This window comes from Hypanus sabinus, unplaced genomic scaffold (genome assembly GCF_030144855.1).
Source record: "Hypanus sabinus isolate sHypSab1 unplaced genomic scaffold, sHypSab1.hap1 scaffold_1492, whole genome shotgun sequence".
NCBI classification, from domain to species: Eukaryota; Metazoa; Chordata; class Chondrichthyes; order Myliobatiformes; family Dasyatidae; genus Hypanus; species Hypanus sabinus.
The window spans coordinates 1-72,089 of record NW_026779567.1 but is presented as its reverse complement, the minus strand read 5'-3'; the positions used below and the strand labels follow the sequence as shown (position 1 = coordinate 72,089).

Genomic DNA, 72,089 nt, shown 5'->3' with positions numbered 1-72,089 from the left:
CCGACACACATATACAGTTCCTCTTTCAAGTCGTTTACAAAAATCAGGAAGAGCACGGTTACAGAACAGATCGCATTTAGCGTTAGTCCCTTATTCTCTGGGCAAGATAATTCCAGATTCAGTAGGTCAAGTTTCCATCAATCCCAGGGCTCCAGTCTTGCTGCCTGAGTCTATTATTGGGACTCTTGCCGCACTCAATTCCAATTGTGTGTCTGTGGCATGCGGGGGTGGGGAGTGTGTGGTGTGCAGGGAAACCAATGCTACAATTCAGCAAGGAGAATTGAGAGGAAAGTAGAGACGCGGACGAGGAATGGCAAAATGAATTCGATGTGGGGCCACGCGCTTATGAGCACGGTGGTCCCACGGGCCAGAAGCGTATTTATTTCACAGCAGGGTGGATACAGATAAGGCAGACACATTTAGAGCCATTACAGATATCCGGTTGAAAGAAGAGCAGGACTGATAGCTAAACATTGTGGGACTGAGATGATTCAGGCAGATAGCTAACGTTTCGTCGTTACATCGGGAGTTCAGGGAACCACTGCCAGATGAGCTTTATAGCGGGGAGGGAACCGATGGGATTCGCATGAGCAGAATTTACTTGCAGAAACAAGCGGCGTCGGTGGCAGGCGGTCAGTTGGACAGTGGTCGGGTATATAGGGGTGTGGGAAGGGCTTTGGAAGGAAGGATTACTGCGCAGAAAAGTTTCTAAAATAAGAAATAAGAGATTTAAATGAACATGAGTCCGTGTAATGGATATACTGAATGCCAGCATGCAGATCAATTCGGTAGTAAAAGAGATAAATTCAATAGTGGCATTCATTTCCCGATTACTCGAATTCGATGACTGAGATTGGCTGGAGGACAAGTCATTGGGTGTAGATAAGAAGATAGTTAAGAGGTTCTTTATTGGTGAGGGGGTTAATAGTTCCTTGGGTAAGGAAGGAAATAAGTGTTGGGAATCAAAATAACGGCAGAAGAGCTCGATGGAACGAATAGCCCGATTTTATATCCTGTGGTTTAGTGGCATGTCATTCGACAGTCTGAATTAATTATCGGGCCTTCTCCCAGAACCTTCATAGAATGTCTTTCGGCAGCTTCTGCAATGTTGCGTTCATTATGTTTCTTTGCTACTTCATGAAAAAAAAACCGTCATGACAAACAGGAAGTCATGCAAAACACCTTTAAAATAGACTTCATGCAGACGTTGATTGAACGTTGTCGACGCACTCTCTGTGCATCTGAACTTCCGACTAACTTGATACCAACATAACACAACACACAAATAACGCTGGAGGGGCCTAGCGGGCCAAACAACTTCCATTGAAAAAAATAAACAGATGGCGTTTCGTGCTGAGACTCATTTTCCAGAAATGCTGTCTGGCCTGCTGAGTTTCTCCAGCAGTTTGTGTGTGTTGCTTTGCATTTCCTGGATCTGCAAATTTTTCGTGTTAGTGTTGATACCAACTTAGAGAAACAGGTACACGTACAATTAAAGTCAACATCTCCGTACACAGGGAAATGAGGAAGATAGACTCCTTCCTCGCAATGTCATAAAAGCCACCTTTAGAAATTGACTTTCCACAGAAGACAATTGAAAATCATTGAGACATTCCCTGTGCTGGTACACATCTCACAAAACTGATACCAACTCATTTGAAACAAGTACACTCACCGTTAAAGTTAAGGTCTCTGAACACGTGGTTGTTCGCTGCACATAGCCTGTTGAGAGACGTGTAGATGTTGGATGCTATCAGCTGAATCTTTTTGCGGTCCTGCCAACGGTCTCGGAGATGGACCAGGTCAGATGTGATCTCCGGCGAGCTCACTGTTAATTCCGACCGCTCTAGCAGTCCGCGCAGTATTTCCACGAGGTCTTCCATTTCTTCTCCGTTCACCAGAAGCGACGGCGTTGTCAGTCACTTGACTGGTGAGCGTTTACTCTGAGGTTCGGAATTCATTGTTGAACGCTGTGACGAGAGAGATCAGCTGATGAAAGCGTAGAAATAAAAGGCAGGATGAGTTTGATAATTGGCAGGAGGTAGATTTCCTGGAAGGCTGCGGGTGATGAACGGTCTGTTCCCCTGTTGCAACTGTCTCGTCTATAAACCTGTTTTATTACCGCTGCTGCCACGTTCTCTGAAGGCAGCCAGTTCCGTAGTGCCAGGATGAAAAACACTGCGACAGCGTCTAACAAGCACTAGATATTGTGTTTATTAATTATTTGAATAATTAATATGATCGGATGCTTCGCTGCGCGGATGAACTGCTCTCTGAACTTGGGCTGAGTTACCCCATAAATAAAAGTGTTTGTGCAACAACTTAATATCAACAGCATGTCGCCACAATGTTCAAATACGTATTCAGAATCGTTGTAAGTAATTTTGTCCAGTCCGGCATTTCTGTAATAAACAATGTCAGCAAATACTAGCGACCACAGGATGATGAAGCTCCCAGAGATGGTGACAAGCAGGATCACAGACCTCCTCCTGCTCTCTGTCTCTGGGTCACTGCTGTTTTTCGCCTTCCTCTGTCCCTTCAGCCCCTTACGGACGCGACTAGTTTCTAAAATGTGTCTGACTGTCAAAGCATTGAGCAGTAATATTAACACGAACGGGAGCAATGGCGTTAGAGCGCAAGTAAGCCACTCATATCCCACCCACCCAGGATCCGTATAGTAAACGGCTTTTGTGAGACAATCCCTGGGTATGTTGTCAATCCCTCTCAAAGGATGATACATAAAAAAAAATATGGGGACATTTTTAAAACAGAGTAGAACACCGGTTATTGACAGAACCACAACAGCAGTTTTCCCGGTACGATATTTTGCTTTCCACTTCTGAGAACAGATGGTGACAAACCGGTCAAACGTAAAAGTGACGGTGAACCAGACAGAACAATCCGTGGCTGCCAGTCCCAGCGCAGAGATCACACTGCACACTGGGGTGATGTCCAGGAACGTCCCTGGGAAGTAATAATAACTAATCCGCCACAATACGACTCCACAAATAATGGTCAATAGATCAGTGGTTGCCATGGCCACCAGGTAGAGAGTGGTGCAGGTGGAGAGGCCGCACTTTCCCCGGGACAGGATCACAATCGCCGATAAATTCACTAGGCGACAGTAATAAGGATGAATTAATTACTATCTCTGCGCTCCGTGGTTCTTAGTGCAGAGATAATCTGAGAATTAAGAACAATAAAACACTGCAGACAATTCAGTTCTGGAGCTTTAAAATATGTATAGCCGTTGTCGCTGTTATATTACATGTACATGCAGGGTGAAGGGGCACGGTACTAGGCACTGGAAGAGGAGCAGCGATTGGGAAGAGGCAGTGTCTGCTGATCACCGAGGTCGCTTTGGAGAAATCAAAATAAATCTCCTTCCATTAGGCTTTCGTCTGATTTCAAAGCAAGGATACCTTTATCAGCGGCGGTGATTGCCAACGAAGTTCTGACACGCTTGACATAGAAGGAAGCCCCGCTCGTGCACCATCTGTCCATTTACAAATTTCATAATCCAAATGAAAAATATCTCCCCTTGTCGCATGTCCTCGTCTCCTCCTCCGCTCCCCGGTAGTCACCTGCCTATATCTGAGCTGCTTGATAAGCTTCTTTTAATTTCTGCAACTGTACCTACTCGGGATTCCGTCAAGCTGTGGTAAGGAATTCGATCTGACTTTCTCATTTTCGCGTATAAAAATTCAGCGCAGACCTCTGAACGTTTCAGTTATTTTGCACACTGGTGCTTAAACCATCCAATTTCCAAAGGAAAGTTAGTAAAGAAAGTTTGAAACATTTTTTGAAGTTGCTTCAAATTAATGTAGCATCATTCCGAATATTTCGACCTTATTGTTGGAGGTTGGTCAAGAAGTTTCAGGCATACAGCGTTCAAGATGAGATAGTAAATTGGATGAGACACTGTCTTTGGGAGAAACCAGAGTGAGGTAGCAGATGACTGGAGGCCTGTGACTAGTTGTGTGCCATAGGGATTAGTGTGGGATCTGTTGTTGTTTGACATCTATATCAGTAATCTGGATGATAGTGTGGTTAGATGAATCAGCAAATATGTGGATCACACCAAGTCTGGGAGTTTAGCGGACTGTGAGCAGGCTATCATGGCTTGCAGTGCGAACTGCACCAGCTGGAAAGATGGCTTGAGAAATGGAAATTGGAATTTAATGCAGACAAGTGTGAGGTGTTACAGTTTGGTAGGACCTACCAGGGTAGGTCTTACACAGTGACAGGTCGGGCACTGAGGAGTGTTGTAGAGGAAAGGAATCGGGGAATACAGGTCTATATTTCACTGAAAGTGGTGTCACAGTTCAAAAGGTATAGAGAGAAAGATTTTGGCCCATTGGCCTTCATAAACTCAAGTACTGTCAACAATAGACAATGTTATTCTGACGTTGTTCAAGACATCTGTGAGGCCCAATTTGTATTGTGTGTAGTTTTGGTCACCAACCTAGAGGAATCATGTAAAAGAGGTTCCAAGAGTTCAGGGAAAATTCACAGGGATATTGTCAGGTCTGGAGGACTTGGGTTATAAGGAAACATTGAACTGGATTGGACTTTATTTCTTGGAAAGTAGAAGAGTGTGTAGCGGTCTGATGGAGGTGTACCACAGTTTTGAGGAACATAGATGGGGTAAATGTTAGCTGGGATTTTCTACTGAGATGGGGTGGGACCACAACCAGAGGCCATGGATTAAGGGTGAAAGGTGAAACGTTATGTGGATCAAGAGGGAAAACATGTTCACAGAGATGGCCATCCAGGTGTGGAATGAGCAGCCAGCACAAGTGATGCATGCGAGCACAATGACCACGTGATAGAGGTTGGTATAGGTACCTGGATGGTAGGGGTCTGGGACTTGAAAGCGTAAATAGCTTGGCACCAACTAGATGTGCCAATGTGTCTGAATCTTTCTATGACTGTGACATGAATCTTAAATAATACCAATATTCACCATAATTCCTTTTAACAGCTGTGCAGACCAACCATACATCAGAGTAGGAGATATTTACATGGCATTAAAATTGTGGCACTTTCAGTTAACAGTACATAAAAAAAAAAATCCCAGCTGCACGTCAACAAAGGGTATTTGTGTGAGAGTGTTTCAGTTCTTGTGGGGCCAGGCACCCATGCAGCTCAGTGGGAACAGGGAATAACACCAATGGAGAGAGTCAAACTGAGCCAGTTCACAGATTGGAGATGGCAGAAATGCCCCGTTCTTATAGAGACTCAGATAATTTGATGGTCATTCCAGACACCAACAAGATGACTTCTCTCTGCAACTTGGGTTGGACCTCACTGTAACAGTCTGATGTCAGATCACACATTGGCAACTAATGCGATCTCATCTGAAATGTTGTCCTTCACCCACTGATGGATTTTGTAAATATTTTTACAGGTTAAAAATGACAAGGAAATTGTCTCTGGAAATTCAAACAAAACACGCCAGTTTTGCTGTCTCTGTCCAGATATTTAAGAAGTGGAGCAAGGGATTCTCTCAATCATCCTTCCTGCTCAGACTGTGGGGAGGGATTCACTCTATCATCTGGCTGACTGGCACGCCCGTTATTTTACACAGTTAACATTCACCTGCTCAGACTGTGGGAAGGGATTCACTCAGTCATCCTCCCGATTGGCACACGAGTCAGTTCACACTGGAGTTTAGACTGTGGGAAGGGATTCACTCGGTCATGTGATCTGCCGGCACACCAGCGAGTTCACACTAGGGAGAGACCGTTCACCTGCTGTGAATGTGGGAGGGGATTCGCTCGGTCATCTGATATACTGATACACCAGCTAGTTCACACTGTGAGAGACCATTCACGTGCTCAGGCTGTGGGAAAGGATTCACTTTATTATTTCACCTACGGAGACACCAGTCAGTTCAAGCAAGGGGGAGGCTGTTCACCTGCTCAGTCTGTGGGAAGACTTTCACTCAGTCATCAACCCTACAGAGTCACCAACGAGTTCACACTGGGTAGAGGCCGTTCCCCTGCTGTGAGTTTGGGAAGTGATTCATTCAGTCAGCTTATCTACTGAGACAGCAACGAGTTCACACTGGGTAGAGACCAATCAGGCTTTGGGAAAAGATCCTCTCAGCAATCTCTACCAAATGTGCATCATTGAGTTCACACTGGGGAGAGGCCGTTCACCTGCTGCGAATGTGGGAAGGGATTCACTCTGTAATCTAACCTTGCGGCACACTACAGGGTTCACACTGGGTAGAAAGTTTGAATAAGCTGCATGTTGGATATTTGTCCCTCACCATTGCTGAATGCAATTTCGAGAGTGACTGTCGGTGCTGAACTCTGCAATTATTGCTGCTGCTCACTACGTACAGTTCTGCACCTTGGTCACTGGACGTGGGGGGAATTTCTTCCGCTGCACCTTCACCTTTAACGGGACTGGGGTTTAATATTCTGCATCTGAGACAAATGAATCAACTCTATTTTAAACTCTGTCTCCGGTACTTAATCAATTTATAACACACCATGTGTACAGTAGAGAGTCAACTCAGGCCTGTTGGACCCTGCCAGTGATACTGCTCCAGGGCAGTCCTTTTAAATCCTCCCCTGTTGTTCATCACTCGCTCTCCCTGTTGTGATGGGTTCCAAACAGTCACCACTCTGTGGGTGAAGAGGTTTCCTTTGAATTTTCTGCAGACTGAAGAAGTTGAGCTGACTGCAGTTCTGCTTGACATGTTCCTCACCCCTCAAATCTCTGCGCTGACAGAGAATGACATTGGTAGTTAACCTCCTTATTCCGGGCTTATTCCACATTATGGATCATTTTCCCTGCTTCTACAGGATCGTTATAAAACACCACTGTCCTCTAAAGACTGAAATCAGAATGGAAAACCATTAATTGGATGTTCAACTGAGCAGGGTCAGAATCTGGAGGCGGGTCCGCACAGGGCAGAGTTTGGTGTACTGGAGGATGGTCGGTGTAAGAACGCATGATGAGAAGGGAATCAGCAGCGGGACGTGGCTACAAATGACACAGTGGAAATATTTGGAAGGTAATTGACAGAAAAAATCTTTTGTTTTTCTGACTGATGGCACAAGCAATACCTGTGGTGAGATGCTGTACTGGTCGAACGTGTGTGTTGGGAATGGTTTTATCTATTGAAGGAGTTGTTCCTGCTTGTTTATCTTGTAATATTATATCCAGATGTTTATTATGGATTGTCCTATCTGAAATAATGTATTGATTATCAAATAATTTGTAATATCTTGGCTCTAAAACTGCATCAGGCTGGAATTTATGGTGCCTTTATGAAGTGATGGAGGGTATTCATGAGTTGGTATTTTAAAGCAAGATTTTGGTGAATGATTTTTGCCACTTGTTTGTAGCTTTGTAAGTAATCAGATTGAGTTAAACTGCTGCAGGATCCTGGAAAGTGTTGGATTGGTGTGGTTTCCCTTGGTATTTACTGTACTTACTGCCTTGTTTGTTGTATTTAAAGTATTTTTGATTTTTTTTCTTTCTTTTGTTAACCACCTTGTCCTGTATTTCAGCAAGGAACCCCTCTCTTTCTGGGAAGAGGTCTCCAACTCTCAGTCATGTGTTCCATGCTTCCTTGTCACCATCTCATCTGATCAGATCATTGGGATGTCTCCCATGGAGAGTCATTTTCATTCCAGTGGTTAATGTTTCATTCCACAGCGATGATTCATTTTCTCTCAGTGGGCATCGCATTGAAGTTTTCTGTGCTGTATTGCTTATCACAATTGCATATACACACATGGAGTACTGTATCCTGTTCATTTTTGATGAAAATATATACTTAGTTTTATCTGACTCTTGTGTGCTTTTTTTTCATGTGTGTTATTTCTGTTCCTCCTTCTGTCCCAGGTGGTGTTAATCTAAGTGGGTTTGAGAGCAAATAGTCTTTTCTAAAGTTTTCTGAAGTTCTTATTTATCTTTGTAAATTTTACTGATTGAAATGGGACCAAAATTTTTATTAAAAAAACAGTTAATGTCGGTATTGATGGAAGTTCGTATTGCCTCTGTTATACTTGTTAACAATTGAGCTCTATTTTGCAGCTTTTTAAGCCTTGAACTAAATTTTGTTAAAGGGTTTTTCTACAAACCCCATTTCCAGAAAAGTTGGGATATTTTCCAAAATGCAATAAAAACAAAAATCTGTGATATGTTAATTCACGTAAACGTTTATTTAACTGACAAAAGTACAAAGAAAATATTTTCAATAGTTTTACTGACCAACTTAATTTATTTTGGAAATAGATATAAATTTAGAATTTGATGGCTGGAACACTCTCAACAAAAGTTAAGACAGAGGCATGTTTACCATTGTGTTACAGCACCTTTCCTTTTAATAACACCTTTTAATCGTTTTGGAACTTAGGATACTAATTGTAGTAGATTTGCAATGGGAAATTTTGTCTATTCTTGCTTGATATATGACTTCAGCTGCTCAGCAGTCCGTGGTCTCCGTTGTTTGATTCTCCTCTTCATGATGTGCCATACATTTTCAATAGGAGATAGATGTGGACTGGCAGCAGGCCAGTCAAGCACACGCACTCTGTGTCTACAAAGCCACGCTGTTGTAGCCCATGCTGAATGTGTTCTGGCATTGTCCTGCTGAAATAAGCATGGATGTCCCGGGAAGAGAAGCCGCCTTGAGGCAACATATGTCTCTCTAAAATCCTAATATACGCCTCAGAGTCAATGGTACCTTCACATACATGCAATTCACCCATGCCGTGGACACTGATGCACCCCCATACCATCACAGATGCTGGCTTTTGCAGCTTTCGCTGATAACAATCAGGATGGTCGTTTTCATCTTTGGCACGGAGAACTCGATGCCTGTTTTTTTCCGAAAACTAGCTGAAATGTGGACTCATCTGACCACAGCACATGGTTCCATAGTCTGAGATTCGGTCCACCTGAGATTAGCTCGGCCCCAGAGAACTCGACGGCGCTTCTGCATAGAGTTGATATATGGCTTCCTCCTTGCGTAATAAAGTTTCAAGTTGCATTTCTGGATGCAGCGACGGACTGTGTTAAGTGACAAATATTTACCGAAGTACTCCCAAGCCCAGGTGGCGATAATTGTCACAGTAACAAGACGGTTTCTCAGGCAGTGCCGCCTGAGGGCTCGAAGATCACTCGCATTCAACAGTGGTTTCCGACCTTGCCCTTTACGTACTGAGATGTCTCTGAATTCTCTGAATCTTTTCACAATATTATGTAATGTAGATGTTGAAAGACCTAAATTCTCTGTAATCTTGTGTTGGGAAATGTTCCTTTTGAACTGACTAACAATTCTCTCATGAATTTTGGCACAAAGGGATGAGCCACGACCCATCCTTGCTTGCAAAGACTGAGCCTCCGATGGATGCTACTTTTATACCCAGTCATGGTACCTCACTTGCTACCAATTAGCCTGCTTAATGTGGAATCTTACAAACCAGTGTTACTTGAATATTCTGTGCACTTTTCAATCTTATTTTAACTCTGTCTCAACTTTTGCTGAGTGTGTTGCAGCCATCAAATTCTAAATTTGTGTATATTTACAAAATACTCCTCCCTCCCGGTTTCACACATAACTTGCCATTTATTCTACCCCTTTCATCCCCACACGTATTCCTCTGACGTCTCATCTTTATTTTTCCCCAATCCTGATGACGGGTCTCGGCCCGAAACGTCAACTGTTTACTATTTCCCTTATATGCTGCCTGGCCTCCTAGTTCCCTCCAGTATTTTGTATATGTGTTGCTTGGATTTCCAACATCCACAGATTTTCTGCTGTTTCTGTTTTTGATATACTATAGCAAGAAAATAGTGGGAAGTTAGAGGATTGGAAGGCTTTTACATGACCAACAGGAGACAACTAGTTAAAAAAAAACACACAGGAGAGACAAGATGAAAAATTAAGGTAAGTTAGACAAAAATATCAGGTATCAAATGTTGTTCAGATATATAAAGAGTGAAAGCGAGGCAAGAGTGTTACACGGGCGTGGCGGTGGATGAACCCAAGTGCAGAGCACGGATGCGGAGGCAGAGTCGGGAGTCGTTATTAACGTAGTCGTTATTCCAGGACTGATGCTACACCTAGAACTGGCAGTCCTAAGAACCATGAAGTGAGGTTACTTACACCGGAGTCGACCAACGTACTGGCAGCTCCTAGTTGTGCTCACAGGGTTTTTAAACTGCATTTGCTGATGGAAAGTAGTTGTTTGCAGTTAGTGGAACCTGGGAATGATTGGGAACTAAACGAGGTGACTGAGGCCCAATTCTTGAGGAAAATAGCCAGGTGGGCGATTGCCAGAAGGGACCATGACAGTACCCCTCCCTTAACGGGAGCTGCCAGGCGAACCTCCAGGCCTGCCTGGATGTTCCCGATAGAAATCTTGGAAAAGGGATGGGTCTAGGATGAAGGAGCGGAGGAACGTTCTTCTGGACCATACCCTTCCCAGTCTACCAGGTATTGGAGACCCCTGCCCCTACGGCGCACATCCAGTTGTCATCGGACAGTGTATGCCAGATGGTCATCGACGATACGGGCAGGTGGGGGAGTCTCAGCCGGTGGACACAAGGGGCTGACGGAAACTCCGTTAACTGGGAAACATGAAAAGTTGGGTGGATGCGCATGGATCTTGGTAATTTTAGGCGGACATACTTTCGCCCTTGAATGGTCCCAGGAAGTAAGGGGCAAGTTTCCTATGCTCGTTCTTCAGCAGGATGTCCCTGGATGAAAGCCACACCATCTGCCCTCGTTGGTACTCGGGCACCGAAGTCCAGTTACGGTCAGTTGTCTTCTTATTACGTCTTGCTGATCTGAGTAGGGCCGTGAGTGTCTCCTCCCACACTTTAAAGCACCGATCGATATGGTCCTGAACCGATGGTACTGCAATATCCTCTAACTGCGCGGGGGACAGCGGGGATTGTACCACAGGGAACACTCAAATGGAGACCTTCAAATGCCTGAGCTTACTACAGAGTTGTGGACGTACTCAACCCACGGGAGGTGGTCGCTTCCAGTCCACGGGTTGTGCAATTACACAATCGTAATTACACAGTGTCTCCTCCAGGTCCTGGTTGACCCGTTCCATCTGCCTGTTCGTCTGGGAGTGGAAGCTGGATGACAAGCTGACCGTTGTACCCAAGGCTTTCCATACCGTGAGATGAACTGAGGACCTCAATCGGAGACGATGTCTGCGGGGATTCCGTGGAGGCGGAAAGGCGTGGTGGTTGAGATTTGCGGTTTCTTAGGAGGAAGGGAGTTTATTGAGGGCTACCATGTGCCTTGGAGAATCGATCTACCCTGGTGAGTATGGTGGTGATCTCATGTGAAGATGGTAGACCGGTGACCAAGTCTACGGCGATGTGTGACCAGGGATGACCAGGGACAGGTAGAGGACGAAGTAAACCCGTAGGTGGCCGTTCAGAGGCTTTTCGCCAGGCAGAGATAGAACATGCCAAGACATAGGAAGGGGTATACGCCTCCATGGATGGCCACCGAAAGTGTTTTTTCAGGAGCGCTGGGGTCCGATCACTCCTGGGGTGGCAGGCGAACTGAGACGTGTGCCCCCATTGAAGAAGCAGAGGCCATACAGGTGATCGCCGGGTCCATTACCGGGGTCGGGGTCATCCCATTGGGCTTCTTTTACTTTCGACTTGATCTCCCAAGTGAGGGTGGCAACCATGCAGGATGGTGGGAGGATAGTCCCTGGGCTGGAAGTGTCCTCTTTGGAGTTGTATTGGCGGGAGAGCGCGTCCGGCTTACCGTTCCTGGACCCTGGGTGGTATGTGAGGGAAAACTTGAACCGTCGGAAAAATAATGCCCAACAGGCTTGGCGGGTGTTCAAACGTTTGGCGGTCTGAATATACCCCCTAGTTCTTATGATCAGTCCATACCACAAACTTTTCTTCTGCCCCCTTCAGCCAGTGCCTCCATTCTTCTTGTACTAGTTTGACTGCCAGGAGCTCCCGATTCCCCACATCGTAATTCCACTCAGTGGGGGACAGTTGGCGAGAATAGAAGGCGCAGGGGAGAAGCTTTTCACCCGAACGTGATCGTTGGGACAGGACTGCGCGTATCCCGGAGTCAGAAGCATCCACGTCGACAATGAATTGTCGGGCTGTGTCCGGACGGACCAGGATGAAACGCCTCTTCAGGTTGGTTAATGCCGAGTCAGTTTCAGAGTCCCAACGGAAGGGGGTAGTAGGCGAGCTGAGCCGCGTAAGGGGGTGGCGCCACTCGACTGCAGTCTCTGATAAATCGGCGGTAGAAATTTGCAAAGCCCAGGAATTGTTGACGGCGTTTGCGGGTCGTGGACCTCGACCATTCGTCCACTGCCCAGATCTTCTCGGGGTCTGCTCTCACCTGCCCCCTGTCAATGAAACAACCCAGGAAGCTGACCAAAGGAAGGTGGAACTCACATTTCTTCGCCTTCTCAAATAATTGCTTTTCCCACAGTCTCCGGAGGACTTGACGGACATGGTGAACGTGGTCTTGGGGGGTGCCAGAAAATATCAGGGTATCATTGATGTAAAAGAATACAAACTGATTAATAAAGTCTCTCAGTACGTCTCAGTCTGGCTCCATTTGGCTATCCTCCCGGTAGATTAGTCGATGTGAGATCTGTGTCAGCCATGGATACCCTAGAACTACCGGAGCTTGAGGTGAACGAATGAGACTGAATAGCACCTCCTCTCGATGGTTACCGGATAGGATCAAGGTCAGGGGAAGAGTACGGTGGGTCACCCGAGCCAGCAGTCTTCCATCCAAGGCCCCGACCTTCAGGGGTGTAGTTAGCAGCTCGCTAGGTACTCCAGCCTGGGAGGCCATGTCCTCATCCAGCAGGTTGTCCTCGGCACCGGAATCCACCAACGCAGATCGGGACAGAGACTGTCGTTGGGAATTCACAGTAGCTGGGATCTGCATCCGAGTCTAAGGGGGCTGAAGGGAGTGTCGTCAGACTCACCGGAACAGTAGGATCGAGAGCTCTGCGAGGAACGGAAGTGGGAGAGTGGTTAGAGCTGGTTGAAGAAGGTAAGGTGGACCGTGGGATGGACCAAGGAGCGGAGTAACGGGTCTTCTCTCTCAGATGTTCTCAAAGTCGATGATCTAATTGAATGACTAGTGAGATCAGAGAGTCTGGACAGTCCGTGTCGTCCCTCGCGGCAAATTCATCCGAGAGTTTCGTCCGAGATATCTTGTCCGAGAGGCCCTGTCGGGACACCTCGCGTAGGGCCTTGTCATTCCACCCAGAGTCTGCGGCCAAGGTCCGGAACTCAGTGGAATACCTGGCCACACTTCGCGAAGCCTGATGAACAGTAAGCAGCCGTTTGGCGGCGTTCTTACTGCGAATGGACTGTTCGAAGACTTTGCTCATTTCAGCGACATAGGAGGAGGAACAAGCCTCTGGTCGGTTGCCCAAGCCAAGCCATCCCCTCATAGCAGCCCCATGATGTACGCAATCTTTGATTTATCTGAAGTGTAGGTACGTGGCTGCGGCTCGAAAACCAGGGAGCATTGTAGCAGGAAGGCCCGGCCCCTAACCAGGTCCCCTGTGTATGGTTCAGGCTCGGGTACATACGGCTCTCGAGGGGATGGTCTTGCTGATTCCGGGGGCGAAGCCATCCCGAGCGGTGCAGTTTGGGTAACCGGGATTCTTGGAGGGGACGGAGAAAAAGAAGCGGAGACCCGGTTCGCTTGTTCACTGACCTTCAGTACATTCGTGGTCAGCGTCCCAAGGTTTTCCGTGATCTCCCGAAGTAGTTGGTCGTAGTTGCACAATAGTTAGCCCTGGCTGGCCAGGGCCTGTTGTACGGGATCCGTGTCCGCTGGGTTCATCGTAGCCAGTTCGTTCTGTTGCAAGGACGTGGTGCTGGAACGAACCCAAATGCTGAACTCGGGCGCGGAGGCCATGTCGGGAGGCGTTACGGTCGTAGCAAGCGCGGAATTGGTGCCAGGAGAGTATTTAACCGGAGTCGTGGCTTTCGTAGAGTATTCAGAAACGATGCTAGACTTAGAACTGATCGTCCTAAGAACCATGGAATGAGGTTACTCGTACACGAGTCGACCAATAAACTGGCAGCTCCTTGTGGTCACAGGTATTTGACACTGCAGGTGCTGATAGAAAACACGTGTTTGCAGTTAGCGGAACCTGGGAATGATTGGGAAGAAAATGAGGTGATTAAGGCCCAATTCCTGAGGAAGATAGCCAGGTGCCAGAAGGGACACTCCTTGGGCAAGCATTTTTTATCCCCCTTTGAAGTTTGGAAGCCAAATTCTTACCACTGTTTTTGAGTCTGTATACAACTCCCATCACTGTCGTTGTACCCTTGCAGTTCCTCCCCTCTATTCGCAAAGAATCAGCGTCTTCCAACTCTATACCTCCTCTTTCGGATAATTTGATTTATTTTTCACCAACAGAGCAACCCCGCTCACTCTGCCTTCCTGCTTTGTTTTGATATAACGTGTATCCTTGGACTTTAAGCACCAGGCTATTTTTTTCAGCCACTATTCAGTTCAGCCCTGTATCCACCCTTTTAGATTACTCAGAGACGCCAATAACATCATTCCGATTGGCAACTGTACTGCAAGTTTATCTGCCTTAGTCTGTATACTGCCCCATTCAAATGTAACATCTTCATTTCTGTATGCACGCTTTTCGATATTGTCCACCATTTCTGTTGCATCTTTTTGACTGCAATTTTGCCCTATCGACAGCCTCTCCTCACTACACGTTGCCTCTGTCTGCCCAACCAGCTCCCTCATCTCCAGCTCGTTACACAACTTTCCTCCATTACTTCCTGTACTGAAATACATGCAGCTCGGGTCAGTAGTCGCACCATGCTCAACTTTTGATTCTTTGCTCTGTCTGCAGTCTTCCCAACATCTGGCATTCTGGTTCCCATCTCCCTGCAATTTAATACAGTGTATTGTGGCTAAGGATACCTTGGACACGCCGCTCATCCGGGTCTTCCACAGGATGCAGTTCTGTTCCGCCTCAGGGGCTGCGTCGAGCACTATGATAGAAAGAATTGAGTTAAATGCTATCACAATGAAATAATGATTAGCTGACACGTGCATCCTCACGAGCGCAACTGCCGTATCTGCTGCGCTGCTGAATCCGTGGTCGTGACAGAGCCCCTGACTAATTATTATTTCAGTGTGATCGCTGCCTGCTTGCTTTCGGCCTTGCCTGAGAAATTGGAGTGTTTGAGGAAACTGACTCCCAATATTCATTTTATATTAGTAAACACAAGGAAATCTGCAGATGCAGGAAATACAAACAACAACACACAAAAAATGCAGGTGGAACACAGCAGGCCAGGCAGCGTCTATAAGGATGAAGGGTCCTGTCCTGACGAAGGTTCTCGGCCCGAACCGCCGACAGTGCTTCTCCTTATAGATGCTGCCTGGCCTGCTGTGTTCCACCAGCATTTTGTGTGTGTTGTTGTTCATTTTACATTAAGTTATTCCTTTCAACCACACTGTAGGCTTCATTTTCCTTTTGATAATTTTAGTTAATGGCCCTGTTTGGCGTAGCGTTTATTCTTTTCTCTAACTCTGTTCGCAATAAAGTGTGTGAACTATCGACCTGCTTCAGTGTCTCTTGCTCCGCACTCGGGCCAATATATATATATATATATATATATATTTCACAACCAGGCGGATATGATGCTGATCCTGATTGTTGCAGGATGTTTATTCCCAAATGCCAGCTGACATTCCATGCCCAGCCTGGTTGACTTTGTGACGGTGGGCAAAAACTGGCTTACATGGTCTATCTTCCAGATGGACCTTCACTCAGCCTGTTCGACATTTTACGGGGGCAGTTAAACCCCGCACGACTGCAGGAGAGAGGGGTTTGCATCAGAGATCGCTCATCACTGCCTTCCAGTGTGGACTGAATGCAGGGTTCCTACGTGAGTTCGCAGTCCGGAACGAGAAGGATAGTCTGGATGAAATGATTAACCTGTCTGTTCCACGTAACGACTGGATAACCGACTGGCTCCTCGCTCGACACACAGCATCTAGTCCATGGAGGGCCTTATGCAAGTAGAGCGCGTGTGCCTGTCTCAAGAGGAATCAGAGTGGAGCAGGAGAAAGGTTTCCTGACTCTATTGTGGTGATCAGGACAATTCCGGGCGCATGTTCCAAGCGTTCTGAAAAAAGAGAATACCCGTCAGCAGGGAGGGGAATCCTGACGGATTGGTTCTCTCTGCAGTCAGCTTCCTCGTTGTGTAATGCTGTCAGTTTCCTTTTCACCCATCGACTGTGGTGCAGATCGGAATCTCATAGACATCTTTCCAGCTCAAAGATGGGAAGTTCCGATTCAGGAACGAAGAGAAAAAAATCAACGTCGAGGCTCTGTGCGGTTGATCTCTCTGCACCGGCCATATCCACTCTTCCACCCAACCCCTCCAACTGAGAGGTAATTCACAAACACGGCAAAATCTGCAGATGCTGGAAATCACACAAAATGCAGGCGGAACTCAGCAGCATCTATCGAAAAGAGTCAATAGTCGACGTTTCTAATTGAACCCTCCTTCAGGACTGAGATGGAATGAGGGAAATATCTCAATAACATCGAGGAAACGGCTGGCAGGATGGTGACAGGTGAAGCCAGGTAGATGGGAAAGCTCAAGTGCAGAAGAAAATTGAATCCATTAGGAGAGGAGAGTGGAGAATAGGAGCAGTGGACCCAGACAGACGTGCTAAGCACGTGAGAGGACGTGAAAAGTCAGAGAGGAAGAGAGGGAGTGGGAGGGAGGGAGATTTGTTCACCGGAAGGAGAAATCGATATTCGTGCCATCAGGTTTGGGGAGGGCTACCCATACGGAATATAAGGTGCAGATCCTGGACGCTGAGGGTGGCCTTAAACTGGCACAAGAGGAGGCGATGGGTTAACACGTCGGAACGGGAACGGTAATGGGAATCGGAATGAAAATGTTTGGACACCGGGAAGTCCCGCTGGGAGCGGATAGTTCAATTTATTATCAAACTTGTATCAAAACAATCTATCTTGCGTTTATTTTTCTCCAGAGAACCACAAAACAAAGAAAGAGCATGAGTCTTTCAGAGAGAAAAATCAAACTCCCACCCCACCCCCCACATCAACAAGAACGCCATCCCGATCATCAACCCCCAAACCCCAACCTTCCCGCACAAAAGGGAACAATAACATCGATCCACCCCCCCCCCCACAAAAAACAATCCTACCCTGCACAACTGCAGAGGCGTTGGTGTAACCAGTGTAGAGGCGGCCGCATCGGGAGCAGTGTACACAACGGGCGACCCCGGAAGATTCACAGGTAAAATGTCGCCTCACCTGGAAGGATGTTTGGAGCACGGAGAGAGTTCGGCCGTCCGGCCCTTTCACTGTGACACCCTGAACTCCACATCAAATCCGTCCAAACGAATCTGGGGGAACTTTAATGACCAATAAATATAATTCCTCTCAGCGATCAGCTGTCTGAGTGATTCCCTGACTCTGGGAGGAAGGGGTATCTATGGTCCACAGTGTCCGGATGTTGAGTTTACCGGGGGACAAAGACTGCAGGGACGAGAGGTTTTCTGTTGACTAATACAGTGTGTGTGGACCCCGCTGGCAATTCTGGTGTTGTGACCCGAATCGAGACAAACACCACGCTGCCCACTCCACCAACAACACGGCACAGCCGGACACATAACAGGGGACTTTACATCTCACAACACTGGATTCAGTGATGAAACCCGTGATTAATGTTGCTGTCCCACTGGAATCATCAGAAACGTCCATTAAGGTGCTTTTAATTACAAGACTTCCCCCACAGGTGACGTCACACAGGCGAATCCACGCGCCTTACGTCACACGTGGGTTCCCCACCCCGGGACTTGCCCTCGCGTGCGTGGTGTCTTACGTCACCCACGCGCTGGAGAGCTCGAGCTTTATCGGTTTAACGGCTGAGCTACCCATCCCGTGACCACCCCTCCCCCACCGCGGAAAACCAAAGCTTCAGGGGCTGCACTTTTCCCATTGGTGCGAAGCGATGTCAATCACTGGTCACAACCAGTAACGAAGATGGACAAGCCGAGAGGGCGTTACCCCGCTGAAACCGTTTCCTGCTCAAGCATCGATCTCCCGTCAGGGCGGAACAAATACCAAAGTAAATGGCCGCTTTCTGATTTATTTCCATTTCCGAGGGAAGTTGGGGGCGTTTGTGACGCGTCTCCTGCGGCCGGAGTCTGATGTATCACTGAGAGGTAGGAGGAGACCGCTCGGCCCGTCAGTTTGATGCCGGTTCCCCGGGAAGGGAGCGAGAGGGGTATTTAATTGAAAGGATGAAGCTGGTGTGAGAGGGGGCGGACATGATGTTTGTCCCGGTGGGGACAGGAGGGGCTCATCTGTGGAAATGTCTCAGCAGAAGGTGGTGGCGAGCAAAGGGATTCACCACAATGGAGGGCAAACTCTGGCAGACTGTTGCCCTGCAAGCGGGGCCAGTGGTCCGGGCAAAGTGACAACTATTTGAGATTTGTTGAGATTGTGCCTGGAATAGGGTGTAAAATCCCTCTGCCCATACTAGCACGGGTTATACAGACCAAAGAACAAAATGGAGTGGTTGAGGCAACACGGGGCTGCAGAAGATGGAAATTAATTCCATAGAGGATTAGCAAAGTGTTCAGACAGTATTTGTTATAGAGAGTGCAATGAAGATTCACCAGACTGACCCCTGGAGTGGTGGATAATCATATGAAGAATGATTTGTTTTAGAAAATCGAAGACTGAGAGGTGAACACGTTGAAAAGCACAACATCATTACCGGTTGAACCAGGGATCCCAGTCTCTTAAAATTGTGGTGGACTGACCGGGACTGAGATGAGGGGAAATGTCTCCACTCTGAGGGTGGTAAATGTCTGTAAATCCCCACCGCAGAGGGCGCTTAAGACTCAGTGATCGTCCTCACATAAAACAGAGGCCGGCAGATGTGTGGAGACCTAAGAGATCGAGGAAATGAGGATCGCGCAGAAACATGTGACTGAGACGGGAGACCAGCCGCCAGCTTGTTGAGGGTTAGAGGGGCGGAATGGCCCACCTGTTTCTCACTTGATGTTTCAGTGTTCCTGTCCAGTGAGACCAGAGGAATGTGAACAGTAATTAGTGTTTATAAACATAGACTGATTTAAGTGAAACCTGCACATTTCCTGTGTGGGTCTGAATTGTGTGTTTGACCCGGATGGGAATCGAAACTCTAACTCTGAGACCTCTGTGACCTGGGGGTGGAGGGAAAGGGATCGGGGAAATATGGAGAGAAAAACTAAATACGTATCTGGTGTAAATATGAAAATAATATAGAGAAATAATGTGAGAAATGTGGCAGTGGGTCGGGCAGCGTGTGAGGACTGAGAAGCAGAGATAGGGTCACGTGGGAGACATAAAGTCACGTGATCCCGTTTTACCGCGGATCGGCAGCACCAGCTGGTTTGTTTCCGAGGCCCCGCCCACCACCCGATGACGCGTTATACACATCGCGCATGCTCAGTCCGGGATTGGCTCTGTGTTTTTTCGTCCTTTGTGGAAGCGAGTCGGCGGAGGGATCGGGATCGGGATCGGGATCGGGAGGGGTCTTCCCTCCTGGGGCGGCGAGCCGGGACGGATTATTCTCTGCGGGGCAACACCAGCAATTTCCCTTCGGTGAGTACTGAAGCCGGTCCCGAGCGGAGGGGTCTGACGGTGGGTAGTGAGTAAATCTGCTGATGCGGGAAATGCGAGCAACGGGCACAAAATGCTGGAGGAACTCAGCCAGCCGGGTAACAGCTAGGAAAAGAGTACAGTCAACGTTACCGGCCGAAACCCTTCGGCAGGACTGGAGAATAAAAGGTACTGGGAGGCGGAGAGAAGCACAAGGCGATCGGTGAAACCTGAAGGGGGAGGGGATGAACCTTCCCGAACTGGCGGCCTCGCCTCGCTTCCTTCACAGAATCTGCCGGGGTCGGTCCGGGTTGTGAGACCTTCACACCGAACCGTCTGAGATGAGCCGCCGCTCAGCTCCTGTTGTTCTGGTCCAATTAGCAGGAGGACGTAAAACATGTTTCTATATTGTTACTGACAGAGAATTACATGATTTATGTTCCCTGTGTTATCTGAATGTTCTTGCTTGTGATGCTACTACAAGTCAGTGTTTCTCCGTACGTGCACTTGACATCAAATTCAGCAGGATCTGAGAAATCTCACTGAGATTTGATCAGTGATGATCATCTCGGCAGCTCGGTAGGTCGAATGTATAAGACACTACCCTGTTAAATGCAAAACCCTGAACAGTGTTGATGATCAGAGGGATCTCAGACTCCAAGTTCATCGCTCCCTGAAAGAGACTGCACAGATTGATCCGGTGGTTAAGAAGGCAAATGGCGTGGTTGTCTTTATTAGTTGAAGCATTGAGTTCAAAAGTCGGGAAGTTGTTTTGCAGCTTTATAAAACTAGTTAGACCACACCTAGAGTGCCCTCATTTTCGGAAGGATGTCGGGGCTTTGGAGAGGATGTGGAAGAGGTTTACCAGGATATTGCCTGGATTAGAGGGCATGAGATATAACGAGAGGTTGGACAAAATTGTTTAGTTTTCTCTGGAGCCGTGCCGGCAGGGGTGAGACTGGATAGACGTTTATAAGATTACCAGAGGATGAGAAAGGCAGCGTCCATTATTAAGGCCCTCCAGCACCCAGGGTTTGCCCTTTTGTCAATGTTACTATCAGATAGAGAGGTACAGAAGCTTGAAGGCACACACTCAGTGATACAGGAACAGTTTCTTCTCCTCTGCCATCCAATAGCTAAATGGGCATTGAACCCCTAAACACTACCTCACTTTTAAAATATATAGTTTTTCTGTTTCTTGCATGATTTTAATCTATTCACCGAAACATAGAAAACCTACAGCACAATACAGGCACTTTGGCCCACAAAGTTGTGCCGACATGTCCTGACCTTGGAAATTTCTAAGGTTACCAATAGCCCTCTAGTTTTCTAAGCCAGTTTTTCTCCTTTTTTCTCTGATGTCTCCAGGTACCTATCCAAAAGTCTCTTAAAAGACCCTATCATATCCGCCTCCACCACCGTTGCCGGCAGCCCATTCCACACACTCACCACTCTCTGAGTAAAAGACTTGTCCCTGACATCCCTCTGTACCTACTCCCCAACACCTCAAACCCGTGCCCTCTTGTGGCAACAATTTCAGCCCTGGGAAAAAGCCCTTGAATTTCCACACGATCATTACCACTCATTATCTTATGCACTTCTGACAGGTCACCTCTCATCCTCTGTTGCTCCAAGGAGAAAAGGTCGAGTTTACTCAACATTTTTCCATCAGGCATGCTCCCCAATCCAGGCAACATCCTTGTAAATCTCTGCACCCTTTCTAAGGCTTCCACATCATTCCTGTAGTGAGGCGACCAGAACTGAGCACAGTGGGGTGTGACAAAGGTCCTATATAGTTGCCACTTTACCTCTCAGCTCCTGAATTCTATCCCACAATTGATGAAGGTTGACACACTGTATATCGCCTTAACCACAGTGTCAACCTGCGTAGCAGCTTTGAGTGTCCTATGGACTCAGACCCCAAGATCCCTCTGATCCTCTGCACTGCCAAGTCTTACCATTGATGCTATATTCTGCTATCATGTTTGACTTAACAAAATGAATCACTTTTCATTTAACTGGGTTGAACTCCATTTGCCAGTTCTCAGCCCTGCTGTAAACTCTGACAGCCCTCAACACTGTCCACAACACCCCCAACCTTTGTGTCGTCAGCAGATTTACTAACCATTCCTCACTTCCTCATCTAGGTAATTTATAAAAATAACGATGAGCAAGTGTCCCAGATATACGTATACTGTAACTGATTTAGCTGTTTATTTTTATTGTTTTATTTTGCGTTCTCTTCTGTATTATGCTTTGCATTGAACTGCTGCTGCAAAGTTAACACATTTCATGACACATGCTGGTGATAATAAACCTGATTCTGATTCTGAGAGGCACATTCAGACAGTTCAGAGGTAATCTACTGTAAACAGAGTACAATTTGTCTGTAGATGTTTAAAAATGATTTTTATTTTCTGTGAACTTCTCTCACTGAATAATCTCCTGCAGGTTCTAATCTGTGACTAAGACAGTGCCAAATCGTCACATCAGGGTAATGTTCCTTGAGAGTTGTAGCAACACCAGATTTGACACCAAGCATTACGCTCACCTCATCACTAGCAAAAGCGACAGGTATCAGTCATCAACCCATGGTTATTGAGACAGATCAATCGATGCTTAGCAATACTTGCAGCTTTCTGATCAGGCAATTCAATTAGATCTAAAAACATAAAATGGGGATCACCTGCCTTATCACTTTCACAATTCAAATAAACTATTAGGGCGGTCTTAATGCTTGTTGATTCATCAATGAGAACAGAAAATTTGCCAATTATCTGCTTGATACACTGGCAAATTTTCTTTTTCATGTTAATGGCTACAGTTGAAGTCTGAAGTTTACACACACTGTAGCCAATTACATTTAAACTCAGTTTTTCACAATTCCTGACATTTAATCCTGGAAAACATTCCCTGTCTTAGGTTAGTTAGGGTCACTATTTTAAGAATGTGAAATGTCATAATAATAGTAGAGGGTGTAAAAGAGGTTTACAGGAGAATGTCTAGATTAGAGGGCATGAACTATAACGAGAGGTTGGACAAACGTGTTGCTTTCTCCAGAGCAGCACAGGCTGTGGTGAGACTGGTTGGACATTTATAAGATTATGAGAGGAATAGATAGACAGATGTTATGTTTTTCTTGGGGGTTGAAATGTCTGTTACAATTAAGGTGAGAGGGAATGTGAGGGGCAACTTTGTTTCTTTCCACAGAGTTCTGGGTAGCTGGAGTGCTCTGTCGGGTGATGGTAGACGTGATCCCATTTCCCCTCCCATTTAATCGCAGATGTAACAATCTCTTTGCGCATGATCACTGCCTCTGGATTGGTGGTGTTTTCCTTTCTGGTCAGTGCTGAAGTAGATTATTTTATTGGATCGGGAAAGTGTCCTCACCTCCTTGGTCGGGATCACTGTCTGCGGGCAAAAGACATCAATTTCCCATCGGTGAGTATTGAGACCAATCTGGAGCGAGGAGATCTGTTGTTGGCCGTGAGTCCCGAACTGAGGGCCAATTACTCATTTAGTACCCAGTTACCCGGGCTCGTCAAAAATGTGTAGACTTCTCTTCATCTGCATTCAATGATCCAAACCAGGAGTCCGGGCTGTCTATTTCCACAGAATTGAAAAGGAAGTCCCGTCAGCAGGTCACTTGAGGCTTCTTACTGCAGATCTGGTGCAAGATCACGTGGTGTGTTCGTACTGTCCCCGGATGAGTGGTGATGCTTCCTCTGAGTTTTGTTGGGACATCTGATGTTGGCCATTGAGTCCCGTTAACTTCCCTCAACTCCCCTCGCTTCCTTCAGCTTTATGGCTGTTGTTTCTCCCCAATTGTGGTGGGAGAGAAGGAAGAACGTCCCAGGTTGTGGGGATCTTTGATTTCACTGCCTGCTTTACCTAGGGACTGGGAGGCCTAGGGGGGAGAATGGTTTCTGTGATGTGCTGATCTGTATCCAAAGGTCTCTGCAGTTCCTCACAGTCACGAGCAGAGCAGTTACCATGCAAAACTTGAACTGTCTAGATAGGAAAGTTGCTATGGTTTGTTGATAAAAATGTGGTGAGGATCAAAGTATATATGGCAAAGTTCTTGTTGTTTGTTCTAACTTGGTCATTTTAGAATCTTCTATATGGTAGTGTATGCTGTTAATTCAGTATCTGTGTATTGCTGAAGGCTCATCAGTGATTATCCTTGATCCCTTCTCCCACCTGGTTCCATCTGCTCATTCCCTGCCCATCTTGTTCAACCTCTGTCCAGCCTCCTCACTCCCACTTCAGTGATATACATCAACCATCTGGGTCAACCTCAGTCCACCCTGTATCCCACCTCTGCAATGTTATATATCAGCAATCTTTCTTTTAAACCTTTGTCTTCATTGTGAAGAGTTCTTTTGCATCTTTGGCCTTGCTGAGTTATTTCCAGAATCAGTTTTTGTTAGCTGGAATGCCAGAGGGTCATCCGGTACCAGTTGTGTTGTGCATTGGTGTGGAGGTACTAGTTTATGAACAGTGACTGGCTGACACACTGTAGCATTTTACTGGCAGCAAGGAGTACTGGGAGAGTTGGTGCTTGGGCTCTAATCCTGCGATCGACATTCCAGGCATATGGAACTGTTGGTGTTTTGGCTTTGACTTTGGTTAGTGTTTCTATAGATGGGGCTGGTTGCTTGTCCTTCTGCAATGAAGAAGATATCTCGAGAAGCTGGACATTGGTTGTGGGGAAATCCCGGATTGCACTCCCCAGTCTGAGACGTGGGGATGATGTGTGAGACTCTCAGGGTGGGTAAGTGGCAGGTGCAGCTCTGTGACTGTGTGAGGTTGGATATCACAGTATTAGATCCAAGTAAAATGCCCTTGGGGATCAAGCTGTCGGGCAGTGGGAAACCACGACTGAAGATGAGGGAACAGCAACAAGTGAACCAACCCAAGGATTGAGAGCATCAACTGGAGAGAACCCATCTGACTTGGAGATTCCAGTGATTCAGTCAGGAGAAAGTTTCGTGAGTCTCATTTACTCAATCACTGGTCCTTTAGAGATTGCATACCTGTAAAAGGGAAGGTAGGGAATAGATGGAGGGAGACTGAATGTGCCCAGCAGAACCAGTTTTGCCTCTGTCAGATCCAGTTGTAATCACTGCAGGTCTGGTAATGTGCTTCCAGCAGTCCAGCCCTTTAAAAACAGTCTCATTCTGTGGAAGTCGAATCCGGATAAAGTCACTCAGACACTGTATATGTACAAACTCTTCATTCCAATTACCCGGGGCTTACAGCGCCTAAAGACAATTTACAAAATAGTCATAATGGCTTACACACACAGACCAGACTGCTGTGTCCTATCTCTGTGCATGAGTACACAAGGAGATAAGCATCTTGAAGCCCTATTGAGAAGAAATACGGCTCAGCATGGCTTAGCACATCTGTTGATCATCAGCAGTTTCTTTCAGAAAAACAGGCTGCTCCTGCTTAGCAAAGTGTTAACCCTTTTACATACATTATCATTCCTTCCTTTTGATCATTATGTACAACTATTGAGCCATAATGCAATATCATGCCCGACATATTACCTAACAGGTCTTCAACCCTTCAGTGAACCCATGTAAATCCTGCCCTACTTACTTGATGCTGTCAATCTCCTTGGCAGTGTGCTTGGAGAGGGATGTAATGTTAGTAGACTCATTAGGGATATAAGTGCAGCATTCTATGTCACTAATAGCACAGGTTCCCCCTTTCTCAGTGAGGATAAAATCTAAAGCCAAATGATTCTGTACGACTGTTTGCTGGATTGCAATCATTTCAGTGGATATTTCTGTTACTTGGGCCTGTGTTTCTGTCAGAGCCCCTGCAGTATTGTGGCCAGCTCCTCAAGTGCTGTAGCCAAATTGATTATCTCTGGTGAATTCCTGGCTACTCCACAGGAATGAAAAGTGATCTTCCAAAATCACTCAGTCTCAGTTATTCCTCTCCGCTGCTGGGCACCTGCAAGTCTGGCTAGGATGCATGTTTCCCAGTCTAGGAAGTTCTGTTTCGTCAACCCTTGTTTTGTCAACGTTTAAGCGAGGAATCCGAGGCTCTTTGGCTTGAACCTGGGACGAACCCAAACGGTGGTATGGGGAACCACAAGTCCTCTCTGTCGCCAAAGGAAATCCGGAACTTTGGCCAGAAATGCACTGCCCTCTCTTCCTCTAGCCTCTCCTATCACTGTGACTGATATCTAATGGTCCTCGAGGGGTGCATAGTATTGGCTTACCTCAGTTGTGCACCCCATAGGGTCGTACCACAGAGTCACATGATAGTTGGCCACTGCCAGAAGGGGTGCAAACGCAGTTGAGTCCAGATTAAGTGCCACCATTGGGTGGTCAGAAACTGGGGAAGATGTCGTCTGTTCACTAGTTCCAGGGTGATACCCTTGTCCATGCACAGAATCTCTTGTTTCAAAGGATAGGGCATGCTTTTTTCCTGGAAGATTACACCCCCGACTGGTGGTGACTGTAAATGAAACTTCACACCGGATCCCCCCGGAATTCCACCTGCAGTGGCTGGGTACGTGAATACGTACGTTCTGTGCCTTCGAACCCAGACAGAGGGATTGTGGTGGCTGATGGCTGGAATCCCTGTTCGGATACCATTTCCTGATTGAGAGTGTTTGTGGTTGCCCCCATATCAATCAGAAACAGAATTGGAATTCCAGCAACTTGCAATACTACATTGGGCTCTTCCTGAGGGGTGATACTCATGGTTGGAAGCATCCTTGCTTGTCAATTTCTAAGCGGGCTGTTGTCCCCACCGGTCCCTTGGTGGGTTTTTGTTCCCATTTCTGATCTCCAGATGTAGCCCCTTCGCGTCCTTCTTCCCGCTGAACCTATTCACTTTTAGTATGAGTTCCCTTCAGGATTGATCGGGATTCGAAGGTTGGGTCCCAATAATTTGTCAAAGCTCATCGCATTCGATTTCGGTCATTGTCAGCACAATCCATATTATTTGTTTTAATCACGTTGGCTAACTTAGTTGTTAAGCATCGGAGCAGTAAGGCTTTAAACTGGGGGGACGGATTTCCACCATGACAGGCTTGATCTCCTGCGAAAGTGCCATAGCAGGCCCTAAGTCGCTCCTAATGGTCCTGATTCCCCAGGCTAAGGTTTGGATTCAAGTATTTTAGTGATGTTTACGGGTTGCTGGAGAGCCCTTTCGGAGGCTTGAATAATCTGGTCTGTCTGTTCATTCTCATTATGGTTTCCCGTCTGTAACTCCTGATAGGTTTGGTATCTCAATTCTGCCTTCCAGTTCCACCCCTCATCAGCTGGGAGAATCGTGCAGCAGAGACCGAATAAATCTTGTGGAGTGGCATTACACATTTGTATAGTACTGTGGACACACTGAACAAACTGTGTTGGTTTTTCTTTTCTACCTGGGGCCTGATTCATGATCATTATCATTTCTTGAGGCTTCCAGGGTGCAAACACGGGAATCACTGAGGGCTGTTCCTTTTCCTGCTCATGGATTGGGCAGCATTCAGGTGGGCAATTGTCTTTGTAGAGCCATTAACTCTGGAGTTTTTTTGGATTCTTCCCTTCCTGTCTCGGAATAATCCTTGGTATTCCCTTTCTGGATCTCAGGGTGTAGAGACATGCCGCTGTTTTACCCGGGCAGCCACCGTATCTGAGTACTGGGAGGATTATGTTTCGGGGCACTGGCTGCACTTGGCTACTGGCAAGGTGGAGGAGAACGGTGGGTGCCCACTCCTCATCATGGTCACTGTCCTCAAACAGTGTTGGGATGCCAGACACGAGGAAATCTGCAGATGCTGGAAATTCAAGCAACACACACAAAATGCTGGTGGAACACAACAGGCCAGGCAGCATCTATTGGGAGAGGCACTGTTGACATTTCAGGCCGAGACCCTTCGTCAGGACAGCCAGATATGGGTTCAGGATCCCTTGTTTCCCTATCAGTTCAAACTTCAAACTGACTTTCCAGCCCTGCTGTCTTATCTAGAATGGCTTTGGTTTGTTTATATTGTTTTTTCCTGCTCTTGTTTTCGGCGCCCATCCACCCGTTCACGTTCCGCTGTTAGCCTCTCCCAACCTTTGGCGTTCTTTCTGCAGTACGTACCTCTATCACTTCGTCACATGCATTATTCCACCAACTTGCGAATAATATACTATTCCACTTTGCATCTGCCTTTCCTTCCATTCCCTTTTCAACAATTTCCATTTCTGTTCACAGTTCTTTTTCCATATCAAATTTACTGCTTGTTCTCACGAGGTAATATCCCAGGTTCCCCCCCAGTGGCCAGATTTTGTTCCTCAATTTCTTATTCAGCGCTGCAAACTTTTTCCTTTTCTGGAAAACTCTCACACATTGTGTCGGGCTGCTCCTGGCCCACTCATATCAATCAACTGCAATTGACCAATGTTCCCTAACTATTTTACCCGGCACAAAGCCTCCTGCTCAATTAACAATCGGATAAATTTACTAGACTGGCACTTCCTGCCCACTTAATAAATTTACCTGGCTGGAACCTCCTGCACAATTGATAAATTTACCTGGCACATCTGCCTCTTGCCCACGTCATAAAATTTACCCGGTACCGCCTGCTGCCCATTTAGCAAAATTTAACTGATACTGCCTCCTTTCCACTTCGTAAAATTTTGTCTAACTTATACGAGTCTTCCAACAGATTCTACCCAATCCCGTCAAGATATTTGATCAGCCTTGGGCAAGCGACTAACGGAGAGAGACAAAAGGTAAAATGCTTATTGGGTGCTAGACAGATGTTCATTCCTGTCCTTAACAGTGAGTCCTCCTCTCTTTATTCAAACAAGGATACAATGTATAATGTAATCAACTCTCAGTGTGTCTCTCTGCAAGCCGCAGAGAGCTGCTAGTGAGCCTGACGTGTTGTTCGTCCATCGTCATCGTCAATGAAGACCTCGATGCCATTATGATGATGATGGTGTCGAGACTAGAGCATGATTTGGATTTAAATGAGGGAGAGCTGTGCAGCATCAACCTCACTCTGACTTCCCAATTCCCATCTGGATCTAGTGGCAAGACAAGAGTCGAGACGTCCGGAGATGAGACTAGGCACAGTGGTTGACCAGGATGTCTTCTGTGTCTTGTCCTAGTCTGCACGTTCCACAATGCTTGCAGAGACCGCCTTTTTGACCGTTAGACCTTCCATTGGTCTCGTACGCTCTATCCGCTGGAGTCTGTCTTCTCGTGCTGGGATAGACAACTCCCTATCTCACTGCGCGTTTGAGACCCGTCGGCTACCCTCACCTGGTTTAGCCGGCTTGTCGTAGCCATTGCCCGGGGTGTGGCTGCTGTTGCTTTCAAACAGCTACTAAAGTCAATGAAAAGCATTCTGACGTGAGAGTTGGGGTTGTCCAGGTGGGTCAGGGCAGAGTGAAGTGCCGTGGAGATGGCGTCCTCTGTTGAGCTGTTGATGATAGAGTAGTAGAGAGAAGGAAAGAGCGAGGACAGGGGTGGAAGAGAGTGGGAGACTGGTCGAGTAGGGGTGTAACTGAGAGGGATAGGGAAGGGGGAGGGAGAGAGAGGCGGTGAGGAAGCACAGATAATTGAGAGAGGCGATGATAAGGAAGGGATTAGGGAGAGGCGTGACGTTCAGGGAGACAGTGAGCAAGAAGGGAAGTCTGGAGTAGAGGGCCGGAAGATGAAGAGGGACTGGGAGGAGGGAGTGGTGAGGGAGACAGTGTAAGTAGTCAGGAGTGAGGGAGAAATGCAAGTAGATGGTGTGACTGATTAGAATTGTTAGACCAACTATTTATTCAGTCCCCATTTGCAATGTCATTAATCATGTCTGTTCACAGTCACTGACAAAATCCACCGTGGGATTACGTTTCCAGGCCAGGAGTTTTACCGCGTGCGGTTCTGGTCTCCATATCCAACAGCGGGGAATTTTACCGCATACGATTCTCAGTCTCTGTATTCCACACCGGTTATTTGTGTACTGCTTCCCGTCTCCGTGTTAAATTATTATTGTGCTGATTGCCACTGACCTGCTCTCCATACCCCTCCCATCCACGTACATATCCAAGTTTCTCAAACAGATGTTAAGCCCTCAGGCAAAGTCAAGAATCAAGAAGTAAAGAATGTTGAGATTAATGTCCAGTTCTTCATATATTTCAATGCAAGAAGTATTGAAGAAAAGGCATTTAAGGTCAGAACATAAATCGACAGGTTTTACAATATTGTAGCCATTAGAGAGACAGGGGCAGGATTGACAGATCTATATTCCGGGGTTCCGTTGTTTTAGACACCACAGAGCGAAGGGGGGGGGGGGTGGTTAAAGGAGAAGTGGTCGCGTTACCGGCACGGGAAAATACCGTGGCAGTGCTCCATCAGAACAGACTGGAGAATTCCTCTAGTGAGGCGTTAAGGGTGAAAAGGTCGGACCACGTTACTGGGGCTATATTACGGACCACCCAGCAGTCCGAGCCATTTCGAGGAACGTATTTATAGCGAGATCCCAGATTGTATAATGAAACATAACTTTGTGAAAGTAGCTGATTTTAACTTTCCACACATTCACTGGGCCTCCCATGCTCAAAATTCCTAGGTTGGATAGTGTTTGTTAAATATGTTCAGAAAAGTTTCCTTCATTAGATACTGAGACACGGCTGGTGACAGAAGATTGTGTAGGCGAAATCTTAACACCTAGCGTTCACAATGCCGTTATTTTAAAAGTAAATATTGTTAAGCAACGGTCTGGCTTGTGGGGTCAAAATTGGCATCAAAATGCCAATTTTGATGGTATCTAAGAAGGCTTTGAGAACTGTGCTTTGCAACACGCTGTTATCAGGCAGTGGTGTACTTGGCGAAAGCGATGCCTTCAAAAGTGACATTTTGAGAGTTGCGAGCTTGTATGTGCCTGTCAGAATAAAACGTAAAGTAACAGGTTTAGAGAACTTTGTTTTTCAAGAGATATTGTTGCAGACATTGAAGAAATACATGAAGTAGCTTAACAGGTATTGGCAGGTAGGGACAAGTGAGGTACTTCTGGGGTATGGGAGATGCAAGAGAACACTAAAGAAAAGATCAGGAAGGTTAAAGAAGACACGGGGTTGCCCAAGGAGACGATATGACTAGAATCCGAAGGGGATTTCAGAAAAGGAAAAAGCGAAATAATTGCAAGAGACAAAATTTGTATCCTGAACGGTCATCAGTGCATGAAGCCAATTGTTATCGGGAGCTGTGGGTGTTATCACATTCGGGAGACGGAGGCAGAATCTGAAGAGGCGAAGCAGCTCATTGACCATATACTTATCACAGAGACGGACATGTTCCTGCCTTGAGGCAAATTCAGTTGACAAACTCCCAGGTCCTGCCAAGATGCTCCCTCTGAAAAGGCAGATGCAGAAACTGCTCGGGCTCCAGCAGAAATGTTTCAATCACCATTAGCGGCGGGTGAGGAAACGGGAAACTGGAGAATAGCGAATAAGGTGATAAGGTATAAGGGCAGATTTGAGGAATTTGCCCCATGGAGTCGGCACTGCCATTTCATTCTGGCTGATTTAATTACCCTCTCTGACTCAAGAACACGACCATACTATAATTGATCAGAATTAGGTCACTTGCCCCATCGTGTCGATGAGTAATGTGTAATGTTGTTCCGCTGTTTAAGAAAGCTGCTGTGAGCTTGACATCAGTGGTGGGAAAGATAGTGGACGGTATTCTAAACTATCAGCTTTGTGAGTATTTGCATGGACAGGGGCTGATTACGGATAGTCAGAACAGTTTTGCGTCCTGTAGGTCAAGTCGAATGAATATGATAGCTTTTTAAGGGCAATTTACTAGGAACGTTGATGAAGGCAAAGAAGTGGATGTTATGTGCATGGATTTTATCAAGATATTTGACAAGGTCCCGCATGGGATGCTGGTCAATAAAGTTCAGTGGCTTGGCATTCAATGAGAGGTAGTAAATTGTATTAAGTATTAGCTTTGTGGGAGAAGCGAGGAAGTAATTGCCTCTCTGACTGGAGGCCTGTGACTAGTGGAGTGCCAAAGGGATCGTGCCGGTTCCGCTGTTGCTTGACATCTATACCATTGATATGGATGACAATGTGGCTAACTGGATCCGCACATTTGCGGATGACTCCAATATTAGGGGTCCAGTGGTCAACAAGGAAGTCTATTAAATTCCAGTGGGATTTGGACCAGCTGTACAACTGGTGGATGGATTTTAATGCAGACAAGTGCGAGGTGCTGCATTTCGGTAGGACCCCCCAGGGTAGGATTTACACAGTGAACAGTACGCTGGGGTGTGCGGTGGAACAAACGGATCTGGCAATACGGGTCCTTAGTTCATTTAAATGTTGGCAGAGGTATAGGGGTTGAAATGAAAGCCTTTTGCGTACTGGCTTTCATAAATCAAAGTACTGATTACAGGAGACAGGACGTAATGTTGAAGTTGAATAAGACGCCATTGAGGCCTGACTGGGAGTACTGTGCGCAGGTTTGGTCATCTGCTAACAAGAAGGATATAAATCAGGTTGAAGCAGTCCAGAGGAAATTTCAAAAGACCTTGTCGGATCTGGAGGACCTGAGTTGTAAGGAAGGAAGGGTAGGTTGGCATTTTAATTCTCGAAGCTTAGAGGGGGATTTAACAGAGGTATAATAAATACTGAGGCATACGTATAGGACAAATGCAAGCAGGATTTTTCCACTGAGCAACACCAAATTCTGGAGGAACTCCTCAGGCCAGGCAGCATCTATGCACAATGTAAGCTGTCGACGTTTCGGGCCGAGATCCTTCATCAAGACTGATCCTGAAATGTTCACTCTTTTCAATAAATGCGACCTGGCCTGTTGAGTTCCAGTGTGTGGAATTCACATTGGAATTGCATTGTGTGCCTGTTGGTTTGACTTCCAGCATCTGCTGATTTGTCCACCGAGGTTGGGCGAGACTAAAATGAGTAGTCTTGATATATATTGACTTGACCTCTTGGTGGGGGAGCATTTTGGAGAGAGAGCCCACAACTCACTTAGCTTCAGCATAGGTGTGGAAAGGGATAAAATCAGACAAAATGGTAAAGTGCTTAACTGGGGAAGGGCTAACTTTGAAGGGATGAGGCAGGAGCTAGCGAGAGTAAATTGGAAACAGATGTTCAAAGGGGAAAGCACAGAAGTAACGTGGGAGAAGTTTAGGGAACACTTGTGCTGGGTTCAGGATAGATTTGTCCCACTGAGGCAAGGAAAAATGGTAGGAAAAGGGAACCGTGGCTGACGAAACATGTGAGGCAACTCGTCAAGAGAAAAACAGAAGCATATGTTAGATATAAGAAACAGGAAGTAGGAGGAGCATATGAGAAATATAGGGTAGCCAGGCAGGAGCCAAAGAAAGGACTTAGGAGAGCTCGAAGGGGGCATGAGAAGGCCTTGGCATGTAGAATTAAGGAGAACCCCAAGGCGTTCTCTGCGTATGCGAAGAATAGGAGGATGACGAGAACGAAGGTGGGAACATGGACAACATGCACCTGGAGGCGGACGAGGTTGGAGAGGTCCTAAGTGAATACTTTGCTTCAGTATTCACAAGTGAAAAGGATCTTGATCTGGATGAGGTCGAAGTAGAGCAGGCCTGTGTGCTGGACAATGTGGAGATTAAGGAAGAAGTAGTGCTGGATCTTCTTAAAAACATTAAGATTGATAAATCCCCAGGGCCGGATATGATACACCCCAGGTTGTTGTGGGAATTAAGAGAAGAGATCGCAGGAGCATTAGCTATGATCTTTGTATCCTCTTTGACTGCAGGGGAATTGCCAGAAGATTGGAAATGGCAAAAGTAGTTGTCTTGTTTAAAAAGGTTATAAGGAGAAACCTGGGAACTATAGACTGGTGAGTCTTATGTCGGTGGTCTGCAAACTACTGGAAAGTATTCTTAAGGATAGGATCTACGAGCATTTGGAGAAGTACAGTCTACTCATGGATAGTCAACATGGCTTTGTGAAAGGAAGATCATGCCTCACGAGCCTGATTGAATTTTTTGAAGATTAACAAAAGAAATGGATGAGGGTAGGACAGTGTTTGTGGTCTACATGGACTATAGCAAAGCATTTGACAAGGTCCCTGATGAGAGACTCATCCAGAAAGTCATGAGGCGTGGGATAAGTAGAACCTTGGCTGCTTAGATAAAAAATTGACTTAAAGGAAGAAAGCAGAGTGTAGTTGTGGAAGGAAAGTATTCTGCCTGGAGGTCGATGACTAGTGTAGTGCCGCAGGGATATGTCCTGGGACCCATGCTATTTGTGATTTTTATAAATAACCTGGATGTCGAGGTGGAAGGATGGATGAGTAAGTTTGCGGCTGAATCGAAGATTGGAGGAGTTGTGGATGGAGCTGTAGGTGATCGAAGGTTACAAGAGGATATAGACAGGCTGCAGAGTTGGGCAAAAAATGGCAGATGGAATTCAATTCGGGCAAGTGTGAGGTGATGCATTTTGGAAGGACTAACCAGAAGACTGAGTACAGGATTAATGGTGTGGATGAACAAAGGGACCTTGGGGTTCAAATCCATATATCCCTCAAGGTCGCTGTACAGGTTGATAGGGGCGGTTAAGAAGGCCTATGGGTTGCTAGGCTTCATCAACAGGGGGATTGAGTTCAAGAGTAGAGTGGTCATGTTGAAACTCTACAAATCTCTGGTGAGACCGCACTTAGACTATTGTGTTCAATTCTGGTCACCTCATTATAGGAAGTATGTGGAAACTATGGAGAGAGTGCAGAGGAGATTTACCAGGATGTTGCCTGGATTGGAGAACAAGTCATATGAAGCAATGTTAGCAGAGCTGGAACTTTTCTCTTTGGAGTGTAGAAGGATGAGAGGGGACTTGATAGAGGTCTATAAGATTATGAGAGGCATAGACAGGGTGGATAGTCAGTACCTGTTTCCCAGGGCACCAATAGCAAACACCAGAGGGCATATGTAAAAAAATTAAGAAATGGAAGTTTAGGGGAGACATCAGGGGTAAGCTTCTTTCCGCAGAGGATGTGCCTGGAATGAATTACCAGGGATGGTGGTGGAGGCTAAAACATTAAGGGTATTTAAGAGCCTCTTGGACAGGCATATGGATAAAAGAAAAATGGAGGGTTATGGGTAGTGTGGGTTTACTGTTTTGTTTAAGGATTATATGGGTCGGCACACCATGGAGGGCTGAAGGGCCTGTACTGTGTTGTAGTGTTCAGGGGCGACGGATGAACGTTGAAAAGCTGAAGAGGAAAATGAGCTCGTTTTCAACGTTTCAGAGAAGGTTGGATAGACACATGGATGGCAGGGGCATGGACGGCTGTGGTCCGGGACAGGTCGATGCGAATAGGCAGTCCTGTTCACAGAATAGATGGGCCGAAGTCTGTTTCTGTGTTGTACGTCTCTATGAATCCGTACATTTGCATCTCGTTATTGGAAGTCAAACCCACATCCAACTTCCATCAGTTCCCACTCTCACCACCCTCTGATCGAAGAGTTTCCCCTTATATTCACCTTATATATTTCAGCTTGCATGTCACACTTAACCCATGACCTATAGGTCCAATGACACCCAACTTAAGTGGAAAAAGCCTGCTTGCATTTACCTTGCCTACACCCCACAGAGTTGTATGTACCTCTGCACTGTTCCCTACGCCCAGTCCAGGTCTCAGTAGCCCACGCTGCAAACACTTTCCTTGAAGCTAACTGTTTCGCAATCTCTTGCACCCTCTCCCCCAGCTTTCTGTTTCTCTCTGCCTCCACCTGTAACCACCCTCTCCCACTTTCACTCACCCTCTTCAACATGTTCCCTTTCACTCTCTCACCGTCTATCTCCTCCTTCCCTCCACCCTCTCCCTCTTCCACTCACCAATCTCCACTCATTTCTGTTTTCTCTCTTCCTTTTCAAATCTCTCTCCTCTCTGTCTCTATTTCTCTTTCCTCCCCAACTCTCTCCATTCACTACAGTCTCTGTCTTCTCCACTCACTCTTCCTGCCGTAGATCATTGTCAGTTTGCGAATGTCATCAGCGCTTTGGCCTGCACTCCCTTAAATATTTTTAAATTGGAAATCATTCCCTTCCTGGGTCCCATTTTCCCTACCACATAACTCCCTGACTGGTTCCAATTTTCAGTCACTCCATCATTCCCCCCTGACAGCCAGGTTAACTGCAGTGAAGATTGTCAGTTTCCCTGTCTCTCCCTCCCCGATGGCCACTCCAATAACAGTGAGGACATCCATCTCAAGGTCGTGCGTCACCCCCTCGATAGCGCCCATTTCCAAACAACCTCTCACTCCTTACATTTGCACATTTTCTGTCCATTTGGAATGGGTGTCTGTTAAGAAAGATAAATTTCTCAAATCTTTCAGGCGCAGTGTAAATCAACAACCCGCTCGTTAACCAAAGCCAAAGGTGTTTCTTGTGGCAATAAACTCTTCACAATACTAAAAGTGATGCCTCACCCGGGCCTTGTTAAGCACATCCTTGTTCTTGTATTCTAGACCTTTTGAAATAAATGCTAACATTGTACCTTCTTCAATACCGGCTGAACATGCAAAGTAAACTTCTGGGGGTTCTGCACAAGTCCAGCTGCATTTCAGATTCCTTGATTTTCTCCCCTCGGCGTTATAAAAATATAGTACGCACATATATTTCTACTACTAAATTGCACGACCATGCATTTTCAAACATTTCCCACTTACTTGCCCATTCTCCTAATATTTCTAAGTCCTTCTGCATCAGACCTGTTTCCTGAACTCTACCTGCCGCTCCATCAACCTTCGTATCATCTGCAAACCATCTATTCTACCATCTAAATCGTTAATGTACATCAGAAAAAGAAAAGCTGCCAACACCGACGCCCTGCGGAACACCACTGGTCACTGGCAGCCAACCAGAAAAGGACCCTTTTATTCCCACTCCTTGCCTCCTACCAATCAGTCAATGCTCTAACTGTGTTAGTACCTTTCCTGTTATACTAGGGCAGGGGTCGGCAACGTTTACCACTAAAAGAGCCAATATGGACCCATTTCCCTCAGAAAAGAAAACACTGGGAGCCACAAAATGAAATAACACTGCATACAACGGGTTTTTTTTGCCTTTATGCTATGTATAAACAAACTATAATGTGTTGCATTTTTGAAATTGATGAACTCCTGCAGAGAAAACGAAATTACATTTCTGCATGCAACAAAAACATTTTGAACTCCGAAAAAAAGACGTTGGGTTGAAGGTTACTACATAGGTAGCCTACCTTGGATCGAAGAATTAAAAGAAAGCGCGCACTGGCGGGTGTCAGGCATTGGCAGTTGTGATGTATATTAATAGCGATAAAAAACACGTTGTAGCGGTGTAGCGCTACACGCAGCGCTAAAATAAAGACTGCAGCCAAAGGTAACTTTATTCGAACTAAACAGCCTTGCTTTAAAGCCTCCCTCAACCCGTCCCCGTGGGCGCGGATGCTCCAAAAGACACATACTCACAAACCCCCGTAGGCTATCTCCCTTAGTCGGAACGGTGGCTAATTGTAAGCCGGTTCGGATGTGCCAGGAAACGGTGTCTCAGCAAAGTTTTCATACTGTACAAGATCACCATAATCTTCAAATTTTGAATTACATTTCAAAAGCTAACAAACCACGGGGAGCCGCATCACAGAGATCAAAGAGCCGCATGTGGCTCTGGAGCCGCAGGTTGCCGACCTCTGTACTAGGGGCTCTTAACTGGGTAAGCAGCCTCGTGTGTGGCACCTTGTCAAAGTTCTTCTGAAAGTCCAAATATACAACATCCACTGCATCCCCTTTATCCATCCTACTTGTTATCTTCTCAAAGAATTCCACCAGGTTCGTCAGGCAGGATTATCGTGTACTGTGTCACCAACTACATTATCATTTCTCTTTTATTTTTAACATACTTAAGAAAAGTTTTTACTATCTACTTTGATATTATTTGCTGGCTCGCTTTCATATTTTGTCCCTTCTAAAGATTTTTTTCGTCGCTTTCTGTAAGTTTTTAAAAAACCTCCCAATATTTTGCTCTGTTGTGAGCCCTTTCTCTTGATTTTGCAATAGCTTTGACTTCCCTTCGCAGCCACGGCTGTATTAGTTTGCCATTTGAATATTTATTCATTTTTGGAATGCACATGTCCTGCGCCTTCCTCACTTTTCTCCAGAAACGCACATTTTGCCATTCTGCTGACACCCCTGTCAGCAGCTCCTTCCAATTTACTTTGGCCAGCTCCTTTCTCATAACACGGTAATATATCTTACTCCACTGAAATACTGCTACATCAGATTATCATTCTGCTCTTCCAGTTGCATCCCTTGCAATCCTTTTGTTCTGATCATGTTTGTGGAATCCTCAATAATTCTCCTTCACCTCGCCTATTAGAGGAACTTCATGCCTTCTAGCCTCCCTTATTTCTTTCTTCAGCGTTCTCCTGCACGTATTACACTGCATAAAGGCCTCATTCTATCCAACTTGCCAATCTCTGCCATGCACCACCTTTCTTCTTTTAACCGGCACTTCAGGAACACTTGCATATCAAGGTTTCTACACTTGTTATCCTGACCTTTCATTCTGCCAGACACTTGCAAGCTTGTAGTCTCAATATTTCGTTTTTGAAGGCCTCACACCTTCCAAGTACACTTTTGCCACAAAGCAGCAGCGTGTCTCAATCCACACTTGCCAGATCCATTCCGATACCATCAAAATTGTGCCTTCTTGAATTTAGAATCTCAACCCACGGGTCAGGCCTAACTTTCTGTACATTTACGTGGACATTACGGGCATCGCGCTCACTGTATGCAAAGTGTTCCCATACGCAAACTTCTGCCCCCTGCCCTGCCCCATTCCTCAATGGAAGAGTCAGTATTGCACGCTGACTGTTGGAACTTCTGCGTACTGATGAAGGAGAAGTTCTTCGACACACATGACAAACTCTATCCCACCTAGTCCATTTACAGTATGAGATTCCTAAGTCATTATGTGGAAAGTTAAAATCACCAAGTGTTAACAACCTTAAGTTTCTTACAACAATCTGCGATCTTACAAATTTGTTCCTCGAAATCGCTAGGGCTGTTGGACTGTCTTTTATATAGCCGCATTAATGTGGCCATACCTTTCTTATTTCTCAGTTTCACACATATTGCTTCGCTAGCTGAGTTCTACCGTCTGTTTTGACAGAGCACTGCCTGGTAACGCCACTTCTCCTTCATTAATCCTGCTCCGTCATGTCTTAAATAATTGCCCTCGAAATAGCTGTGACGGGTGTGGAGTGTTTGAGTTGAAACTCGCCCTGCAGCGGATATCCCCGTTGACAAAGGGGGTGGAGCCCGAACCTGGCTGGATCAAATTCACAGCTGGGACAGGCTGAATTAAATGGAGAAGCTGGTTGCAACAGGAGAATAAGGAGGAAAAGTAAGATCTGTATGGAAAGTCCAGACAGAAACTACTTGCGACGGCGAGGGAAGGTTCACACATCCTCTGTAATTCTGTCTGTGTTTGCTGCATTTGTCCGAGTCCCCTCTCCTCCCGCTGACCGACTTGTACCAGACCGGTGAGGAGCTGTGCAACCAGAACTGCGGACTGCCTCATTAACCCCGGATCATCCGGACCTGTCTATCTGTAATCAGCGACTGACTCTCCATAACCGAATAGTCCCGGGAGCAGCAGCACCGGCTGAATTCTCGGTGCATGGTCGGCAGATTTGTCATCCAGACAGCACTGAACTCCGACTGGTTTCAACATCAGAGGTAAATTCTGTCTCCGATTCTGCAAATCACTGAGAGTTTACAGCGGGGCTCGGCTTTTGTTGGGACTGGAAATCCACACAGAACTAAACTCCGACCGGTTTCAACATCAGAGGTAAATTCTGTCTCCGATTCTGCAAATCACTGAGAGTTTACAGCGGGGCTCGGCTTTTGTCGGGACTGGAAATCCACACAGAACTAAATTCCGACCGGTTTCAACATCAGAGGTAAATTCTGTCTCCGATTCTGCAAATCAGTGAGCGTTCACAGCGGGGCTCGGCTTTTGTTGGGACTGGGAGGAGTTCTGGCAAGATCAATGAACTAATTATTGACCAAATGCATTAAAGGAAGCGACCTTGTTACCTTCAATCATACACATTTTCTAGGGCGGTTTCCACTGAGTCAGTGCAGATGAACCTTGTGCACGGTTAGTGATATCCAAAATATTCCCTGCGACAAGGCTGGGTCCCCTCTCCGATTTCTCTCTCTCTCTCTCTCTCTCTCTCTCTCTCTCTCTCTCTCTCTCTCTCTCTCTCTCTCTCTCTCACTCACTCTCACTCTCACTCTCACTCTCACTCACACACACAAAAACTAACTACTCAGAATAACAGAGCGACTGTGAGATTTTACTGTTCGGGACGTCGCAGTGGAGAATGCCACAGAGCAACATTTAATTAAATTGCTAATTATGATATTAAAGCTACACATGATAGGTGTTTGAGGTAAAATTAAATGCTAGAATCTCACAAAGTCTATTAGCAATTGTAACAAGTAGTCATTCAGATTGCAGACACTGTGGAACTTTCTTTTCCCTACCATCGGGTATTTATTGCTTTATTTTCTGTAACAGAATTAATTTAGTACAATATCAAGCCAACTTGGTGCAGTTTAAGGGGAGTGTCGAACTGTTCTGTTTAGTTTCAGCAGAGGATCTGCCCTGTGGACAGGCTGCAGCTTGCACACAGAAATATACCACGGGTCAGTGACCCGTCACCGATCTCTCTCAAACAAGAGAAAATCAGCAGATGCTGGAAATCCCAGAAACACACACACAAAATGCTGGAGGAACTCTACAGGCCAGGCATCATCAATAGAAGCAAGTAGCGTCGACCTTCGAGACCCCAGCTAATGTACTTCACATCGCGTCTTTTACCTGTAGTGGAAAGGCTTAAACTTTCTTCACATTTTAATGACAGTGTTTTGCTGCACCGGTTTCGATTTGATTTCAGCAGAACGGCCGCTCCCTGTTCTGAGGAATGTGCGTGGACAGGCTGCTGCTTGCTCGCAGACCCTGAGCACCGAGTCTCACAGAACAACAAGCCGCACTTTCCAAATCAGTCGATGCTCTGCCCTCTTCCCCTTTCCATTCTAGTCCTGATGAAGGGACTCGGTCCGTGACGTCGATTGTTTATACCCATCCATAAATGCTGCCTGACCTGCTGAATTCCCCCGGCACCCCGTGTGTTGCCATGGTTACGAGAGATCCGTACGGGGAGGTGGGCGGAGCTATTTGTAAGAAACGACACACAGTATTCTTGGGGAATTAATGTGAGAATAATTCCGCTTCTGATATTTATTGCAGAACTTTATTTTCAGTCAACCATTTGTCTGTGCATTGGATCAGCAATCAAGGAGATATTTGTTTCTTTTTAAGCCACTGGCTGTGGTGCCTTTTGCGTTCCAACTGTTTCCTGCTGGCATGATTTACGTTTTCCACAGGTTAGGTAAAAATCATGATCAGCTCTAGAACAACGGCCACCTGTTTCAAAGCAAGGGTGCGAGCTCTGTACAGCAAACGCCTGTCCCCTTTCCATAGTTTCTGATTTCAGACGAATACATCTATTGTTCCTGTGTTGATTGTGTTCAATTTGAACTCTTCTTCTGAATGGCCAGTGGAAGAAAAAACTGTAATTCTGATTCAGCCCGGGATTCTTGATAAACAGTGGGTTTGATGTGTTACAGGGATGGATATGAGGGAATAAGTAATGACACTTTAGATTTGATCACCCATGATTCAATGATCTGTAGCAATCACAAGGGTTCGTGTGGTCCATTAAGCGTATGGATATCTTGACTAGAGAAGGTCTGAGGATTTATTTAATGTTAGCCGTTGTAATGACTGTATGCGAAGGAAGGTACTATTTTATTTATGTATTTGAACTGAAATCAAACATTAATTATTTACGTCCAGCTTTGTGCGTTATTTATGTGCCCCAGCTGCGTTAGGGGATCGAACTGTTGACTAACTTGGAGTGCTGGACAGCACGGTATCGGACAGAGAGAGTTCCCTGTTAACCCCATTGCAAGCTCCCTGGGGCTGTCGTGGCTCCGGCTCACCGCCCCGCCCCGCCCACTGCCCGACACGCGCTCTCTCGCAGAGCTCGTAACGCTCGCGCCCCCAGGCTCACACTGAGACGATTTGGGAAATCTTGCGCACCCGTCATCTGCCAGACATCTGTCATCAGGTGATGTGCGAGTTATTTGGTTCCCATTGGTGCCGGAAAATGTCAATTCATGCCTTATCTCAGTCTGAACTGTCCGTGCAGGTTAAGCACACCGGGCCAGATCCATTGTCGCTCACCCGGGAAGTCAGACTGTGGTTACCCGGGACCGCACTGAACGCCATCCGGTTACAGCATCCTATATCAGTTTATGGGCTTTATCGTTTTCCTTGCAAGAGAAAGGGTCAAAGCGAATTTGCCCATTCCCGAATGAGAGTGAGTTGGTGGATAAATTGGATTTAATTTCAGTAGAAAGACCACTCTTTTGTGAGGAATGAGCGCGGACAGGCAGCTGCAGAAACACAGCCCCGAGTCCATCAGAACCACGACCGACGCCTCCCTAATCAATCAATCATCTGGCCCTTCCCCCTTCCTTTCCTGATTAAGTTTCCGACCCGGTACGTCGACTGTTTCTATCCACGGATGCTACCAGGACTGCTGAGTTCTTCTTGCAATTCACGCATTGCCATGGTTACGAAAGAACAGGGAGGTACCGCGTGTGGGGCAGAGTGCAGAATAAGATGAAATTAGGAGAAAGGAACGATGGATATTGAAATCATACCCACACTGTCAGAATATTCCTGGGAAATTAAGAAGAGATCTCCGCGGAGCCCCCAGTGGCCGGACGTCCCCACATTGGTCGGAAGCCGGAGAGACAAGATGTGGGCTCGGCTGTCCGGCCCTTTCTCTGCGACACTCCCGGCTTCTACATCAACTCCATCCATCCGACTTTGGGAAAACCTTAACAATCAAGAAGCGTAATTCCTCTCAGCGATCAGCTGACTGAATGCTCCCCTGGATTTTAGGACTTAAACGCTGCAGGACTGAGAAGTCTTCTGTTGTCTAATACACGATGTGCAGACCTGGCTGGCGTTTCTGGTTTGCATTGGTAAACAGTTGTTTTTCAAAATACTGAACAACAAGATACTGCACCAGTTAAAACGATAGGAAACAGCATCAGCCTGGAAGATCCTCCCCCAAAAAACTGGGATTTTGTGACCCAACTCGAGACAAACAGCACACTGCCCACTCAACAAGTAAGATAGTTCAGCCGGGCGATTCCCATGATTGATTTTGTTTTCCTTTGGAAATCAAATTAAACATCCATTCAAGTATTTTAAAGCACAAGTGTCCCTCCCCCCACACCGAGATCTGTCGTCAAATGTGCGGTATCATACACTCGCTACCCAGCTCGCGCAGAGACGAGTTAATGGCTGAAGTACTAATCAGTAACTTCTCCTCCAATGGCACTCTCACGGAGTATTCACAAGCCGTGTAATTCACCTTGACGCAAAGAGAGGTCATTACTGGTTACACCCAAGCGGAGGCGGAGTAGCCAAAGGAGCGTTATCTCTGCTGATCAATATCTCCTCCCCCCACCAACTCCCCGTCAAAGCGGAACAAACCTCATAGTGAATGTCCCGATTTTTGACTTATTTTCATTTCCCTCCGAGGGAAGTGGGGGAGTTTGCGAAGCGTCTCCTGTGGCCGGAGTTTGATGTATCACTGAGAGGTAGGAGGAGACCATTCGGCCCATCAGCCTGATTTTGTCTCCACGGGGAGGGAGGTATCCCATAAGAACAAGGAGGGAGACAGGGGGGATTTTATTGAAAGAATAAAGATGGTGTGAGAGGGGGCAGATGGGACTCATCTGTGGAAATGTCTGAGCCCATGGTGGTGGCGAGCAGAGGGATTCACCTCATTGGGGACAAAAACCGGCACACTGTTGACCTGCAAACGGGGCCAATGGTCCAGGAAACGTGGGGATTGGAGTAGTGTTGGGGGGGGGGGGCAAGGGTGGACTGGACTAGCGTCTTATTGAATGACAGGGCAAGCTAGAAGGGCCGAGTGGCCTGCTCCTGTTCCTGTTGTCTGTGTGTTTAAAGAGAAGGAATAACCAGACCTTTGTTGGCCTTCAGGATGTCAAAAAATGTGTGTTGTAGGGACAGTTCGGATCCAGTCAACTGTGTCAACAATTTGGCTGAGAGAGGAAATTGAACATTTCCAGTCTGTTAGACTACACCTGGAGCATTTCATACTGTTCTGATCGCCCGAGTCTGGGGTTTGGAGAGGGTGAGAAGAGGATTACCAGGATATTGCCTGGATTAGAGGGCATGAGCTATATTGAGAGGTTGGACAAACTTGTGTTGTTTTCTCTGGAGCAGTGCAGAAAGTGTCAGGTTACTTCAAGTAACACAGTGTAGTGAGCTTTCCATCTTATCACACTGGGGGCATTCAGTTTGCTTATAACAGCAGAATGGAAACCGTCCTTGAGCCTGGTGGTACATGCTTTAAGGGTTTTGTAGTTCACCCCCGATGGGGAATGTGTGAGGTGAGAATGTCCCAGGTTGTGGTGATTTTTGAGTACAAGGCCTGTTTTACTGAGGCGGTGGGAAGTGTCGCCAGAGGCCGTGGAGGGTTGGTTGGTTTCTATGATATACTCAGCTGTGTCCACAGCTCTCCACTGTTCCTTGCAGTCATGGGCAGAGCAGTAGCCAGATGGAGGTGTCAGGTATTTGGACGGGATACTTTCCATGGTGCGTTAATAACATTTGGTTGAGGGAGAAGGGTATTTGCCAAATCCCCTGTTGTTCTATCTTGGTCATTTTAGAATGACCAAGTACCTACTATTAATGTAGTCTCTGTGTATTACTGGGGGAGCATCAGTGACCATCCTTGATTGCTTTCCCATCTGCTTCCATCTGCTTATCCCCTTCCCATCTTGTTCAATCTCTGTCCAGCCTGTATCTCACCACCTCAGTGGTATTTAGCAGTCATCTGTTCAACCTCAGTCCAGCCCGTATCCCATCACCACAATGATAAACATCAACAGTCTCTCTTCTACCGTTGTCTTAATTGTGAAGTATTTTGTCTCTCTGAGTTATTTCTGAAATCAGTGTTTGTTACCTGAAATTACCAGATGATTTATTCAATACAGCACGAGGCAGGGTAAAGACAGCCATTACAATTTTAGTTTCAATGTTAACAAATGACCGCTGTGTTAATCTTTGTCAGACGGAGACTCTCAGCGTTTAAAGTTGAGTCTGTTATTTTCTGTTTTGGTCATGTTTGGAGAGTCACGTTCTCCGTGGCAGGAACAACCACAGGATCAGCAAAGAGTGGTGCGCATTTTCCTCTCTGTGTTCAATTCCCCTCAGGGGGAGTTAGTGGCCTCGGGAGTAGAAGTAACAGATTGATAGTGAGTTGGGGAGTATGTAGGGAGGACTGTATTAACCCTGTATTGGACTGAAGGGAAAACTTACATTCGTGCGACTTTGTTCATCACAAACATCGTGTACTCAGTCAATAATTGTGCATCATTTAAAGTAAAAAGAGAAAATGCTGGAAACGTTCAGCAGATCGGGCAACATCTTGGACAGTTCCAGTTCTGACACAGGGTCTTCTACAGTTTCTTTTTCCACACATCCAATCTGATGTACCGTGTTTCCAGCAGTTTGCATTCAATTTTGTGTTAAAAACATTTTATTCCTGTTAGCCTGCAGGAAATGTGATCATTGCGTAGGACAAGATCCCATTTTCTTCAACTCCAGATATGCTGAACCCACTGTGAGGACATTTATATCTCACACAAGGCTGTAATTCTCCGTGTCCTGACACCTACTAGCCCTTCCCAATCTGCACTCGCTGACAATGACGGTGACAGATGTCCCAGACTCTGGGGCTCAGTAACAAACACAAAATTAACAACTAGATTAGACAGTAACTAATATGAAGAAAGTAGTGTTGCTTCCTGAAAGGACACACGAGCTGAGCTGTCTGATCCAATGGACCAAATCCTCCCTTGTTCACAACTTAATTGGCCAAGTGCCCATTCTGCCCGAGTCACGCAGCATCTGATACGCCCAGTATCCCACCCTCCCTCTACCCTGCCAATCGCCCCACATCCTTCCCACCATTCAGCCCAGACCCATACACGTAGACTTATTCCCTTCACCCACATCCACCTTCCCAGCGAGGGGACACAGAACTAACTGATCCCACAATCCCGGCTCAGGCGCAAAACTAAAATCGGGGCTACAAGACTGGAGAGCCCGAAACTTCTAGCTGTCCAGCAGAGCTCGATCCGGATCATTTCTCTTTGCAAACGGCCCTCGATTTACACAGACTCGAGATAAGCCCCTTCCTCACCGGCACCCGAACAAGAGTACTGTACCGCCGGTGACACCGCGCATGGGTTTTGCAGGAGGTTCGCCGCGGCATCATCCGTGGCCAGAGCGTTCGGCTGTCCGGTTCCTTCACTGTGGCACCCCGAACTCCACATCAACTCCATCCATACCACCCTGGGCAAACTTTAATGGCCAACAAACATAATTCCTCTCAGTGATCTGCGTTCTGAATTATTCACTCACTGTCAGAGTAAGGGCTACCTACAGTCGACATTGTCAAAGTGTTCAGTTACTCAGGAGACAAAGACCAAGGACGAGAGGTGTTCTGTTACCTGGTGCAATCTGTGATTTCCCTGCTGGCAATTCCAGTTTACATCAATAAAACTGTCGTTTATGAAAATCCTGAACAATGAGACACTGCAGCCAGTCCATCCAAAAGCAGACTACCCTGGGCAGTCCCTAGACCACTCTGATGACGCATTGATCACATTGCCATGCTCATATTCCCAGATGGACGGTGGTTTCTATTGCATTCATTGTTGAAGCGGCTCGGCGGCCGATGATCTGCAGTTTCGGGATCGCGACAAGCCCCTCGCTCCTGGGTGAAGGAGCCGGGGGTTGGATCACTGACTGCATGGCAAAGGCATAAAGTTCACATCGTTGAGTATTGAGACCAGTCCCGAGTGAGGAGGTCTGATGCTGGGCAGGGAGTCCCGTTAACACTCTCGAACTGGGGGCCTTCGCCCCGCTTCCTGGACGGAACCTGCCGGGGTCCCGGGACCTTCACACCGGACCGCCTGGGATGAGCTGCCGTTCAGCCCCTTTTGTTCTGCTATTCGGGAGGGGTGGAGATGAGGCGTTGATGCTGGAAGCAAACCCTTCTCTCGCCCGTTTGGACAAGGCAGTGAGATCTACATCCGTCACGTCCTTTCGTTGTGGGTGGGGAATATGCTTTTCTTGACTCCATTCCACTCTTATGGCCTGCCGAAATACAGTCAATGTTTCTGGGTGTATTACCCATTTATGTGAGAATTTAGCCTTTTCTATTTTTCTGAGCTTCTCAGAAAGGTGTACACATCTGAGTATTGAGACCAGTCCCGAGTGAGGAGGTCCGATGCTGGGCAGTCCCAGGATCCTGTGTCCCGCAGTGGGTTTGATTTCACTCCTGCTCACCGCACCCCCACCCCGGCACTGATGATATAACAACCAATATCCGCATGCTCACTGTTCCTCGTTGGACTGCAGCTTCCTTTCCATTCTGCGTTGGGATTGTCTGCGAAGTCGGGATTGGGAGAGGACCCTCGGCCCCGGGGGCAGTGAGCCGGGAGAAGCATTACCAGCACAGGTTGAATTAAATGCAGCACGAAGCAGGGTAAAAGGAGGCATTACAACTTTATTTTCATTGTTATGAATTCAGCCGCATTACTCTTGGTAATGATTAAACTCACAGTTTACAATGAAGAGCTTTGTTATCTGCCTTTTTTTTTTGTTTTTGGTGAGCCACGTGTTCATTGACAGCCGACAAAGGACAGTTGCATGATTTTTTTTTGTGGTGAACTCTGACTGTATGGAATGAAGAAAAGACTAATGAACATGGGCATTGCAAAGTCTGTTCAGAACGTCACAAACATCTTGAAATCAGTCAGTGTTTGTGCATTAATTAAAATAAAAAAGAGAAATTGTTGAAGATTGTGGCAGACCTCCAACCTCCTAGATAACCACGTCTGCACCAGGTGCACCAAGCTGCAACTCCTCAGAGAATGCGTTAAGGAACTGGATCTGCAGCTCAATGTCATTTACCTCATAAGGGATGTTGAGGGAGTTCAAAGTAAAAATTATCAGAGTACCTTTAAAATCATCATCCCCTCAAAACTAATCAGTAAACTCCAAGATCTGACCTCAACACCTCCTTGTGCAGCTGGATCCTGGATTTCCTCCCTTGTAGACCCCACTCAGTTCAGATCCGCAAAAACATCTCCACCACAAACTCCATCAGTACCAGAGTACCACAGGAATGTGTACTTAGTTCCCTGCTCTACTCGCTTTACACCTGTGACTGTGCCCAGCTCCACTACTGTATATGTTTGCTGATTATACCTTTGTTGTGGACTCTGTCAAAAGGGGTGATACTGTACTGACTGAACCACCTCAGATCAGATCACACTGGTAAGTCCTCACCAGAAACATCTGAGGTTTGGGGACCCAACTCAAAAAGAGGCCACACTGCCCACTCCATCAACAACATGGGGAAGCCGGCACATAGCAGGGGACGTTCCCTAACACAACACTGGCTTCAGTGATGAATCCTGTTAATTCTCCTTCTTTTTTCCACTGAAATCTTTAAAAAAAAAGTTCATTGAACAGCTTTTGAAAACAAGCTCTCACTCACACGAGACGTCTCTCTGCGACACCACACTGGGATCTGGCAACAGTTTGCAGCCTATATGCCTAATGTCACGTATGGGTTCCCCACAACTGGATCTGACGCCCATCTGCGCCACCACATGCCTTACGTCCCGTCTTCAGTTCCTTTCGTCACACTGGCGCTGAGACAGTTGAACTTTACCTGCTAAGCTAACAATTACCTGACCAACCCATCCCACTCCATAGTCAACAGAGGAATTGCATTCTTCCCATGCGAAGAGATGTCAATCACTAGTTGCACCCAATAGTAGAGGCAGACCAGCCGAGAGGGCATTACCCCCACTGATATCGACTCCCGCTCCCGGGTGGTACTCACCGACAAAGCGGAACAATTCTGATGTCCAGCATTTTAAATTATATCCATTTTCCTCCAAGGCAAGTTGAGGATGATTCTGAAGTATCTCCTGTGGCCAGTGTCTGATGTATCGCTGAGAATTGTGAGGAGACTGCTCAGCCCATCGGTTGATGATGGCTTCCCTGGGGAGGGAGTGATCCCAGCAGGAGGAGGCAAAGGGAATAAATGTGGTGTGAGAGGTTGGATAGGTTGGAGTCCGAGAGGTGATCAAGGAGTAGGATGGGGGACGGAGCCCATTAACAATGGGGAAGGGACATGAGTGGCTCGTCTGAGCCCAGGATGGTGATGAGTAAAGATATTCTCCACGTTGGGGGCAAACTCTGGCAGACTGTACTTTCATATTGTTAGTGACACAGAATTGTATAGTCGCTGTTCTGTGTGTTATCTGAATGTACTTGCTTGCAATCCTGCTACACACCAGCGTTTCTCTGTACCTGTACTTACTGTACTTGCTCACTTGGCAATAAATTCAACAGGACCTGAGATAACTCAGTGAGATTAGATTAGTGATGGCCATCTTTGGCACCTCGGTAGGTCAAATGTAAAGAACATAGGAATAGAAATCTTCAGCACATAACAGGCCAATCTTCAGACCACATTGTTGTGCTGACCATGTAACCTACACTAGAAATTAAACAAAGTATACTGCAGATGCTGTGGTCAAATCAACACATACATACAAGCTACAGGAACTCAGCAGGTCGGACAGCATCTGTTGAAACGTACTCCTGTTTCTGTCTTGTGGGTGATATAAAAAAATGCAGGACTTGCACGTTCCACCCCACCACAAGAAGACCAATGCTATTCTACCCTTTATACGAAAAAATAATTTGTCAGCGGAGGCAGTGGAAAGTTTCAAATCTGTTGTAAAAGCACTTTTCGATCAGGATTGGTTTTCCACCTTCCCCCCAGGTTTTTTTACAAGGTGAGGGCAAGGGTGCTGGGAGAGGACCCACAAGCTGGACACAAACACGTCTCTTTTGGTTCAATAAAATAGCGTTTATTGCTCGCTACACAGAGAAACGGGAAATCGAGTAGGTCAAGGGGAACACGAACTTTGGGCTAGGAAGCTAGGGACCGCGGACCTGGAAACTGGGGACGTGGATCGTCGCGGCCATGACTGGGACCCTGGGCTTGGAGACAGGGAACTTGGATTGCCGCGGACCTTGGGCCTGGAAACTAGGGCCTTGAATCGCCCCAGCCAGAGACGTGGACACTTGGACCTGACACACCGAGCCAGGACTCCGCTTTCAGGTCAGGTATCGAGCCGGGACTGTTCTTCGAGGGCTGGACACGGAACATCGAGCCAGGACTCCCACCTTCAAACTCACCCCTGGCAGTTGAGCTTGCCCGGACCCACCCTGGCGAAGGAAGGCGAATTTCCGGCACTGCAATGTGGGGGTGGATAACCCTGACCTGTGGCGGCGACGGTGACTTGCTAATGCTTCATAACGCTCTCGCCCCGAACAGCTAAAACGAGGGGCTTATAAGCTGCCGGTTTGGGTCAAATGTAAATTACCCTAATGGCCAAGCTCAAGGGACACGTGAAACGGGATTAGAAGCGAATGAGGAGTCAATGGTCCGGATTATAATGCAACCAAACTAAATTTAAAGGGGAACGGATCCGGACCATGCCCTTTATTTTGATACGTGCTATGTACCTGTTGTATCCGCCTCTCCCATCGTCACTGCCAGTGCTTCCCACACACCCACCAAACAATGTTAAAAAAAACTTACCCCTGACATCTTCCTTGCACTTACCTCCAAGCACATTAATACTATGCTCCCTCTTTTTATCCATTTCAACACTGGGAAAAAGCCTCTGGCTATCGATGCAACAAATCCCTCATCTTATGCATCTCTGTCAGGCCACATCTCATCCTGCGTTGCTTCAAGGAGAAAAGGCGAAGTTCACTCAAACTATTCTTATCAGACATGCTCCCCAATCCAGTCAACATCCTTGTAAATATCCTCTATGCGCTCTCTATAGCATCCATACTGTTTCCTGTAGAGAGGTGACCAGAAGTGAACACAGTACCCCCCAAAAGGAGTGTAATCAAGGTCATATATAGCTGTAACATTACCTCACGCTCTTGAACTCAATCCCATGGCTGATGAATGTCAACACACCATATGATTTCTTAACAACACTGTCACCGTGGGCAGCAGCTTTAGGTGTTCTATCGACACAGAACCCAAGATCTTACTGATCCTTCACTTTGCCAAGCGTCTTACCATTAATATTTACTGTCTTCAAATTTTAACTACCGAACTGACCCACTTCACGCTTCTCAGTATTGAACTCCATCTGCCACTTCTCTGCCCAGTTCTGCATCCTATCGAAATTGCACTGTAATATCTGACAACCCTGCAGACGATCCACAACACTCCCAACTTTTGTGTCATCAGCAAACTTACTAACCCATCCTTCAACTTTCTCATCCAAGTCATTTGTAAAAATCACAAAGAGAATGGGTGAACACTATTTGTCACCATCATTCATGCAGAATACAAACCATCTACAACCGTCCTTTGCCTTCTGTGTGCATGCCTGTTCTGGATTCACAAAGCAATGTCTCCTTGGATTACATACTCATTATTTTCTGAATGAGCTTTCAATGGGAAACCTCAGCTAACCTCTTAATGAAATCCATATACAGTACTTTCACTGCTCTACCTTCATCAATGTGTTTTTTTACATCCTCAAAGAACTCAATCAGGTTCATAAAGCATGACCTGCCCTCGGCAAAGCTATGCTGACTATCCCTAATCAGATTATGCCTGTCCAAATGTTCATAAACCCTCTCAGGATCTTCTCCAAAACTTGTCCACAACTGAAGTAAGACTCACTGGTCTATAATTTCCTGGGTTATCTCTATTCCACGTCTTGAACAAGGGGACAAGATTTGCAACCTTCAATCCTCTGGTAATTCTCCCATCCCTATTGATGATGAAAAGATCATCACCAGAGGCTCAGTAATCTCCTCCCTTGGTTCCCGTAGTAGCCTGGCGTATATCTCATCCAGTCCCGGCAACTTATCAAACTTGATGAATTTCAAAAGCCCCAGCACATCCTCTTTCTTAAAGTCTATGTACTCAAGTGTTTCAGTCCACTGTAAGTCATCCCCACAACGTCCAAGGTCCTTTTCACCTGTGAATAATGAAGCAAAGTATTCATTAATTACATCAGAATATTTTAAATGATCGGCTGATTGAGAAACATCTGTTGAGGATGCGGCAGTGAATTCTAACCAAACTAATGTGCGTTGCCTGGTACGCCACGGATTTGTTATGGCGTCCTCTCAGCTCCAGCGATGATTGTTGCAAATGTCGGTGATATGTACTCAATCCTTTCTTAGCAATCAGCAAACATACAATCTTGAAGCGATGAAACTGAAGTATACCCAAGTATAAGTCCAGCGTGTTTGAGATAATAATAACAACAGAGATGACTTCCGTCAGTCCCCAGCTGTGTACCGCACAGAATAAAGAACAAATGTATAACTGATTCCCTTTGCGTTTCTGATACAGGGGCTTCCACCTGAAATATTCACATACTGTATGTCTTGTTGAATAATTCCAGCATTTTGTTTTATATATGTCAAATATTCTTTTCCAAACTTGCTGTTTCGGATATATTGTGGGTCTACATTGTGCTTAACAAGGTGCCATGTAATTGTCTGATAATAGGTGATATGGTCAAAGAAATCGTGACCGAGTTTATGTGATAATAATGGTCTTAAAGTCCTGCCAGAGAAAATGTGGTGGTTCAGGACAAGATGTTGTAATGGTATATGTGGCATTACATTGTTTGGGATGTCAGAGTGTCTCTGTATAGACTCAACCCGTGTATTGCCATAGGTGTCAATGCCAGGGGATGTTAAACTGAAAGGGTGAGAATCAGGTATGACTGAGAAATCTGTATAATTCAGTGACGAGAGGAGTAGATGTCCCTTTGGTCAGCAGAAATGATTCACCCCACACTGCTGTAACAGCTGTCCATTACTCTCCATAGCGCCACCAGTGGTAGGAGGACCAAAGCAGTGGGCGCTCTCTGCTCAGTCTGGCTTGTCATTCCATTGACACATCACTGCCAGTCCAGGATACAAGACTGGTTCCTAAAAGCGAATTGCCTGCAATATAGCGAGAAGATACCCTGGAGAAACCTGGTCCAGTGTACAGTCCATGGAGGGAGTGGAAATGGACATTGTGAGACTGTGGGTGGATGGGCGCAGGTGGACCAGGCCCTGTCAAGGCTTCAGTGGACAGGTCCAAGATGTTTGGAGGTGTTTGACTCTGTTTAAAAACAAAACGGGGTACTCCTTTAAACCCCAATTAATATCTGACCCACTTTTTGTTTGTTACAGAGCATCAAAAACTGATCACACCTGTCCTCAAAATGAGTCAAGCTCCGAGCAGTGGAGGAGATCCAGTGAAGTCACCATCGGGAAAGGACACGGGCATGTTGTCGAATTATTTTAATTTATAAATACTCTGCTGAGTCTGCGTCTGGGTTTAATTCATAGCGGCATTTCACAAAACTGAGCAGAGAGATGGGAGAGAAGTTAACATCTCCGGGGGAATCACAGACACATGTGGAAGGAGTACAGTTACCGTCTGCTCCTGCTCCTCTAGCAGATTGTGATGCCCATTAAAATAGCGGGTTACTCCAGAAGACAAGACATTCTCCAGATGCTGAAATATTTGGGCAATGAGAAGACACATAATATATTCGCAAAACTCAGTAGGTCAGGCAGCATCCGTGGAGAAGAATAAACATTTGAAGTTTTGGATTAGGACCGCAAGGAATAGAAAGTAATGTGGCAATACCTAGAATTTCTGTCCCCTTATTTCCAGTCCGATGAAGGGCCTTGGCCTGCAATTTTGACCGTTTATTCTCCACCATAGATGCTGCATGACATGCTGAGTACCTCCAGCATTTTGTGAGTTTCTCCAGAGATTTTCCAAGGAAGGGCTTGACCAGGCAGGCAGACAGCCAACCAGAGCAAAGCGGTGGTGATGGGCAGTACCAGGAGAGTGATGGTGATGGCTTACTATATTCTCAGGAATAAGCAGATTCCTTTCCAAACAGAGCGGTATATTCCCGGGGACACGAAAGAGCAGCTTCAACACATGGAACTATACCCTCTCCTATGCCCCTGGCACCACCACAAGCCCATTCCTCCTACCACCTCCCCACCTGCATATGCATATTTTGGACTGAGTTTGGTGGTCTTTAGTTTCCAGAGAGAAAGTTACTGCCCAATATGGCGTCAGTAATTTATTTAATTTCCCCATTGTGCTTCACAGTCCCGTGCTCAGTGATCAGCGAGCTCCTGGCAAGCTGGGACGATTTCCAGCTGCTGCAGTTGACGGACTTCTACCGGGACAGGCTGGAGCTGGCGATGGAAGGAGGGGTGCACGGAGTGAGTCTGGCGTTAACGGCCGATAATCAGTTCAGTGGAGAGGAACATCGGGTGAGTGGAAGGGGGAATGGGTTTGAATTTTCACACATCACAGGACTGATGGGTGTTGGAGCTCTGACTCATCGGATATTAAATTAGACAAAAGAACAACTGGGAAACAAATACTGTACATGCAATCGCACACATGTGAATCTGAACCAGTGATAGAAAGGGGTGAAGAGACCACGTGGACTGCTGGGTAGCTGCTCAGTGTTCAGAGTGAGTTGAGCAAGTAACAGTTGTGTGTGCTTACAGTATGAAATGGAAGTATGACGGGAGGTTTCGGTTTGGGAATAACATGCAGCATGGCGGCAGGATGTCAGTGAGAACCAGGGCATCACCTGTGGGTGCCAGAGGAGCTCGAGTGTGCCCTGTTCTGGGTGGAGATGATTGTGTTACGATCTGCAACTCCAAACTGTGTGGATCGGGGAATACTGCACTGTTGTAATGTGTAATCACAGAATAAACCTCCACTGGAAAAGGCAAAGGAAAGGTGTCAAGTGTCAGCCAGTAATCCGCTATCACTGGCAGATTGAGGAGATGAATCATATCACCTTTTGTGCAACTTCCCTGCGATTGTCCACTCCGTTGTAAAAACCCTCCTGTTTTATTTCTTCATCTGTGATCGTTATTTTATGATTTCTGTTTTACACCGTCAAATCCAGTGAGGAGTTATTTATGGATTTGGAGCCACGTCAATGAAGCGGTCACAGACCAGCCAGGATCTCATTGACTGGTGGACCAGGTTCACGGTGAATGTCCCTCCCTGTGCTTTGTACTCAGAATGTACAGTCCATGTCCAGGCAGGTTCAGCACCCGTCCGGGTGACTGCTCAGTCTGATCCCGTTACACAGCACATCATTTACTTCTCATTCTCTGTGTGAATCTGTCAGTCCCCAATATGTTCACCGTTACTCTTCACAGAAAATCTCTGATCTCGCTGATAAGGGAGAGCGGGCGGACAGTTCTAAACTCCTCCTGAGCCTGGTGATGGAGAAAGGCTCCCGTGCCCAGAGGGTGATGTGGGAAACCTTTGTGAAAATGCGGATTGGTGTCCCAAATTTGGACAAAATACTGAAGGAAATACAGATATATGGTGAGATAACATCAGACATTAATTTAAATTTGGATCGCAACACAGCTCACTTTACAATTTTACGAAAATGATTTCCTCAATTTGTTTAAATTCAATCAGGTTGTGATCCCTCCCATCGACCAAATCCCGGTCAACTTTTACAAGAGGTTCTCAGTGAGCTGAAAGGTAAGTGAATGTGCTTTGAACATTGAAGATTATAACACTGGAATAAGCCATAAGGCAAATAATATTGTTCCGAAAGAGCTAAGATGTAAATCAAACATATCAATCACTAACCTATCCCTCCTACACCATGTCCCTATGCCTCCATCCTTCTTACATCCATGTGCCTGTCCAAACGTCTCTTAAAAGCTTTTAATAATTTGCCTCTATCATCTTACAGGGCAATGTGTTCCAGGCAACCACGACTCTCTGATTATCCCTGACATCCCCATTCATTCTGCACACTCTCAACTTCAAAGTATTCCCTCTGGTATTAGACATTTCAACCGCGACAAACCAATTCTCTCTGTCTACTCTATCTATGCCTCCCATAATGTTGTCTACCTGTGTCTGAGCTTCCCTCAGCCTCTGATGATCCAGGGAAAACAAACTAATTTTATCCTGCCTCTCATGATAGCACACGCCCTCTGAACCAGGCAGTATCCTGGTAAACCTCTTCTGCTCCCTCTCTAAAGCGTCACAATCCCTCCGGTAGTGGGGTGATCAGAGTGTTACGCACTGGTCCAGACAAGGCCTAAGCAGAGTTCATCAAGTTGAAACTTGACCTCTGTCTCCACCAGCGGTTGTAATTTGGGCAGGGCCTCTAAGTTGTTCCGCCATGCGGATCTGACCATGTAAATGTTGGCACTGTGACAGGGAGCACAGAGAGCACAGGGAAACGTGTTTGGTAGAGGGAGAGTTTTTAAAGGACATTTGAGTAAAGGGACAGAGATCTGCCGAGTTTGAGGAAAGTGGTCAGACCGCTCTGGGGCCTGCAAATACAGATCTCTCCACCGGAGTCTGAGTGGAGAAGGGGGCGATCTGGAGAAAGGAAAAAAACATAAACAACTTATATTTCCTCACACCAAAAAGTCAAAACCTTCCCTTGTCAGCCAGTGCCCCTCCTGAACAGCCTCACCCTTAACCAGTTTCTAAAATCCCCCGGTTCCTGCAGATTATCGTTTCTTAGAGTTGGGTGTCACTGAAATTCCAGTCACAGAATAGTAATAATAGCATCACTTTAATTAGAAAACCGGGTAACATCCCAACTGGTCTGTTCAACCACAGAGTAGCATATGAACACACTGTGTTCACATATACACTCCCTAGTACAATCACTGCTACAGTATAACAGAGGGTGAGACTGGGGGACATATTCCTCAGCTCAGTCCACAGAAGCTGAAATTCCTGTCTGCCGGTGTTGTGTGATGGACACTGTGGGAGGGTGAGAAATGGGAATTAGGACAGGGAAACCCAGGGTTGTGGGATCGCGGCAAGAAAATTGCAAAGGACTGAAAATATCTATAAATAGTATTGCAATTAGTTATATTGTGACCATTTGGATTGGAAACTTCACTACATCCATAAGCCCGTCTTGTCTGTGAAAACGGAGCCCGGGGCAGTGCATGGGCTCAGAGATTGTGAGGCTTCATCACTGCAGACTGAGTTAGATCACCCAACTGCACATTTAACAGAGGAAAGAGCGTAGGAAAGACAAATATCACAAAACATATTAATATTGCATCAGCTCATGTTTTATCTGATTATTAGAAACTTTTAATAGAAATATAAGGAATCCTGGACAGAACCCTGGTTCAGTCTCTCTCATTTACACAAACAAATCGCAAAGACGATAATTTAAATATGGGTCCATTGATAGAAGCTTACAAACTACTCAAGTCCCTGTCACCACTGTTAATGCTGTTCCAGTTCACATCCGGTCAATGAAACCCCTCAGTTTCCCTGCACCATGGATTTGGTAAATTGCTGCAACCCTGTTCTTCACTTTTCCTCAAGTTGTTTGCCGAGAGAGCAGACACAACTGTGAAATATGGACTGTTCCAGAGAGATGTTGAATATATCTGTCAGCAACTCAGTTAGCTGGGCTGCCCAGTCTTTCAGAACCCCACCTGGTATATTATCGGGCCCTGCAGTTCTGGATGGGTTGACTCTGGTCAGGGTCGTCCTCACCTCAGCTTCAGCCAGACAGAGTATCGACTGATTATTGAAGAACATAATTTCTGCCACTGTCACATTCTCTAAAGTAAGTATGTCCACAATCACTGTTTTACTACGCTCCCCATCACAGCCGAATACATTGAATGGAGACCCCACACATACACAGGGTCAGGAGCCCACACAGGGTCCTGACACACTGTGAGATCCCACACACCTCTATTATGGTCCTGACAGACTGTGAGATCAGATTTATTAGGGAGATGAATGTAAATGAACCCCTAGGAGGAATCTAGGGACTGCATAAATGAAAAGGAAATGCAATATAATGTAGCGAAAGTGAGTGGGAACTTAGTTGATTGGGAAACTTTTAAAATCTAACAAAAGGCAACAAAAAACATGAAGAAAGCGAAAGAATTGAAATTATCGGCAAACACACAGAAAATGATGGAGAAACTCAACAGACCAGACAGCATCTATGGAGAAAATGCAGTCAACGTTTCGGCCTGAGAAAATCCGGTGGGACTGGAGATAAAACGCTGAGGAGTCGGGTTGAAAGGTGGAGGGCGGGGGTGGGGGGGGAGAGAGAAACGCCAGGTGGTAGGTGAAACTTTGAAGGGGAGGGATGAGCGAAGAGCTGGGAGGTTGTTTAATGAAAGAGACAGAAGGCCATGGAGAAAAGGAAAAAAAGGGGGTGGGGAGAACACCAGAGGGAGGGGTAGATGATCTCGGTGTGGCCTCTTGTACATCGGTGAGACACGACGTAGACTGTGAGACCGAGCATCTACGCTGTGTCCGCCAGAACAAACGGGATCTCCAGAGGCCACCCATTTTATTTCCACTTCCCATTCCCATTCCAATATGTCAATCAATGGCCTCTTCCAATCTCGGGATAAGGTCACACTCAGGTTGGAGGAACACCACCTTATGTTCCGTTTGGGTAGCCTCCAACCTGATGGCATGAATATCGATTTCTCAATCTTCCAGTGAAGCTTCCGCTCCCCCTTCACCGTTCCCCATGCCCTCGTACTTCTCTCGTGTTATCTCCTTGCCACCTTTCTTCCAGGGCCTTCTGTCTCTATCAAGAATCAACTTCCTAGCGCTTTGCTTCATCCCTTCCCATCCAAGTTTCACCTATCGCCTGACATTTCTCTCCTCCCCCCACCCCAGCTTTCAAATCTTCTCCTCAGCCTTTTACCTCCAGTCCCGCTGACGGATCTCGGCCCAAAACGTCAACTGTCCCATAGATGCTGCCTGGCCTGCTGAGTTCCTCCAACAGTCTGTGTGTGTTGCTTGGATTTCCAGCATCTGCAGATTTTCTCTTGTTTGTGAAACTATAGGCCAGTTAGCCTAACCGAAGTGATTGGGAAACTGTTGGAGACTATAAATTATTTTAAATTTCTGGGATTGCACATACGGATTGCTATGTTTACTCTGATTGCAAATTTAGATGGAGACGTAACGTAACGATTTTTACTCCTCATGTATGTGAAGGATGTAAGAAATAAAGTCAATTCCATTCAATTATTAATGTTCAGGTTTCGAGGTATTTAGAGCCTAATGATAAAATAAGTCAAAATCAAGATAATTTATATGAAGGCAAATCTTGCTTTACGAATTTGCTAGAGTTCATTGAATAAATACGAAGCAGGGTGTACAAAGGAGAGGCAGAGGATCTCGTTTACTTGGATTTCAGAAGGCGTTTGATATGTTGCCATACATGAGGCTGCTTAACAAGATAAACTCCAACGGCGTTACAGGAAAGATACTGGCATGGACAGCGGAATGGCCGACAGGCAGGGGGCAGCAAGTGGGAATAAAAGGAATCTTTTCTGGTTGGCTGCCGGCTTTCCTCAGGGGTCAGTATTGGGTCCGCTACTTTTCAAATTGTTTGTTAATGATTTAGATCATGGAACTGATGGTTTTGTGGCAAAGGTTACAGATCATACGAAGATAGGTGGAGGGATCGGTATTTCTGAGGGAGCAATGCGATTGCAGCAAGACTTAGACAAATTAGAAGAATGGACAAAACCTGGCAGATGGACTACATTGTTGGAAAGCATATGATAATGCATTTTGGTAAAAGGAACGATACTACAGACTGTAATCTAAACGGGTTGAATGTTTAAACATCCGAGTTTAATGTGGCATTATGCTGGCATCAATGTTGTGGGCCGAAGGGCCTATTCCTGTGCTGTTCTATGTTCTAAGCAGGACCTGTGACAGCTGAAATCCTGAACCACCTGCTACCAAAGTTCCTCTGTCTCTGCTCTCTTCTACACCACCCGACCTGTAATCGGCATGGTTTTCAAACTTGTATTTCAAGTCACAGACCGGTAGCATCTCCCCTTTCTCCCCTTTCCACAGAAGTTGTCTGATCTGTACTCACATCTACACTCCAGTCCTTCTACAGCTGTGCTGCAGAGGACAGGCCAACATGCTGCATATCTGTGGCGGACTGAAAGGCCCTACAACGGGTTGTCAAAACTGCCCAGTGCATCACCGGCACCCCCAGCCTACCTTCTATCAGGGACGTACATACAGAAAGGCTCCGGAAAAGGGCCAGCAGCATCAGGAGGGTTACCACCTATCCTGGTATGGGCAGTTTGCCCCTCTCCGGTGAGGGGGCAGACTACATAGCATTAACAGACGGGCAACCAGACTCAAATTCAGTAACTTTTCCCAAGCAGTAAGACTGATCAACACCTCCAACTGTCAAAGGCGGATCGACCCGATGCAATAACGCAAGGTACCATGAATTCAATAAAACCATAATATGGGGGGAGTTACAGATGTTCTCCCAAAGAGACACTGACCTCCCCCGAACACAATTCCACACAATTTATAACAGCAATCATTACAGGAAATATTATAATTACTTGAGTTAATACAGTTTTAGAATAATTTCAATCTCATGCTAAGATACAATTAGATGTAAAATCATTATTGGTTAGTTATAATTATTCTTGCCAAGGCCAGCCTGGATGCAGCCAAACTTGCTCATATTGGTAACTCCCCCTGACATTTCCCCCTGCTCTCGAACATGATGTCCCATATTTAGTTATGCCTTAAGATGTCCATTCAATCATACCATACCCATATTTAGTTATGCTAAGCACTTTTACCGAACATGCCTAGTGCGTCACCTGTTGCCGGGTGGAGTTCCTTTCTGACTGATCAGTAACATAAGGTACCTATAAGACTATTGTTCATAAGCTAATCATACCCCTTAATCCATTCCCCCATCTACCTATCCTTCTACCTAAGTTTACCTTTCCCTTCATCACACAGACTAAGCCTCCTCTCCATAACTGACAACCCCCACTCCACCACCACCACCTGAGTTCAGAGTGACTCCTGTACCGTATATATTTATATTTATTGTGTTTTCCATTGTGTTCTTTATCTGAGTTTCCTGTGCTACATCAGATCCAGAATAACAATTATTTCCTTCCCCTTTTCACTTGTGTATCTTCAATCTTGAATCTTTTGAGTATTTGCAACATGGACACTTTCGGAGACACCAGACTGCAGATCTGCATCTCGAACCATTTTCTGGAGGAACTCAGTAAGCTGAGCAGCATCTGTGATGATAGGGGGTGGGGGGGGGATTGTCTGCATTCTCTGTCAAGATGCTGACTATCTCAATCCCCTGAGCAAGACAGTGACATTTTCTCCCCCAACAACTCCCACCCACAGTGCAGGAGCTAATCAACAAATATACTTTGTGCTTTGAATCAGTGACGGTATGAGGGGGAGCTGTGGTTACCAGGCCTGTTCCTTTGACGGAATGCCCACAACCCTTTTCTCCATCTCCATATCAAACATCGGGCTTTCAAAGTTCCTCCACAGGAACGAAGATAGCTCTGGGTAATCGTTGTTTTCCAGTACAGGACAGTCGGGGGTCAGTAAACTACCAGGGCAATACGCATCTTCACACCACAATTAATCTGGAAATGTGATGATCTGGTGTTTATCTGGACCAGGCCTCTCTATCCAGTCAGGAGTCTGTTAATTGAATTTACTGTACGAGCCTCCATTGATGAATCCAATTAATGAAATAGCTTTGAACTAATTCTTGAGTACTTAAATACTGAGTTCTGAATTGAGGCATCTAAAAGTTTGTCCACTGTCTGTTCCCATTGAAGATGCTCAACAGAAACACAAGGAGGCTCTGCGGGCACAAACTGAAACACTGAGAGTGAGCACAATCCTGATGAGGGAGAAGGTGAAGGTTTTCCAACTGGTTGATCGATACGCTGAGCTCACGGTCATTTCTACTGTTCGAGATCGGACACTGGTGGAACATGAGCTGCTGGCAAGAGGCAGAGACCACGAGGAGTGGAGAGAGAAATATCTCCGTGGAGAGCTGGAAAAACTCGGGACTGAAACATTGTTCCAGAGCAGTAACTCCAAATCTGGGAGCTCGGCAGCAGTGGCTGGAGCCCCGGGGATCGGGAAAACAACGATGGTACAAAAAATTGTTTACGACTGGGCCACAGGGAAAATATACCAACAATTCCAGTTTGTGTTCAGTTTCAAATTCCGGGATTTAAACTCCATTAACCGTCAAACAAGCCTGATGGAACTGATTCTGGATCAGTATCCTTACTTTGGGAATATCCTGAGAGAGGTCTGGAAGAACCCAAAGAGATTGCTGTTTATATTTGATGGTTTGGATGAATTCAAGCACAGAATCGATTTTGCTGACAGTCAGAGAGACACAGAACGCAAGCACCAGTGCCCAGATCCCGAGTGCTGGTGTGAAGTGTCTGACATTGTGTACAGTTTAATCCAGGGCAAGCTGCTCCCAGGGTGTTCAGTGCTGGTGACCACCCGCCCCACTGCGTTACATTTATTGGAAAAGGCTGAGATCAGTGTCTGGGCTGAAATCCTGGGATTTGTTGGTGAGGAACGGTAGCAATATTTCATCAGGCATTTTGAAGATCAGACGGTGGCTGCAGCTGTTTTCAAATACATGCAGGAGAACGAGATCCTGTACACCATGAGCTACAACCCCTCCTACTGCTGGATCCTCGCTCTGGCATTGAGCCCCTTCTTCACACAAAATGTCAGGGACCCGCAGAAAGTTCCCAAGACCATCACCCAACTGTACTCCTACTATATTTACAACATCCTGAAAAACCACGGCCGAGAGATCGAGAACCCCCATGAAGTGTTACTCAGGGTTGGTCAGATGGCCTTCAGAGGAGTGTCCGAGAAGATTGTGTTTACAGATGGAGATTTGATCAAGTACAATCTGCAGCCTTCCCAGTTCCTGTCCGGGTTCTTGATGGAGCTTTTGGAGAGGGAGGATTCTGGCCGGTGCGAGGTGTACACATTCCCACACCTCACCATCCAAGAGTTTATAGCTGCAGTTGCACAATTCCTGACTATACATCCCGGAGATATCCTGAAATTTCTCACTGAAGCCCACAAGACGACAGATGGGCGATTTGAGGTATTTCTCCGTTTTATTGCTGGTCTCTCCTCCCCACTGACAGCTCGGGGCCTGGAGGAGTTTCTGGGTCCATTTCCTCATCAAACAAGCTGCCGGGTGATTGACTGGGTGAGGGAGGAGGTTAAACGCCAGAGTGGTAACACGAGGAGCGAAGCTGGTAAAAGGAGCCTCCTGAACACATTACACTACCTGTTTGAGTCTCAAAATCGTGGGCTGGCTCAGGCCATACTGGGATCTGTGGAAACACTTTCATTCAGTCGAATGTTACTGACCCCGATTGACTGCGCGGTCCTGTCTCATGCCATCGGAATCTGTGATACAATAAAACATCTCGACCTTTTGGACTGCCACATTCAGTGTGAAGGAAACCAGCGGCTGGGGCCCGGGCTGCACAAGTGCCAGGAGTTGAGGTAACTTGATTTGTCTCTCATTCTGTACTGCGATACTGTTCCATTGTGTTATTTCAATGTTAAGGAATTTGCATGAAACTGTAGTGAATCAGATAGTAAAGAACTCTGTCAAATGAGCAGGGGATCTGTCAGTAATTCCCCAAAGTCAGGAAGGTTCTGTGGTTTCTTTGTGAGGGGATGTTAGACTTCATCAGATCAGTGAACAATGGCCATTAGTTTAATGGTCGTAAATGACAGGGATGGCAGTGTTTTTGCTGCCTGTGACACGTCCATTGACAAAGCCCATGTCACTGTTTCTGTCACCCAGACCAACACTGATTGCAGCAGGTGGTTTGGAGACTTACACCCACTTCCCCTGGAAGGTCAGTGTGCTGTCCCAGTGAAAGCGATTGTCTCCCCCTTCCCATGTGTGACCTTCACCATAACTCCACCTGGGTCATTTTGCTCTTTACCACTATATACCCAGACTTCACGTGGCCATCTCCTCTCCGATTGTGGGCCTCAGTTCAGGACAACCTTTCCCGTGCAATATACGTCCAGATCACCTCCCTAGTGGGACAGAGAGACAGATACTTCATTGATCTAAAAGGGAATTACAGTGTTACAGTGGCATTAGAAGTGCACAAACATGTAAGTATACAAATATGAGAAGAGAAGCAGAAAAGAATAAAAATTAAACAACTGAAACAGTCTAACAGGAGAGAGTAATCACATCCCCGGCTATAGATTGACTTATTATAGAGTCTAATGACCGAGGGTAAAGATGACCTCATATAGCGCTTTTTGGAACAGCATAGTTGTCTTAGTCTAGTACTCAGAGTACCCCTATATTCAGCCAAGGTGACATGCAGAGATGGAGAAACATTGCCCAGAACTGCCAGGATTTTCCGAAGGGTCCTTTGTTCTACCACAGCCTCCATGTGTCTAGTCTGACTCCTATAACACTGTCAGCATTTCTGTTCAGTTTATTGATCCTGTTGGCATCACCCGCGGTGATGCCATTCTCCAGAACACCATATATAAGAGATTATACTAGTGACACCAGACTGGTAGAACATGTGAAGGAGAGGCCTGCATGCGACAAATGAACGCTATCTCCTCAGGAAGTCGAGGCAACTCTTTCCTTTCTTGTACCCAGCCATGTGTTGGCTCTCCACTCGAGTCTGTCATCCAGGCTCTTGTCCTCACCACATCCACGTTCTCACCATCAGTAGTAACAGGGAGCCGTGAAGGTCTGGTCTTCCTAAGGTATGTCAACATCTCCTTTGTCTTACTGAGTTGAACTGCAGATCATCTTTTCTGATTACTATCCTCCTAAGGGATCTCCGTACCCCATCTCCCATCCTCCTGTGGGATATCACTTCCCTCGTCACGTTCTTCCTTTTAGGATCTCTCTTCCCCATCCGCCTTACTTCTGTGTGATCTATTTCTCTACCTCTTCTTCCTGTTGGGATCTCTCAGCCTCATCCCCCATTCCTTTTAAGAGATCTCCCTCCCCATCCCACTTCCTCCTGAGAGATATCTCTCCCCATCCCCTTTTCCTCCTGAGGGATCTCCTTCCAAATACCCCTTTCTCCTGAGGGATCTCCCTCCCGATCCTCCTTCCTGCTGAGGGATTTCTTTCCCCATTCCCTTCCACCACTGGGATCTCTCTCCCTCACCCCTTCTGCTAGAGGATTCTTTCCAATCCCCCATCATCCTGAGTGATCTCTGTCCCAATTCCCCTTCCTCCTGAGGGATCCCATGCCCCCCAACCCCTTTTCTCCCAAGGGGATCTCACTTTCCCCATATCCTTTCACTCCTGTTGAATCTCTTCCTCGATCATCCCGTTTCCTTTGTTATCTATCTGTTCCAGTGCTTTTACTCTGGTGGAGTCACTTTCACCATCACCTCTGGACATTTTCCCAGCCACAACTCCTCGTTGTGGGAAACAAAATGTGGTAAGTTTACAGGGACAGACCGTCAGACTAAATTACTAACATTCGGTGACTAACCTGGAGCTGAGCAATTCCGATCAGTGATTTATCAGAGGTTTTAATGTTTCCTCATATCTCCAAGTGATGAAAATCCCTCAGACCCACCGTTGGAATCACTTGATTCATCAAATTGTCTGTTTGAGTTTAGACTTGGGTGGAATGAACTGGGAGATTCAGGAGTGGAACTGGTGTCTGCGGCTCTGATGAACCCGGAGTGTAAAATACAGAAACTGTGGTAAGTACCAGACTGTGGGAGATTGTGTTTACCGTCACTGGGTGTCTGACACTGAACATTAATATGATCAGTTGTCAGTACCATCTCCTGTCTCTCTGTGTCCTGCCCCTCACTCTCTCTCATCTCCAGGCTAAACCACGTGGGTATCACCAATTCTGGTGCTGAGGGTCTCATCTCCGCACTCAGTACAAACCGGTCACTGACAGTTCTGAACCTGAGTGGTAATGAACTGGGAGATTCAGGGGTGAAACTGGTGTCTGCGGCTCTGAGGAACCCAGAGTGTAAAACACAGAAACTGGGGTAAGTACCAGACCGTGGGAGATTGTGGTTATAGTCACAGGGTGTCTGACACTGACCGTGAATGTGATCAGTAAATGTGTTTCGATAAACACTGGGGATTTGTACCGTCTCCTTTCTCTCTGTGTCTGTCACTCTCACTCTCTCTCATCTGAAGGCTAAGGGAGGTCAGTCTCACAGATTCTGGTGCCGAGGATCTCTCCTCTTCCCTCAGTACTAACCGATCCCTGATGGAACTGGACCTGAGTCGGAATGAACTGGGAGATTCTGGAGTGAAACTGGTGTCTGCGGCTCTGGGAAATGCAGAGTGTAAGATACAGAAACTGGAGTAAGTATCAGACTGGGAGGTAGTGACACCAGAGATACCACACTTCCCGGCCCCTCCCTGTTTGACCAGCTGCCTTCCAGAAAAAGGTCCAGAACACTAAAAGCCAGAATAAATAGACTGAGGAACAGCTTCTACCCCGGAGCAGTGGCCTCCATCACACCACTCCCACAGAATAATGACTGAAACTGTGAGCACGCACATGCACACACAAGGACTCAAATACTTGCAATAGAGGCACTTTGTGCATTATTGTGATATTCCGGTGCTGCAGCAACTTATTTACTGCTACTTATCTAGTTAATACTGTTTTTCTATTACAGTCTTGTTTTTATCTACCGCTTTACTTAATTGCCTGAGAGGAAGCCAAACAGAGATTCATTGTATCTATGTATAATGACAATAAAGATCATTCATTCATTCATAGTCACTGGTTGCCTGACACTGAATATTAATGTGATCAGTGATTGTGTTGCTGATAAACACTAGGGATCTGTACCGTCCACTATCTCTCTACATCCTTCACCCTCACTCACTCTCATCTCCAGCCTGGACGATGTTGGTCTCGGAGACGCTGGTGCGGAATATCTCGCCTCCGCTCTCAATACAAACAGGTCACTGATGCAGCTGAACCTGAATGGAAATAAACTGGGAGATTCAGGAGTGAAACTGGTGTCTGCAGCTCTGAGGAACCCGGAATGTAAAATACAGACACTGCAGTAAGTACCAAACTGTGGGAGATTGTGCTTACATTCTCCGGGTGTTTGACACTGAACATTAATGTGATCAGTAATAGTGTTACTGATATCGTCTCTTGTCGCTGTGTCTTTCACTCTCATTCTCTCATCTCCAGGCTGCGGGGTGTTGGTCTCACAGATTCCGGTGCTGATGATCTCGTCTCCGCTCTCAGTATGAACTGGTCACTGACAGGGCTAAACCTCGGATGGAACTCACTCAAAGACCGATCTGCTCCCGCTCTCTGCCGCCTCATAGAGACCCTCCCGAATCTGGAGCGGATTGAGTGAGTGTTTGTATTAATATTCAGTGTGGTAAAATATCTGCAGATCCGCGAGATATCTGCCGATACTTGTCTATGAGTGTTGTTGAAAAACTTTTTAAAAATTTATACATTTACGGGATGTGGAATGTGGGCGTCACCAGCTGAGCCAGGATTTATTGCTCATCCACAGTTGCCTTTGAGAAGGTGGTGAGGACTTCTTGAAGCACTGCGGTCCCTATGGTGCGGGTATACCCACAGTCGATTAACCCCAGTCCCTGTTACTGATACTGTTTTATAAGCTGTTTATTTCGCTGAATCGTCCATCTGTTTCAGGCTGCGGTACAATCAGTTCAGTTGGAATGGAAAGGAGGAACTGAGGTCTCTGCAGGAACGCAGACCTGGACTGGACGTGAACCTGTGAACATCTGCTTGTGGGATGGAAAGATTTTACCCTCCCCTTTAATGGCAGCCCTGTAGATTTAACTCCCGATGGTTGTAATGGACCCTGGCTCCAGACAATGCCTCGGCGATGACAGAAGTGATCTGCAGACACGTAGTCCCACATTCCGTGCGGCGGCACAGCTTTCGCTGGATGTCCGGGTGCAGGTTTCGCCAGGGGGACCCTTGGGAATTACACACCGAGGGTTGGGAGTCTGGCCGATATAATACCTCGACGGTGACCCTGGATCTGCAGCAATCTCAGACTCTTCCCTGATGTGTGATTTTATAATCATCAGTTCCCCGATGCAGAATGACGATGAGAAACGGGAGTGATTATTCAACCTGTCACTCGTTGTCACTGGTCAGTTTATTGTGAGTGACTCTCAGTGAATCGGCAGCAGCTTATTTAATCCCCCAAACCGGTAGGACACATGTTGTTTAATACATATTTGACATGATAAAATAAATTAATCTTCCTGTCTTGATGTCTGACTTGAGTTGTATTTGATGCATAGTGACCTGAGGTTACTGCTGCCCCATGAACCACATTCACTGCAACAGTTGTCCTGAGCTCCTCACAGTGGCACAGCACAGTCTCACCTCCAGGCTGAGGGAGGCCAGTCTCACAGTATCGCGTCCCTCTCCCCGTCTCAGAAACTCCTTTCTGAAGAGGAAGGATAAGTGTGAGCAGTTTTTAGTTTCTGTATCCCTCTCACTGGAAGTTTTACCACACATGGTTCCTGGATTCATATGGCAAACAGTGAAATTTACCAGGGGTGGTTCCTCATCTGTCTACACACCTGGAGTTTTACTGAGCATGTTTCCCAGTCTCTGGATTCTCCCTCCACAACACTTGGAGTAATAACTCACAGAATCTGGAGGTGAGGTTGTAAGAATGTCTCTGTTGTTGGCGGTATATTTATTATTTCTTATAAACAGTCCTTGAATTCCAGTGGACGGTGGTCAAGAGAGTCTTTCATTCCAGAGACCCCCTGATTGAAAATGGTCTCTGGGGAGAAAACAAAGCAAGGATATAAAACGTTCACCAGGGAGGGAGTGAAAAAACTGTCTGAAGAAGGCTGCCAGGGAGAGGGTGCTGAGCTGCTTGAAAATGTTGGTCATGGAAGAATGGATGGGCTGATTGACAATGGGCATCATTGCCAATCAATGACTTATAAAGTAGCCGAAGAAATAAAACTCTTTAGATTCTGGATTAGTTTCTGAGAATTGGAGGGTGGCAAACGTAACCCCACTTTATAAGGAAGGAGGGAGAGAGAAACCCGGGAATTATAGACCGGCTAGTCTGACTTCGGTGGTGGGGAAAATGCTATAGTCAGTTATCAAAGATGTGCTAACAGCACATTTGGAAAGCGGTGAAATCATCGGACAAAGTCATGTCTGACGAATCTATAGAATTTTTTGAGGATGTAACTAGTAGAGTGGATAGGGGAGAGCCAGTGGATGCTGTATATTTGTATTTTCAAAAGGCTTTTGACAAGGTCCCACACAGGAGATTAGTGTGCAAGCTTAAAGCACACCGTATTGGGTGTATGGTATTCATATGGATAGAGAATTGGTTGGCAGACAGGAAGCAAAGCGTGGGAATAAACGGAACCCTTTCAGAATGTCAAGCAGTGACTAGTGGGGTACCGCAAGGCTCAGTGCGGGGACCCCAGTTGTTTGCAATATACAGTAATGATTTAGACGAGGGAATTAAATGCAGCATCTCCATGTTTGTGGATGACACAAAGCTCACCCCAGCCTGCGCCGCTCTGGAGAAAACAACACAAGTTTGTCCAGCCTCTCGTTATAGCTCATGCCCTCTAATCCAGGCGGTATCCTGTTAAACCTCTTCCGCGCCCTGTCCAAAGCCCCGATATCATTCCGAGAATGGGGGCAACCAGAACTGTATAAAACACTCCAGATGTGGTCTAACTAGTTTTATGAAACCGTGTCACGAACTGTAACGTTTTAGAAACGAACCAGCAGCAATAGAGTTCACACTGGAGTTTGGTTTTGATGTTAAAACCACTCTCTTTATTAGTATCTACTTATAATATAGTAACTTTATGAAATAAATGAAAGTTAACAGTGTTATGTGTATATATGTGTAAATGTATCTCACAGACTATCGAGCGTGAGGGAACAAAGCTTAGAGTCTTGAGATGGTAAAGCAGGAAAGTTCAGTAATCCACGGAATAAATGATGGGACAGAGATATTTGTAATCCAGGGTGAAACGTAGAGAAAAGGCCGTTAATTCAAAATAACCGTCGACGAAGTTCTTATCCGCTGAATCCGTCCAGATACGAGTTATCAGCGAAAGTGACCTGTCACAGGAATACCGTCTTCCCGGGGTTACCACACAACATACCCAGGCAAGGGTTAATACAAGATATTCCCAAATCCACTGTTATGGATTATACGAAGTGACAGCCACACACATTCGTTGTGGTTCCGTACCGATGATCAACGCTCTCTTGCGGGCATAGGCGAGCTCCAAGTCTCTCTCTCCCTCTCCCTCTCCCTCTCCCTCTCCCTCTCCCTCTCCCTCTCCCTCTCCCTCTCCCTCCCCCTCCCCCTCCCCCTCCCCCTCCCCCTCCCCCTCCCCCTCCCCCTCTCCGTCTCCCTCTCCCTCTCCCTCCCCCTCCCCCTCCCCCTCCCCCTCCCCCTCCCCCTCCCCCTCCCCCTCCCCCTCCCCCTCCCCCTCCCCCTCTCCCTCTCCCTCTCCCTCTCCCTCCCCCTCCCCCTCCCCCTCCCCCTCCCCCTCCCCCTCCCTCTCCCTCTCCCTCTCCCTTCTGGCCGACTGTCTGTCTGCAGATCGCTCTCTCTCTCTCTGATGGTTCAGTCCACAGTCAGCGCTGTCAGCCTGTGACTGACGTCATAGTCCCGCCTCCTCACGCCGGCGCTCTTAAAGAAACAGTCGCAGTACGACCGCAGGCTCGGAACGGCTGCAACACAACTTCCCGACTTTTGAACTCAATGCTTCAACTAATAAAGACAACCATGCTATTTGCCTTCATAACCGATCAATCTGTGCAGCCTCTTTCAGGGAGCGATGAACTTGGAGTCTGAGATCCCTCTGATCCTCAACACTGTTCAGGGTTTTGCATTTAACAGTGTACTCACTGTCTCATACATTCGACCTACCGAGCCGCCAAGATGATCGTCACCAATCAAATCTCACTGATATTTCTCAGGTCCTCTTGAATTTATTGCCAAGTGCTCAAGTACGGGAAGGTACAGGTACAGAGAAATACTGACTTGTGTCAGCATCACAGACAAGTACATTCAGATAACACACGGAACACAAATAATACGATTCTCTGTCAGTAAAAATCTATAAATATTCTTTATGTCATTAACAATATAAAAAAATACATTGTGTCATGATCAATATTAAAATGTGCATTTGTGTCAATAACAGACTTGGAAATGTTGAATTTGTTCCCAGTCTCCATTCCTCCTGTAATCCACAGCCAGCTCCTTTGTTTTTGTCACAATGAGGGAGAGGTTGTTTTCTTGACACCACTGTGTCGGGGTAATGTCTTCTACTCTATGCGCTTCCTCGTTATTTGGATTCAATGTAGTGCAGCCAGCAAATGTAATTAGCAGATTGGAACCCGCCACTGCAGCCCCACAGTGCACTCTGTACACATTGCAAAGCTACGAAATTGCATGTGAATCGCCTCTCCTCCCCCAACTCCACTCTCCTTGCGTCACCAGCAGACTGGGACATCTCACAGCTCGCTGCCTCCGCCAGGACATTAAACTGTGAACAACTGTGGCTAGGGACTGATCTCTGGGGTATTCCAAACGCTTCCTCCTTCCAGTCTGAAAACGACCCACTCATCCAGACACACACTACCGGCAGTTTATTGATCTCCAACGAAGAAGCCTAATCACCTACTCCCGATGTTCAATACCATTGCTGACTCTGAGTTTACTACTGTCAAATGCCGGGAGGGACATAATAATCAGAAAGTCTCCAGTCACAGCCGTGTATATAAAATGTGATCTGAGTAGGTGTGTGGCACATGCTCAGAATGCGAAGGAGACAGACAAACAGAGCCAAGTCACAGACTAATGAAGGAGAGGAATGATCCATTTTGATACAGAGAGAGAAGCAGAGAGTTTGATATTGTGCCTCATGCCGGAACTGTGGCCAGTTAGAAGATGAAGTATTTTTCCTCCAACATGTTTTGAGCTGCAGATGCTAGAGAACACAGCGCCCCACCCGCTACAAGGAGGGAACGACCACGTGTCCATGTCCGTGATCTGACTTGATCCATTGCCATGACGTTGATAGCCGTTTGACGTCATTCATCGCAGATACACCAACAGCTTCGCACTGGGAAGCGGCCGTTCACCTGCTCCGTGTGTGTGAAGAGACTCATTCAGTTAACCCACCTTGTCATGCTCCGGGGAGTTCAC

The 72,089-nt window shown here is 46.4% G+C and overlaps 1 protein-coding gene across 1 annotated transcript; it reads left to right on the top strand.

Moving 5' to 3' along the window:
* Window positions 1-19,534: 19,534 nt before the first annotated feature.
* Window positions 19,535-67,882, top strand: LOC132387044 (NACHT, LRR and PYD domains-containing protein 12-like). Its single transcript, XM_059959418.1, is given in 12 exon segments — window positions 19,535-19,670; window positions 53,162-53,254; window positions 54,105-54,271; window positions 55,184-55,355; window positions 55,455-55,520; window positions 61,661-63,383; window positions 65,508-65,594; window positions 65,724-65,894; window positions 66,049-66,219; window positions 66,765-66,935; window positions 67,070-67,237; window positions 67,550-67,882. Coding segments are annotated over 11 exon segments (3,045 nt in total). The 5' UTR covers window positions 19,535-19,670; window positions 53,162-53,193; the 3' UTR covers window positions 67,638-67,882.
* The last annotated feature ends 4,207 nt before the right edge of the window (window positions 67,883-72,089 follow it).